At 42.3% G+C, this 72,089-nt stretch overlaps 2 protein-coding genes and 1 long non-coding RNA gene across 5 annotated transcripts; 2 read left to right on the top strand and 1 right to left on the bottom strand.

The window, feature by feature from the left end:
* The first annotated feature begins 3,138 nt into the window (after positions 1 to 3,138).
* On the top strand, positions 3,139 to 11,810 carry LOC122240583. 2 transcript variants are annotated; one of them, XR_006220372.1, is made up of 3 exons: positions 3,139 to 3,212; positions 6,737 to 6,951; positions 11,041 to 11,810. It is a non-coding gene; the product is annotated as an uncharacterized LOC122240583 (long non-coding RNA). The 2 variants fall into 2 exon arrangements; XR_006220371.1 differs by lacking the exon at positions 11,041 to 11,810 and having other exon boundaries at positions 6,737 to 7,035.
* A 447-nt stretch (positions 11,811 to 12,257) lies between these two features.
* Positions 12,258 to 20,388, top strand: FGF23 (fibroblast growth factor 23). Its single transcript, XM_007089695.2, has 3 exons — positions 12,258 to 12,453; positions 18,556 to 18,659; positions 19,864 to 20,388. Exons 1-3 carry the CDS (start codon positions 12,258 to 12,260, stop codon positions 20,299 to 20,301), a joined length of 738 nt encoding a protein of 245 aa, XP_007089757.2. The 3' UTR covers positions 20,302 to 20,388.
* Positions 20,389 to 34,075: 13,687 nt separating this feature from the next.
* Positions 34,076 to 59,844, bottom strand: TIGAR (TP53 induced glycolysis regulatory phosphatase). Of its 2 annotated transcripts, XM_042991607.1 has the most exons (6): positions 59,651 to 59,844; positions 52,149 to 52,186; positions 47,617 to 47,738; positions 40,193 to 40,270; positions 36,990 to 37,100; positions 34,076 to 36,135 (listed from the first exon to the last, which is right to left on the bottom strand). In XM_042991607.1, the coding sequence occupies exons 1-6, from the start codon at positions 59,827 to 59,829 to the stop codon at positions 35,704 to 35,706; spliced, it is 960 nt and encodes a 319-aa protein (XP_042847541.1). In that variant the 5' UTR covers positions 59,830 to 59,844; the 3' UTR covers positions 34,076 to 35,703. The 2 variants fall into 2 exon arrangements, with proteins under 2 accessions (XP_042847541.1, XP_042847542.1); XM_042991608.1 differs by lacking the exon at positions 36,990 to 37,100.
* Positions 59,845 to 72,089: the final 12,245 nt, after the last annotated feature.

The raw sequence follows: 72,089 nt of genomic DNA, 5'->3' as shown, positions 1-72,089 counted from the left end.
GTATGAGGTCGATAGTATATCCCAATTTTACAGACATGTTAACTAAGCACAGAGAGTCCAAGTTACTTGTCCAAGATGGCAGCCAGTAACAGGGCAGGCAAAGATTGAAAACCTCCTGTCTATAAGACATAAAGTCAGAGCTCTCATGCCACATGGCCCATCAGAACCCCAGTAATACCGCCTTGCCTTCAGGATTCGCCACTGTAATACTAAGAAGACTGAAGAACTGGGTACAACTCATTGGCTGACAATGAGACCTTGAGTCAGTCAATTGTCTTTTTCAGGTCTCAAGTTTCTCATCTATAAAATGAAGGTAATAACCCGTCTCTCCTCCCTCACAAAGCTGAGAGAGCTGAGATGAAGTTAAAGTGAGGTCATATGGCCTTGTTTGAAAGACACCAAGGGAGTGAGCATTACCTCGATGGTTGCCATAAAGTCATAATGAATGAATTCCTCAAAAATATGAAAACAAGCCCAAAGGAAAAGGCTATGTCCTAACCAATGCCTCTCTTCAGGGAGCGTTGCAGTGCTGTGTGGAAGGAAGCCCTTGAGTGTGGACAAGGCTGGTGGGGATGGCTTCCTCCATGAGGTGAGTCGCCCCCGTTCTGAAGGAGGGGAGTCCCATGTTTTGAAAGACAGAAGGGAAAAGGAAGGGAGAGACTATGGCACAGCTAAGGCAAACCTCAGCTCCAGGAACATGGTAATGTAAAAGGGAGTTGAGTAGAACAAATCTGTCTTCCTGGAGTGGGAAATCTGAAATAACTGGAGACAAAGAGTAATCTGCGTGGAACCACACAGCCTCTCGCTGCTTCCGATGCCATTTCACACCCTTTGCGCATCTGTCCCAACCTTGGGAAGGAGACTGGGCAGGAGCCATTATTCCCACTGACAAGTAGGGGACTGGAGGATGTGGGGAATGAGTGTCCAAGCTTAGCTGGTCAGGTCACAATGCTAGCAATGGGCTGCGGCTGGGATTTGAACCCAGGTTTTTTGTTTGTTTGATTTCTGTTTGCATCCCAAGGTCATTGTCAAGCTGAGGAGGAATTGGTTCCTTCATTCAGTAAAAACTTCTTAAACACCTAAAATATACCAGGCATCAGAAATAGCTCAGAAATAACAGTAACTCCGAAAGTCCCCCGTAGGGAATTCTGATAGCAAGTGAGAGCCACGTAGGAAATACCTGATGCTGTGGCAGGAGGTTGGGGTTTGGAAAAGAAATAATAATGACAGTAAACATTTACCATATTGCCAAGCAGGGCTACGTGACCACTTGACATGAGATTATTGTATGTGTCATATGATTAAATCCTGTCAGTGACCTCATGAGGCAGGTACAATGATTATCTCCTCTTTCCATATGAGGACACAGAGGCCCCACAAAGTGCAGGAACAACAAAAACGGCAGGCCCGGTGTGGGGCATAGCTGGGCTCCTGACCCCGCCATCTAACCCAGGGCTTGCATTAGCTCCACACCTCCGCTGTCGACAGGGGACGGGCTGTGGTGGCCAGAGAACAGAGAGCAAGGGCTGGAGGTGTGAGGCTGAGCTCTCGCTCACTCTCCCCTACACACCCAGCTCCTCCCAATCAGGCAGCCAGAGCATCCTGTCTGCCCCCCACCCCCACATCTCAGCAACCATGACCTCCAGCAGGCTGAGGGGATGCCTGCCTCCGGAAGCCCCAACATCCTGCGTTCTGCTGAACCCACAACGTGTCAGGCCACTCGTCCCAGCTGCAGCACACAGACTGGCCTGACAGGCTGGGGCTGAATTACAGCCCCTCGGCTAGAAATAGCTCTCTGAGAAGTGCGTGGTGGCTACGTGTCCACAGGGAGGGAAGGAGGCAGGGCAGGGGAGCCAAGGAGTCCCAGGATCCTGAGATAACACAGGTCCGGATGTGCAAAGTCCCAAACACGGTGGGCTGGCCTGGGTCACAGGCTCAAAAGAGGTGAGTGGGAACCAGGATGTCTGCTCCCCGACGTGGGCTGCGTGACAAGCCCCAGGCATCCTGCGAGGGTGGGCTGGGTTCCACCGGGCAGCCTTTGAGCACCAATCAAATCAGTCAGACTCTGTGTGTCTATGTGTGTGTGTGTGTGTGCATGTGGGTGCATGCAACAAATGTGCACACATGCACACACGGACACACACACACGCACAGCTCCTCTGCAGCCAAAGTTTCTATTGTCCCTTCCCTGGACAGAATCCTCGCTTTAGAAGCATCACTGTCTTCTCTCTGGTTTTGATCAAAGGTACAAAGTGGGATGACAGAAGACAGCTACCTGGCAAAGCCCTGCAGGCAGAGTAACCAGGGGCTCTAGACATTGTCCCTTCTTCCCTCATCTAGAAAAGAACAACTGTCTTCTGGTTGAATCCCTTTATTCAACGAGGAACAGAAATGAGGTCCCTAAAAGTTAAGATGAGCTTGCCAGAGGCACACTTCCCCGACGCCTGCCTCCAAGGTCCGCTCTTCCCACCACATGACATGAGTCAGTAAGTATAACACCAGGGCTGGAGACAAAATAGTTGTGCAAGGAATGATTCCAAAGCCTTCACTGTTAACACTAAGAAGAATTAATGTCCCTGAGCTGGAGGAAAGTGAAACTATGGGAAACCACACTCTCCTACCGCTGGGCCAGCACCAGCACTATGGAAGGAAGGGTGGATCCATTTGCAAATGGCTCATCCAGTGACCAAATGCAATTTCCTCTATTTCCACAGCATCTCCCCCTCTGAGGGCACACACAGCCACCACACCTTTCTCCACAGCTCCCTGGGTGGCCAGTGGCATGGACAGGGCATGAAATACCTGTGCAAAGGAGATGAAAAGAATCACCAGCTACTCATAAGGCAGCCTTGGAATCTAGATGGCCTAATCCCCTTCCAATGAATTTATTCCAATGAATAAATGTAGATGTGCTGTGGTGGAAGAGAGTCTTGCTGAGAGAGTCAGAAGCCTGATCTTAACCCTGAGCTCAGGCACTAATGCAGCCATGTGACCTTGGGCAAGTCATCTCCAGGCCTCAGTTTTCCTCATTGTAGAAAAAGGCTACAGTGAGGATCTCCAAGGCTCCCAACATCCATTATGAAGTCCTATGTTTCTATGACCCACATAAAGAGGAAAGTGGGGGAAACTAGTAGGGGAGGGAGGGGAAGAAAATCATGTGGAAAAAGAATAGATTGAGAATTCACAAAACTCTTAGGCTCAGAAAACTCCAGGTGAGCTTCTGATTCAGAAAGACATGAAGAGGAAACATGTGGGGGTGCCTAGGTGGGGAGAGCTCATGGGGGAGGGCTCAGGGGGAGAGCTCAGTCACTCGGGCAAGAACTTCACTCCATGACATCTGGCCAGCCAAAGAGAGACCTGCTTTCCTACTGACTTGTAGCAATAGACAAAGTAGATGTTTCTAAAAGGGACAAGTCAGATACCCATTATGAAAGTAGTTTTGAAAAGGTTTAAAGTTCTATTTAAACATGAAGCAAAAAAAGAAAAAGAAAAAAGATTTTCTTGGAGGGTAAGGAGTGGTAAAGAGAAAGAGAGTCGAGAAGGCCCCTGGAAGTGTGAATATATGCAGGATTTGGCAAGGGGGGGAGTACAAATGGACAGATTTTATGCCGAGAATCCTTATTTCAAAAGCTGTGTCTCCCACACTTCCCAGCTCCTCTGTCTGACCTAAGTCTTTGGCTTTGCCCTGAGTGGAACAAACATAACCCTGTGCTTATCACTCAAAGTGAACCTTTTTTGAAATCATTTCACACAGTCTGGGCCTCTCCCAACCCAGAACACATGATGTCTTATCTCCCTCAGTGGAGGTGGAGGCCAGGAGAGGGTTTCCAGTAAGAAGAAGGGCGGTAGCGGAAAGGAGGAGGGGTGAGGAGTGGGGAGGGAAGGAAAAGGGTCTGGAAGCTGCAGCTACTGCCCCTCTGTTCCCTGGTCTCAAGCTGTTCTCCGACCTCCCGGTCACTGGGGCTCCCCGGGGAAGGCACTTTCACCTCCTCTGACCTGCCGCCTAAGCTTCTTGTTCGGGCACCAGTGGCGAGGTGGCACAGCATGGATTCGGGTCATCTTACAGAAGGCATCTGTATTTCTTTCTGGATGGAGCGTATAATGATTCTATTTATATATTGAGATTTACATTTGAGTACATCTGTTGCGCTGAGACTGCTGTAATAGTGACCCATGCTATAAATTATAAAATATGTATCATCATATTATGATATTAAATATTAGATTAAAGCATTTGCCTCCCCTGAGTTTATACCTAATCTGTCCACCGACAGAGAATTTAAACCCCTCCCATCCCCATCCGCAGGTAGATGGTCAAGTGTAGCAGGTGACAAAGCAGACAATTTGGGGAGGGCTAGGGACTGGAAGACAAGACCCTGTCCTTCCTCCCGGAGAAACCCCCAGACATCCCACATCCCACCTCCCCAGTTTACAGCTAGAGAAACTTAGGTGCAGAGAGAGGAAGTGATGTCCCTAAGGTCATACAGATTTAAAAAGAAATGAGTTCTAGTTCTGATAGGGAAGCTTGCTCCATGTGACAGGGATGGCTGAGAGATTTGCTTGTGTCTTATTTAAATAAATTAAAGTTAACTAACTAGCTGGGCACAGTGAAATACTTGTTGTTTTAGCGAATTTCGTGGATCTGATCCTGGAATGAATTTTTAGTGCATTTCACTGATCTGATCCTGGAATGACTCGTTCCAGGTAGTGACTAAATTTTATCACCTGTGGAGACACCATTGCTGGCCATTTTGAAATTTTTTAACGTTTATTTATTTATTTTGAGGGACAGGGAGAGCAGAGCAAGAGAATCCCAAGCAGGCCCTGTGCTGTCAACACAGAGCCTGAGGCCGGGCTCCATCTCATGAACTATGAGATCATGACCTGAACTGAAATCAGGAGTCAGAGGTTTAACAAACTGAGCCACACAGGCACCCTGGTCATTTTTTAAAATATACTTTATTTTTTAGAGCAGTTATAGGTTAACAAAAAAACTGAGCAAAAAGTACAGGGTTCCCCTATACTTTCTTCTCCTCTCCCCCGTCTTGCACACAATTTTCCCTATCATCCACATCTGTCATTAGGGTGCTACATCTGTTACAGTTGATGAACCAATACTGACACATGATTATAAACCCAAGTCTGTAGTTTACATTAGGGTTCCTGCTCTTTATGTTGCACATTCTACCGGTCTTGGCAAATGGTCATATCCTATGTCCACCATTACGGCATTATACAGAGGATTTTCACTACCCTAAAGATCCCCTGTGTTCCAGTTCTTTGTTTTGTGTGCCCTCCCAGTGCCCAGCTCCCCTGACCGTGTAGTGGCTCACACAGGGCACCACGTGACTCCTACCCACACAACAGCACAGAGACCCCATTGTATGTGGTCAGCTCTGGGCCCTTGCAGCCTACGGAGCCCCACTCACCATGAAAAGCCTTGGCTCCTGAGGGATGCTCCTGGCTGTAATGGTCCTAAGGCTTTCTTGCTTCTTCTCATCCTCAGTGTATCTTCTGTCAACTGTCACTGAGCTCTGTCTTCCAATTCTTCTCTCTTTAGAATTCTGATACTCAGTATGGTTGTCGTATACTCTTGAAAAGCTTCAAACTTCTAAGTAAACAAGTACCCATATATGCTTAATGGGAGCATATTTTTAATTAGATATATGCTTATGTTTTCATTCAATACTCTCAAGCATTTGCTATTCTTATGAAATATTTTCATACTGGGGCACCCGTGTGAGTCAGTCGGTTGAGCGTCCAACTTTCGCTCGGGACGTGATCTCACGGTTCATGAGTTCAAGCCCCACATCAGACTCTCTGCTGTTAGTGCAGAGCCCACTTCAGGTCCTCTGTCTCTCTCTCTGTGCCCATCCCCCACTCTTGCTCTCTTTCTCAAAAATAAATAAAAACATTTAAAAACTACTTTAAGTGTAATAAGTTCAAAATAGGTGGTGAAATTTAATGTCATGCATTTGAAAATCGAGGCTTATTTTCAAAACGATCAAGTAAATAGCACTCAGGTGCCTGTACTTCTCATCAACAGTCACTACCGAGCCATCAATGTCAATATTTATAAATTTACAAGGTCACTGGAAGCTTGGGGGTTTCTTTGGCAAGAGTGGCAGGAGAGGAGGCCATTGCTAGCTGAAACTTCTAGAAAAGCACGTCAACATTTTCTATGGTTTTGAACTCCTTTCCAGGCCTTGATGTTTCACTCTTGAGCTCTAGGCACCCTTGGAAAAGGGCCTGCCCTGAAGACACATCCTTCCAGGGGCCTTTGTTCTAGAAATGCTACCATGACAAAAGTAAGCTGGAAATTTTGTCTTGGGGAGGAGAAACAGAAACAAGTCATCTGGAAGGGAAGAAGGGAAGGGGAGGAGATTGGCCCCATGTGGCAAACCAGTTCTGGACTCTCCTGCGGTGACCAGCTGGTCCACCTCACAGGACTGTCGTGACTATCAGATGAGACATTAGATGTGAATGTGCAGGTTGCAGGTTGTCAAGTGCTGGAAAAATACGAACTATATTCTGCTCAGTGCGTTGTAAGCTCCTTGAAGATCAGGACTGTAATTTTTCCATTTTTAGGCTCCCCTAAAGATTTTCTACATAGCACTAGCCATAAAATTGGCTTTCAAACATTTATGTGTTGACTGAATGGATACATTAGAACAAGAGAGAATCTGCACCCTCTAGATGCAAAGACTTATGCAAGGCTCTTTCCTCACCCTCTCAGGCTCCTAAGGAAGCTTCTAAGGAAGAAAAAGATGCGGGAATGGGACTTTTATGAAGACTTTTATGTGGCTCCTCCCCACACAACTTTGAGAAGAAACAACCATTTGTCCAGGATGACTTGGATATCCATCTGTCCGAACCCACGGAGTGAACAAGAAGAAGATGGTGAAACCATTCCCGCAATGATGGAGACGAAGTCGTGAAGAGGCAGGAATGGTGAGGGAGCAGCAGCCTATGGTCCTACCATCTATAGATGGAGTCTTTAGACAGAGTATCAAAAAAAAAAAAAAAAAGGGAAAACACTGAGTCACCCTGAGATTACTCCTCAGCTCCTGCTCTTCCTTCACCTTGATTCCTCCAGCACTTTTTCTTCATAGCCTAGTAAACAGGATAATGTTTTCTGAAAATTTTTGCCGAGTCTTCCCATTGAGAGAGATATGACCTTGGCAAGATACTCCTCTTTAGTGCCTTCTCAGAGGGCTCTGAGAAAAAGAAGTCAGAAGATATGGGAATAGAATGAACTTGTGGGAGTAGAGTCCCCAATTCATATTTAAGCCTTTTCTTTTAAAGTTTAGTTATTTATTTTGAGAAGGGAGTCGGGGAGGGGCAGAGAGAGAGGGAGACAGAGAATCCCAAGCAGGCTTCACCTTGTCAGTGCACAGCCCAATGCAGGGCAGGGTTTATGATCCCATAAACCACAAAATCTTAACCAGAGCCAAAATCAAAAGTCGGACACTTAACTGACTGAGCCACCCAGGCACCCCTGTACTTAGAGCCTAGATCCTATGATTGTGAATGCAGGGACTGGGACAAAAGGCCCCCACAAAGTCCCCAGGGCAAGTTCTACTGAAGCCAGAGCAGGGGCTTCTAGAGCGAGCCAGAGAAGAGCAGGTGTGTCCCTACCTGTTTCTTTCCAGGCAGCTACCTGGGAACCAAGGACAGTGATACTCAAAACCACAAAGTGCTGGCCTCCTCCCTGATCTCCCTGCTCCCATCTGGTATCAGTGTTTCACATTTGGCTCCCAAGGTCACAGTAGCTCCCAGATTCTCTGACCTGAGCTGTGACAGCTGAGTCCCCCTTAGGTGGAAAGAACAGGAACCAACTTACTCTGGACTCACATCTCACCCTCTGAAACTTCTAAAGAGATGTCACACATATCAGGCTCAGGAAAAAGGCTGCTCAGGGTCACAGTGTGCTAATGTGGTGTTCGTTACTAAAATTTCCTAGAGAGACCCATTTACATCTTAAACTGCGCAGTTAGGCTGGAAATCCTGAAAGGAAATAAAAACTGAGCAAGCCACTGAAGGGGGGCTTGGTCTCTGTGCACTAATTCCAGTGTATGGCTGGGACTCAAAGCAATGCTTTGGATGTATCAAGTATATCCAGATTTAGTACAGATTTCTGCCATTATTGGACTCAAACTTGGCTTCCCAAATGTTGATTCCTGAATCCTACTACATATCTTTGAGTTCTGGAACCTGCTTGCCATTTGGAGAGAACTTTGGTTCCTCCTCTCAACTCCTGCCACCATCCACTGAACACCTGAAGAGTTGTGCATGACTGGGTTTGCATGTGTATACTTGCTACAGCTTTCAAGACCTTTGATTCCACAAAGCAAGGCCACAGAAAATTATCAATGAATTCATTACAACAATAGGGCAAATCATTATTCCTATAAGAAGTTTCCTTTCATTGAACAGAAACTGTGATTGCTCTGCACTGAATCTGCTTGCATTCTCCTGAATCCTGAGTGTAATTTCCCCATGTTCTCCTAAAATAGACATTGTCTTTTTCAATATGCATCCCCCCTCCCAGCCCAGCATCCCCTATATAGGTGCACGCAAAGGGACCCTCATTTGAAGCATAACTAATTGATCAACTGTTTGTGGATTGTGATCCACCTTGTCACAAACATAACCTTTAAGATCATCCCAGTAGCCTCATGTTGCCAAGAAGTTCCCAACTAGCTTGATTGCTACTGAGCAGACCTTTCAGCTCCACAGAGAGGAGTCACCAACTGATACCAAACTGGGTACCTCTGAAGCCCCTAGTAAATATGTTTGGTGCATGGGTGCATGGGTGCATGGATGGGTGGATGGTTCATGCACTTGGTCAGACCCACCAAGACAACATACCTGGGCAGTCTGTCTTTAATACATTTTTCTGAGAAGTTTTATAAGGCCAGAATATTAGAAGCTCAGAGTTTGAAAGAGTCTCTGAGTTCATCTATTCCAATCCTCTGTCTGATAAAGGAATCTTCTTGACAACCTCTTATTTCTTGAAAAGTCCTTCAGTATCATTAACATCAAGGAGGGTGGCAGGATCTCCCAGGTAGCTTTGGGGAAAAGTTCAATAGTTGGGCTTCACATTCAGTATGTCTAAGGTTAGTGTTGGGGTAGTTATGGTGATTCTAATGGGCAGGCAGTTTTGAAACACACTGGTAGGGAATTCAGCCAGAAGCTGCCATGTGTGCACACAAATGAATAAATCCTCTCCTCCACTCTCAATGTTTCCATATCTCAATGGAAAGGATTATTCTAAGATTCTTGTACCCCCCTTTGCTTTTGCCAAGTGGAGAATGCTTCTTATTCCTGCACCCCACACCCCATTTCCATCAGAAATAAACTTATCATCCTCGGCTGTCTTCTACCTTCAGATCCAGTTGCTAGGCATTCAAGGCTTCTTCTTGGAGGGAAGTATGGAAATGGATTAAGTTGCCCCATCAATTCTCTTTCCTAATAAGACAAATTGAATCAGCCAGGGAGGTGCCCCCTCTGATCACTGCAGGAACAGAGTGAATAACCACGTACTCTTCCTGAGACACCTGCAATTGTCTTCCCACCGTGCTCTGGCAGATGTTGGCAAGTGCCCCTTCCCTGTCATCCTATCAGGCCCCCTCAAGTCTCATTTCCCTCAAAGCCCTCCTTGGCCACAGCATCCACCCACTGTGCTCTCACCCTTTTCTGAAAGTCATTAGCATTTCCTTCACATCCTGGTAATTTAGCTCTTCTCCCACAGTGCTTTGTATTGAGCAAGGTTTTCCTCTACTCAGTTATACTGTAAGCTCTTCGAGGATGTTTGTTCTGTTTTTTATTCCTGGAACTCCTTCCTTTCTTCTCTCTTGCACAGAGAAGATTCCCAGTATCTGCTGATTGTTTCACAGGTACTTCCCTTCTCTACATCTTGCAACCAGGAAAGGAAATATGGGGTTATCAATTAGCAAGTGTTCCTGAATGATCTGTATTTCAATTCTGAAACTTTACTATTCCTTCAATTCGCTAAGATGTGGTACTCTAGTTATGAATCATTCTGTTGCCGTTATTAAAGAAAGCTGTCTTATATGGCCTAGATCATCTACCTAACTTGGGGAGATAGCACGCCGTATCCTGGAGACACATCCTGGGTAAAGGCCTGTATTTACTAGAGAAATTGCTATTTGCACTTTCTTACCCAGTCCTGGTTCTTGTCACCTTTGCTCTAACATATTGTGTGGGTTTGTACATCTAGCAAAGTCCTTAGGAGGTCTGGGTCTGGGGTCAGACTTCCCAGATTCAAATCCAACCCCTTCCACACACTGGCTGTACATCTTTGGGCACGTTACTCAAACCACATGCATGAGTTTCCTCATGTGTGTAAAAGGAGGTAACAGCATCTCCTCAAAGAGTTATGAAGACGGAATGAGTTGTTACAAGTAAAGCCCTTAGTAAGCTCTCAAGAAGTGTTGGTCATTGCTGGAGAAGCAGTCTAGGGAAACACATGGCCTTATCCTAGCTCTCCCATTTATCTGCTTTGTGACTTTGATTTTTAATTTTTTTAAATGTTTGTTTATTTCTGAGAAAAATAGAGAAGGAGAGAGACAGAGCACAAGCAGGGGAGGGGCAGAGAGGGAGAGAGAGAGGGAGACACAGAATCTGAAGCAGGCTCCAGGCTCTGAGCTGTCAGCACAGAGCCCACTACAAGGCTCAAACTCATGGACCATGAGATCATGACCTGAGCTGAAGTCAGAGACTTAACCAACTGAGCCACCCAGGCTCTCCCTTATCTGCTTTGTGACTTTGCACATATGAACCCATGATTGCCATTTCACCATCTATACAATCAAAATATTGATAATGCCTGGTGGAACTATCTCACAGGGTTGCAGTGAGATTCAAATGAGCTAATACATATCAAAATATCTTATAAACAATCAAAACTTACACAAACATAGGATAACAAATGGCATCTCTTTTGCCTGCACCTGTATGATTGTACATCCTATTATGCTTTGTGTGATACCTTCTTGTTTCTGCCTCCTCCATTAGCTTGTGAGCTCCCTGAGGCAGAGACCACACCTTGCTCTCTCATCTATCAACCATGAAGTCCAGCCTGACACCAACATGCATTCAGTGAATGGAAAATTGGAAGAGGAGCAGTCTCCTTGTGGGTTTATTTTTCTGATATGTGTTCCAGAAGTTTGCTCCCCATTGGACCGCAGGTGCTGCCACTATCGCCTCACATCAAATGTAGCTTCCCAGAGGGCACACCTGTGGGCAGGGTCTGCAGGGAAGTGTCCAGTGTCCAGTGTCCAGGAGCCAGGCACCCAGGAGACACTAACTGCAAGGAAACCCTGTCCACTCTGCTCCTGATACCTTTCTGGGTTCCAATCCCCTGTGCTCAGTCCCCAGTCTTCCCAGCTTCATGAGGTCTCTGATTTAGTCTGTGTATTGTTGGAGGGAACATAATACCAGTTTAGTTGCCCTTAGGCAGTCCAAACCAGGAAAACTGAGAAATCAAACCTCAGAATTTCATAGAGTAGTGGTGACCTCAAGGCCTGGTTTCCTTTCTTCCTATTTTGAAATCTTCCCAAGGTGGCAAGTTTGGTTTTTGCACCTCTGTTCCCAGCTCCCATATCTTCATGAGGAGGGGTCTCAGAGGGTGCCCTCTGCCTGATGGTTTCCTGTATTATTTCTGCAACTTCAAAACACCCACCTGGTGCTGTGCAGGGAGAAAGCCCCGGATACATAGCTGCTGATTGGAATTAAAAGGACGGAGAAAACCAAAATGAGTAGACTCAATGGGAGATTAATTGCATAGGAGTCTGTTGACTGCATGACTGAAGCTGGATTTTTTTCGGAACCGCTGACTGCCTTCACATTTCCTGGTGGAAGTGGGGCAGGTCAACAGACAACCCAGAGTCGTAGATAACTTTTGCCCACACATCATTCACTTTTTGGAGCGTTGGCTTGAAATTGAGGGGTGTGTGTGTGTGTGTGTGTGTCTGGAACGACGTGCCTTCCGTGAGCCTCCGAGGTCTCTGCCTTCTCTTCCAATGGGCTGGTTACAACACAGAGGATGTGGACAGTGGAGTTTTTCCTGTTTGATGTCACACATCTACCCTTTAAAAATCCGAGGGAAAAAAGGAGGGAATCCAGCCTAGGATCCTCACGCCAGATACCCACAAAGAAGAGGAGAAAAAGACCAGGGAGTCAGGGAGGCAGTGTCAGGTTTCAAACTCTAGTCAGCCATTCAGAGCTCCGTGATGTCAGGGACCCGCCTTGGGCTCCTGGTCTCTGTCCTGTGCTGGGTAGTCAGAGCCTATCCTAACACCTCCCCGCTGCTGGGCTCCAGCTGGGGTGGCCTGACCCACCTGTACACGGCCACAGCCAGGAACAGCTACCACCTGCAGATACACAAGGACGGCCATGTGGATGGCACACCCCATCAGACCATCTACAGTGAGTAGGGGTTTCATCTGTGCTGGAAAGAAGGGGGAGCTCCTCTGTCCACCCACCTCCAAGGGGCCTGGGGAGGTCTTGGGCTAGACCAGAGGACTAATCCAGCCTCCTAGCTTCTTGCCTAGAATCTACGTGTGTGTGTGTGTGTGTGTGTGTGTGTGTGTGTGTGTGTGTGTGTGTGTTTAAACCTGGGGAGAAGATTCTGCCACCTCCCCAATTAGTGTTTACTTGTTTCTCCCAATAATTTACTTTTTTTTGAGAAAGAGAGAGGGTGCAAGTGAGCAAGGGGCAAGGGGGGTGGGGGGAGAGAAAATCCCATAAGGCGCAAAGAGAGAGAGAGAGAGAGAAGAGGGGCTCATGCTCACCCAAAGTGGGACTCGAACTCACAAAACCGTGAGATCATGACCTGAGCCAAAGTCAGATGCATAACCAACTGAGGCACCCAGGCACCCATAAATAATGTCTTAACTATAATCCCTCTTCCCACAAGGGCAGCTACTCTTGCTTTGTCCTACCCAAAGAGTCCAAAAGTGTACGGAAAGAAAGGCAACAAAGTGGAGAGGGAAAAAGCCAGACAGGCCATTGACATCGAGTTTGGCTCATAAACTTTGGACAGGGCTAACAACAGAGGTTGTCAAGAAGATTCTTGTATCAGACCAAGGATTGGAATAGAGGAACCCAGGGGTTCTTTCCAATTCTAAGCTTCTAATAGTCAGGCCTTATAAAACTTCTCAGAAAAATGTATTAAAGACAGACTGCCCAGGTATGTTGTCTTGGTGGGTCTGACCAAGTGCATGAACCATCCATCCATCCATGCACCCATGCACCCATGCACCAAACATATTTACTAGGGGCTTCAGAGGTACCCAGTTTGGTATCAGTTGGTGACTCCTCTCTGTGGAGCTGAAAGGTCTGCTCAGTAGCAATCAAGCTAGTTGGGAACTTCTTGGCAACATGAGGCTACTGGGATGATCTTAAAGGTTAGGTTTGTGACAAGGTGGATCACAATCCACAAACAGTTGATCAATTAGTTATGCTTCAAATGAGGGTCCCTTTGCGTGCACCTATATAGGGGATGCTGGGCTGGGAGGGGGGATGCATATTGAAAAAGACAATGTCTATTTTAGGAGAACATGGGGAAATTACACTCAGGATTCAGGAGAATGCAAGCAGATTCAGTGCAGAGCAATCACAGTTTCTGTTCAATGAAAGGAAACTTAAAAAAATTTTTTTTAAACGTTTATTTATTATTGAGAGACAGAGACAGACAGAGCATGAGCATGGGAGAGGCAGAGAAAGGAGGAGACACAGAATCCGAAGCAGGCTCCAGGCTCTGAGCTGTCAGCACAGAGCCCGACACGGGGCTCGAACTCACAAACCGCGAGATCATGACCTGAGCCGAAGTCGGACGCTCAACCAACCGACTGAGCCACCCAGGCGCCCCAGTGAAAGGAAACTTCTTATAGGAATAATTATTTGCCCTATTGTTGTAATGAATTCATCAATAATTTTGCTCTGGCCTTGCTTTGTGGAATAAAAGGTCTTGAAAGCTGTAGCAAGATACATGCACATGCAAAGCCAGCTGGGCACACCTCTTCAGGTGCTCAGTGGAGATGAAAGGAGGGATCAAAGTTCTCTCCACATAGCAGGCAGGTTCCAGAACTCAAGGATATGTAGTAGGATTCAGGAGTCAACATTTGGGAAGCCAAGTTTGAGTCCAATAATGGCAGAAATCTGAATAAATCTGGATACACTTGATGTGTATTCATTTTTTTTGATGTGTACTCATTTTTTTTGCTCGTTTTTTTTTTCAATGGATATTTAACAGAATCTTTCACTGAAGGGAACCCCAAAAACATGTCCTTTGGAGCATGACATGGAGTAGACAGTGTTCACCGGCTGTGGTGAGCCATGTGAGGTACAGTGTGTGTTGCTCAGCCTATGTCATGAAGCAGACAGCCTGAGTTGTAGAACTCAGCCCCAGAGAAGGCACTGATACTAGTTGGGAATGAATTAAAATGACTGGGAAGAAGCAAAATGAATGGAACTGATTTCAGATTTTTTTAAAAAATAGAAATTGGTTTTTGTTTTGCTAGATGTAGATGGTGTCTAAGCATGTGTCTCTAGAAATTGACACAAAGCTGCGTGGGGGCGGGGGGTCAGGGGGGTGGGCGGGAGACTTACTTTTCCCAGTTTATATAACTCTCTGTACTATTCAAATCAGTTACTGTGTGTATTATAAAAATAAATGTAGACACTAAGATCAAAAGTAACTTAAAAAGTTAAGGGGAAACACTGAGACATGCAGATAGGTAGCACAGGTAATTCACAGACTGGTGAAGGATTTGCTTTCACCCTGCTGGAAGGTGTGTGGTGTTTCCCCCTCCTAATTATTACATATTTCTGGTGAAATCTGATTCATTTGATTATTGTGCTTTAGTAAATTCCTGATTAATAGTTGAGTGTCCAACCCATCTTTGAGTTGCTGGTCATCGTGAAATTACCTGCCCTATAAGATTCTATAACTTCCCTTGGGACTCACAGCACTGATGTCAGGGAGACTCTCTGACCTCTATGTCTCCTGTCCCACTAAGAAGAGGGCCACTTTCTCACTCCTCACCAGCCTTGCTTCGTAGAAACAGCAGAAGAGATGCTTAGTACCCCTGGTTAATATCACTCCAGAATTCCTGGTATATTTCCTTCTTCCGTCTTCCCCACTGGCACTTTTCTTTACCCAAAGCTGAATTATCCTCGGGCTCTTTATTTATTTATTATTATTTTTTTTAAGTTTATTTATTTTTGAGACAGAGAGAGACAGAGCATGAACGGGGGAGGGTCAGAGAGAGAGGGAGACACAGAATCGGAAGCAGGCTCCAGGCTCCGAGCCATCAGCCCAGAGCCCAACGCGGGGCTTGAGCTCACGGACCGCAAGATCTTGACCTGAGCCGAAGTCGGACGTTCAACCGACTGAGCCACCCAGGCGCCCCATCCTCGGGCTCTTTAAACTTACAAACTCTTCTCTTTCTTTTGGGGAGCTCGAAGCACTTTACATCTATCATCTCATTTATCATTTACTGGCTATGAGAATAGAACAGAGCCAATAATTTTCTACTTATAGAGCAGAGTGGAGGCAAGTGGCAGTAGTAAAATTACTAGCATTTAGAAATGTTTTTATTGTGGATAAGAATATTATCTCATGACATCCTCAAGATGACCAAATGAGATAAATGAATTCCCTACATATGAAAAACAAAGGTTAAAGAACTACACTGGCTTAAGTTCACCTTGAGGACACCCTGACCCCAACCCCATGCTTCTTCCACATGCCAGTCCATTGAGCCCACCTGGCTGCAACAGGTAGTGGTTCCAGTAGCCAGTGATTTGTGCCTTCCTTCTGCCAAATTCTGCTCTAGAATCTGTGCAGCCTGTGAAAACCTGCTTTCTGAATGGGCAAAGGGAAGGCAATCTGTCTCTAACATTTTCTGCACTTTCTCGCTAGCTCATGTTGGTTTGATTCAAGTCTGTGCATCCTTTGTGGTGGCTGCTTGCTGTTCCCCTGCAGGCGGTTTCCTACTAGGACCAGCCCTGGAGCTCAGGAGCACAGGTGGCATGCACACTGCCCCCACTGCCCCCAGCATGAAGCCCTCGTGGCTGCCAGAGCTCCCGAGTGTCATAAATGGTAGACCAGCACATGCCACGTAATGCCTGCCATTTCCCAACGCTTTTTGAAGAAAGTCCCTTTTCCAACCATGATAGCATTTGATTCTGACTGGAACCCCACAAAGTAGGCAGGACCACTACTATTATTCTCTTTACCCAACTGAGCAACCTAAGGCTAGAGCAATGACTTGTCCAAGACTACCAAGTCAGTAAGTAGCATAGGTGGGACCAGAATCCAGGTACCCCCGTTCCTGGGTCAGCGACCCTGCCCGGACACACTCAGGGGCAGCGTGACTTGGGGTTCCCATGGGTCACAGCATGTGTCTGGCACTTGGTTTCATCTTCTCAGGCTTGTGATGATCCCTGTTGGAGGCAAGCTGCAGGGTCATGGAAAGAGGATGTTAGAGTCACCATCCTGCGTTTGAATCCTGCCCTTAGTTCCCTTTTCACATAAATTGGGATGCTGCTACAAACCATGTTAATGCTAACATCAACAACATCATAGTTGTTCTGAGGATTTAAAATATGTAGAGTACCTAAAAAGTGCAACACTAAGTCTATTTTTTTCCCAAAGTGGGTGGGGCAAAAGCTTATATTTTACACATTCCTTTTGTTTCCCTCAGGGCTTGCCATAGAGTTAGCCATATATTTGAGACACATAGGCAGTCCTTGTTATGGAGCAATTTAAATACCCCCGGCACTTCCCATACCCCACCCCGCTTCCAGAAACTTCCCTCAAGGCTAACCCTTAGCAAAGCTTGAAAACAAATTAACATTTCTCCTCAACCATCTTGCTTTCTCTTTTTTCTGGGCTTGCTCCTGCCCTCTTTCCTTCTGTCCCACATCATTCTAATTTCTGTCCACATGAGGCTCTATACTCAGCTAGTGTCTAAGTATTGTTTGCTACTCTCCTCAGAAGTCTCTGTATTGAGCCAACACAGGGTAAGAGGGGGAGACATAGGTGTAAGTCATCCCATGAGGCTCCACCACTTACTGGGCACAGGTGCTGGACATTTACAATATCTCCACATGACATTTCTGAAAAAGAAACTTGAATACCTGCCTGGGGGCTGTGAGGCCAAAGGAGAACCATATGGGAATTCTGCAGTAGGCAAATGCAAGTGACCCCAAAGACTTAAAGAAATGATTTCTAAGCAGAAGATGTCAGGTAATTAAAAAGCATTTGGGGTGGAAGTCTTGTTGAATTGTACTCTTGCCACAAAACAGAAAGCTTTAGATCATACTTAATCAGTCCTTGCTACAATGCATCGCAAATGGTTAAAATTGCAAGTCCCAATGAGGGCAGGGCGTCATCAGTTATTGAAAACATAGGTAGTACATGTGGATGTCAAGCTCTTGTTGGAGCCTGGTTGTTGAGTGGGGGCATGGAAAGACCATGAAGGACAGCACTGGAGGCGACACCACCAAATAAGAAAAGGACACAGAACAGCAATGAAGATCCAAGAAGAAATCACATTCATCTGTGGCATCTATTCGACATAGAAAGATAAACCCTCGGCTCCTAAACAGCTCACTCATAGGGAGGCACTTAGTAAACGTGGCTAAGGCAAGGTGAATGAAATGCATGCTGTAATAAAGGTGTGGGCATTAGTTCTGATTAGGGAGACTAGGAAAGTCTTCATAGAAAGTGACATCTGAGCTTGGCCTTGAAAGATGAATGACTTCAATAAGCAGAGAAGGGAGGGACAGATCGGTTCTAATACAGTTCTTGACACATAATGGGTGCCGGGTGATGTGTCACTGACTACTGTATACTTTCCTGGGTGGAGCTCAGGCTCTACATGCAAGCCAGATCCTTGAAAGACATCGCAGCATAGACTTAAAAATTACAAAAGCCCAGAAGGCATGGGAGAATGTGATGACCACCACAAACATTAAGAGGTATTAGCCAGGCAATGGGGAAAATAAAGAAACATGTGTCCAGCACAGGAGTTTGGAGTGCTCTGTACAGACAAGAGGAGAAAGTAGGAGGCAAAGAGTGGGGGCGGGTAGTTTGGAGGGGAGAATCCAAAGAAACGAAGCTGAACAAGTAAGTGCAAGAGGAGTGAAGTGAAAGGAAATCATTACCACCCTTAAAATCAATCAAGGGAGGGGCACCTGGGTGGTTCAGTTGGTTGAGCATCTGGCTGTTGGTTTTGACTCAGATCATGACCTCATGGTTCATGGGTTTGAGCTGCATTGAGCTCTATGCTGACAGTGTACAGCCTGCTTGGGATTCTCTCTCACTCGCTTCCTCTCACACACATGTGCATGTCTTCTCTCTCTCTCTCTCTCTCTCTCTCTCTCTCTCTCTCTCAAAATAAATTTTTAAAAAATTAAAGTCAATCAAGGGAGGTTTCATGGAGGTGGGTTTTCAAGAAGTGCCTGGAGATAGGAATTGGATGTGCAGCCAGGTTTCGACCTGGATGGTTTTCTCCACAGGTGCCCTGATGATCAGATCGGAGGATGCCGGCTTTGTGGTGATAACAGGTGTGATGAGTCAGAGGTACCTCTGTATGGACTTCAGAGGCAATATCTTTGGATCGGTGAGTTTCTTTTTGTGCTGGTCGCCATTTAGAGATAATTCATTTCTTCACCAGAACATAAAATCTTACAGCTTAAAGATTCCATTTTCAGTGCTTGGTGATATTGCCACCGAGTGATGTAGTCAATCTAAGTAGGAGATGCTCAGGTTTATACACGGGGGTTTGAACCCAGATAGTCTGGTTCTGGAGCCCGGGCTCTTGGCCTCTAGAGTGACTGCCTGTTGGCACCCACTTTTGTACCTTCACAGCACCTTGTGCGTAGTGAGAAGCCTACTCTAGTGAGAAGCCATTGGCGTCTTCCCGATTCTTTCACTAGACCTTCTTGACCTTAGGCCGGTCCCCTCTCTTCTCTGAATGTCAGTTTCCTCACCTGGAAAAAGTGAAGTGGGATCTCTCTGCAGTTAAAGATCTCTCATTAAGGATCTCTGTCTGCCCCAACTGTGGTTGCTGGTGGGTCAGATCGGCAAGCAAAGGATTTCCCAAACTACCGGTTGCAGGCATATTCCAAAGGGTTTTGATATCATACAATGGTAGGACTGCTCATCTCCGGCGCCTCTTACCACCAGACAGACCCGCCAGAAATACCATGATGACAATGACTTTCTGTTGTGCTCGCTGCTATGTCCCAGCACCTACAACACTATCTGACCCGGAATAGACAACTCTCTGTGGGACAAATAGAGGCACCGACTTAAAATATCTGCTGACCACATTTAGACCTACTGATAGTCCTCATCTGGTAAAACACTCCATGGAGTTAGAGGATTCAATGAAATCGTGTGTGAACGCCCTAGCAGGCATTCGGTGAAGGCCTGTACTAAGTTAGTGGCAGAGCCGGGGCTCAAACCTAGGTCATCGGTGGCCAGAGTTCACCCAATCTCGGATAGGAGTGCCCTCCCTTATGTTTGGCCCTACAAACTCCAGCCCCCTCCTTTCTCCAGGTAAGGAGGCAGACCCAAGCCAACTTTCAGCCGAAAGAGGGTTGAGAGGCAGAGGCCCAAGTGGCCTCCAAGTTGGCCCTGCCTCCAGAAACGGGCCCAAAGTGCTGCCCGCTGTGGCCAGCCCAGCCCCAGGGACCCCGTGCAGGCCCCGCAGACCAGGGCCACCGCTTCCCCCGCCCAAGGGAACGAGGGGTTCAAGACGCCTCCCAGACCGAGCCCCCGGAGGCCGGGCGGGCCTCACCGCTCTCGCTTTGCCCCTCCAGCACCTCTTCAGCCCCGAGAGCTGCAGGTTCCGACAGCGGACGCTGGAAAACGGCTACGACGTGTACCACTCCCCGCAGCACCGCTTCCTCGTCAGCCTGGGCCCGGCCAAGAGGGCCTTCCTGCCGGGCACCAACCCGCCGCCTTACTCCCAGTTCCTGTCGCGGAGGAACGAGATCCCCCTCGTCCACTTCAACACCCCGCGGCCGCGGCGCCACACCCGCAGCGCCGAGGACGCCGAGGGCGACCCGCTGAACGTGCTGAAGCCCAGGCCCCGCATGACCCCCGCGCCGGCCTCCTGCTCCCAGGAGCTCCCAAGCGCCGAGGACAGCGGCGTGGTGGCCAGCGACCCTTTAGGGGTGCTCAGGGGCAACAGGGTGAACGCGCACGCCGGGGGGATGGGCGTGGAGAGGTGCCGCCCCTTCCCCAAGTTCAACTAGGGAGACCAGGAGCGGAAGCCGTGGCCGAGCCGTCCTTGCGAAAGCCGCACGGCCTCCGGCCTCCGGTGGGACCTGGGCCCTCTGCGGTCCCGGAGCGGGAGGGTGGGGTGAGGTGTGCGGGAGCCTGTTTCTCTCTCCGACCACCAGGAGGGCCCCGGGAATGCGCCTTTGAGGCCCGAGTGGTGGCGGTTTCACTGCCTTCCCCACCCCACCCACACCACCTTTCTGAACTTAGAAGCCCAGAAAGAGAAACTAGAAGTTTCGCCCTCATTAAGGAGGGAGGGATTCATTCATTCCCACCACCCTGCCCCAACCAGGCTGGGCAGTTTCTCTCCCCTGTGCCTCTCTTCCTCGTCAGTCTAGCATTAAAAACCAAGCAATGGCTTCCTGAGCTCACTGCTGCCAAGGTGACGGGAAGAGCGAGTACCGGTTAGCTTCTCCACTGCTCCTTACATTTAGGTTACCTGCCTGGGCCCTGTTGGCATTTGAGTTTGCAACGCTGACCTAGGGCACTAACGGAGGAACTGGACAAACGGCTAACAATCCTAATCACAGGCCTTCGCCCTTCCTTAGAGCATCTCTGGAAAAGAGCTGTCAAAAAGGTTGGTAGCAGGCTGGTGAAAATGGAACTAGAATGCTCGGAGAACTGAGGCAAGAAATCAGGCTAGGAAATTCAACCTCCCTACGGGGCAGGGACCCCTTGCCACATTCTTTCCCCTTCTATGCAGCCAGAGCCTGGGGGCCCTGCCTGTTCCCAAGCGGTCTGTGATACAGCCCTATGGACCCCATCTTTGGCATTAGTGAATGTGGCCTGAGGAAGCGCTTTGGCATGGGCTCCTGAAAATCTCCCCTGCTAGGAAATAAAAATAAGTATTTTAAATGGAAATAAACTGAAACTCCCCTAAGAGGCATGCGATGAAGCCTACTTCCAGGTCGAGTAGTACCGCATTTGGGATGACTTACAAAACTGTAGTAACACGAGGGGGCCTTGGGACAACGGGACCGCTCTGGGTTGGGCTTTCTGTGGACTGGCAGGCTGTGTCCTTATGTCTAAGGGAAGAGGTATCAAGGGCTCAGGGGGAAAGAAGTCCAGTAATCAGGGGACTCATGTGTAGGCATTCCACAAAGACCAAGCTGCCAGCTCTTCACTATACTCTCTTCACAGCTCTGCAGCAGTGGCTAGAGTTAGCTAAAACTGCCGGGCTGGCAGGAGTCCACTCGGAGTCTTTGTCCACTTGCAAATCCTCGGGGCATTACCTGAAGATGGTTCTCAGTCCCGGGAAAACCAAACCTCACTTACCAAACAGCCGAGGCGCCAGACAGGTGGCCCTGACGGCTCAGCCTCCCCCTACACGGCCTTACCACCTGCTTCACAAGGGGGCCCCAAGTTCCTACCTCTGTTCCTCTCAACCTACAGAGCAGGATGCTAACAAGCAGAGGAGATTTAAACAAGTTTCTTCCCACTTTGTTTTCTTTCCACTGCCATCATGCACCCAGCCTTAGAAATTGATCCGTTATTTTACTTATGAAACATTGGACCACTGTTTTCACCTGAAGGACTAGTGCCCATTCTGAAACACTAAAACTATATATACTACTATATAGCAGTGCATGGCAAATATTTTCTCGATAGTTTTCATTTCCTTTCATTCATATTATACTATATAAAAGCTATTGGAAGCTCCCCAATACTGACTAGATGTAAAATCTCAAAAGGACTTTGGTAGAAAATTGGTTGTGATCTTATAAACCCAATACCATTTATTAGGGGTTTTTCCTTTGGTAGGAGCCAAGGCAGTCCCCATAAATTTCTATGTTCCTTAGCATGTGGCAATATTTATTTATTTATTTGGAAATTTTGCCTATCGCTCGATATTTATAGATATTTATAAAAGTGTAACCCCACCTCTTTTCTTTCTTCTGTTTAAAAGAAAAATAAAATTTATCTCAGCTTCTCTTAGCTTTTCCTTTCTGTATTACTACATGAAAGCATGTCGGAATATGATAACGAAAGGGATTATGGGAGGGCAGCATTGTGAAAATCCAGATATAGCAATATTGAATTGGAAAAGAGTATCAGAGTTTTAAAATATTCAGTCCTTGCTATTCATAAATGGACTCAGCAGTTTTGGTTAATTCAGACAGAATTACTGAAAACAAGGAAACTTTCCTATCAATATTGAATTTCTGATCACTCTAGCTCTAAAGTGTTTTCTTTAAGGAGATAATTTTTCACTTGGAAAATACCAACAGACGTAACCACATCAATATCCCAGTGAACCAGCTAGTATGTACTTGACACAGACACAGTGTTCCTGCCCTGAGAGTCCAAGCCATGGACTCTATGTCTTCTCTTTTTGACACTGGTGTCCCCAGAATTTCTTCTTTAGTCTCTATCTGACCAACTACCAAAACAGGAAGCAAAGATGACAATTACACATTTATATCACAATTATATACAAATACACATTTGCATTCTAATTTACCTCAGCTCAAAACTAGTTTTTCCACTGCCTGATGTTAGCCTCTCCCTTGTAACAATTAACACAGAACTTAGTATTTCTGAAATAAAAGGCAGAAGGGGTAAGAGATTCTGTTTCATTTCTGGCCTGAAGGGCTTTAAAATCTGATAACCCAATAAAATGGAACAGTACCAATATAACCATTTTGCAATAAATAGGCCTTCATTCCATTATAGGAGAATTGAACACTGTAGAGAAAAGTTAACATGTGGACATATCCCCTGCACAAACTTGGAAGAGTTCTTTTCTGTGTCCATGAAAGCTCTCCCTAAGGAAAAGGAAATTTAAAGCTTTTAACACAACATAATTAGCGGAGTAAGGATGGGAGAAGGCAAGTGAAGAAATCTGTACATATCACTTTCGTGATACATTATATAATCTGGCTGCTAGAAGCTTCAGAGATCTAAACATAGGCAGGATGCCCAGTATTTAAAGCCCAATCTTTATCTTGTCCACAGAATTATAAATCCTTGCAGGATAAAGATAGCATCATAACCCTCATACGTATTTGTACAGATACTTAATGTTTATACAGAACTTGTATACATCTTAACTAATTAAGATGTAACCACATCTTAACTAATTTAACATGTAACCACATAGCTGCCACTTCCAGCCATCACAGGGTAACTGGTAATGGATGTGCTGTCATGCCAAAACAACTATAAAACAAAATATATGGGGCAATTGTTTCCACATATGGAGTGGCACAAGACTCTGATCTTTGGGAGAAAAGAAACAAGTCCCATGATCATCCCCCTTCTCTGTCCTCGGAACACATGACAGGGAGATGGAACCCAGGCAGGGTGGCACCCGCACTGATCTGAAAAAGCAGCTGGACGCTGGGGGGCAGGGTAGCTGACAAGAGAGAGGTCTGCATGAGCGCTCACTGCAGGTCTCTGGCCAAGGACGGGGCTGCACCTGCGGCAGGGCCAAATTCAGCAAGACCCTACAAAGACCACCTGCCACAGAACTGGGAGATAAGCAGTGAATGATACCAAAGGCCATAAAATGCTGAGAAGTATCAGAAATCCAGCTAGGCCAGGGCACAGGGGCTCACTGAGCGCATCACCATTTAACTGAGATGTAGAAAGGCCACATCTTAGAAGGAGTGAGCCCCAGAGAAAAGGACGCACCCTAAAACTAAATTTAAAATGGAATGAAATAGGCCTGCTGTAACAGAGAATTACACCATGCCTGACAAGGCCACAATGGTCTGCTGCTAATTTAAGTGTCTTCCTGTACAAATGAGATGCCATTTAAAGGAAGATGACATAAACCAGACTCCATGCATGGTCTCATCCACACTCTATGAGAAATAAGGGAAAATGGCCCACAGTCAAGAGAAAATGCAATCACTAGAAAGCACCCCAGATCTTGGAATTAGCAGGCAAGAGCTTTAAAGAGCTATTATAAATATGTTTAAGGGTTTTCAAGGAAAGTATATCAAGGAATACATAGATCAGGAATCTCAGGAAATTTTTCAAAAATCTAGAATTGAGGGTGTCTGGGTGGGTCAGTCACTCAAGGCATCCGACGCTTGATTTGGGCTCAGGTCGTGATCTCATGGTTCATGAGTTTAAGCCCTACATTGGGCTCTGTGCTGACAGCATAAAGTCTGCTTAGAATTCTTTCTCTCTCTCGAAATAAATAAACATTAAAAAGATTTTAATATCTAGAATTGAAAAATAATAACAGAAGAGAAAAATGTATTAAATGGGCGTAATAGATTGGAGATCTAAGAATAAATATCCATTTAATATAAACAATTAATATAAATTATCTAATCTGAACAAGAGAAAAAAAGTTTTAACAAATGTCCAGAGTCTCAGCAATCTGTGGGATAGTATCAAACTGCCCAAAACATGTGTAAGTGGAGTCCCAGAAGGACAGTAGCAGAAAAAGTTTAAGAAATATTTGAAGATATAGTAGCCGAAATTTCCCCAAACTGGTGAAAAGTGAATGTACTAATACAAGCTCAGAAAACCTCAAGCAAAATAAACACGAAACCACACTTCCGTGTATCAGTCAGACTGCTGAAAAACAAAGATAAAATCTTGAAAGCTGTTGCAGATTTTACATACAGGTAAACAGCTAGAAGTATGTATATGTACATGTATATATGGTATACTTCTTTCCCTTGGTTTCTTTACCACTTAAAGCAAAAATTACAATGTGGTACTATGGGGTTTATGATATAGGAAGGTGGGTACATATGGCAAAATTATCCGAAAATGGGAAGGGTAAACAAAATGGTTGCAGGATGATAGCACTCTATGTGAAATCATCACACAGTATGACCTGTATGGGGTAAGTTATGAATATTGCATACTGTAATTCCCAAAGGAACCACAATAATAATAACGCAAACAAGTATTGGCAAAAAGCCAACGGATATATTAAAAGGGATTACTAAAAAAATATTCAATAATTTCAAAAGGCAGAAAAGGAAGTAGAACAAAAATCATATGGAACCAAAAGAAAAATGACAGTATAAATAAATCCACTCATATCAATAATTACAGCATATAAATAAATAAAAATACCCAACTATGTGTTGTCTATAAAGATGGATGGAAAGGTACTGTATTAGTTTGCTAGGGCCAACATAACAAAATACCATAGACTGGGTGGCTTTAAACAACAGAAATTTATGTTCTCAGAGTTCTGGAGGCCAGAAGTCTGAAATCAAGTCTGGCAGGGCCTCTCACTTTGGCTTAGAAATGGCGGTCTTCTTGCTTGTTGTCCTCACACGGTCCTCTCTCCGTGCACAGCCAACACTTAGTGTCTCTCATTGTCCTCTTCATTTAAGGACACAAGTCAGATTGGCTTAGGGCCCACTCTAAGCCAGTTGGCCTCATTTTAACTTAATCACCTCTTTTACAGGCCCTATGTCTAAATACAGTCACATTCTGAATTATGTGGGACTAGGACTTCAACTTATGAACTTGGGGAGGAGGGAAAGGGGCACAATTCTCTCAGTGAGTAAGCAAGGAGGCAAAGAAATCAGCAAGGATAGAAATATCTGAGCAACACTATTGATGAATCTCATATAATTTACATTCAAAGGCATTAAACCCAACAACTACAGAATACATACTCTTTCCAAGTACATATGAAATGTCCATCAAGATATACGCATGAAATGTCCATCAAGATATATACGCTGAGTCAATAAACAAGTCTCAACTCAAAAATTCAAAATCTTACAGAAAAAGTAAAATGATTGAATACATAAAAAAAATGAAGAAAAGTCCAGTCTCTCAGGCAAAATTCCAAAAAATTTATGTAAATACTCTGTCCTCAAGGAGGGGGGCATAAACCCCCACTGTGCACACTGACTTTCTCCCAAAGGGTACAGTATGGAAAAGGGGGAAAAAAGCACAACTTCACCATGGAGAAACCTCACAAGCACTATCTCAGCCAGGTGATAAAGGTCAACATCAAAATCAACATCAATAATCAAATGAAGTAAGTAATGTTCATAGTATGTACTCTTGATATGTGATAAAAATAATACTTTGCCTCTGTGTTCTTCTCTCAAAAAACTATAACCCAACTCTAATCATGAGAAAAAAATCAAATTCCTATAGAGTTCTGACAAAACATCCAACTAGTGCTCCTCAAAACTTCCAAGGTGATCAAAAAACAAAGTCTGGGCACCTGGGTGGCTCAGTGGGTAAAGCATCCGACTCTTGGTTTTGGCTCAGGTCACAATCTCTTGGCTTCATGGGTTCAAGCTCCACATTTGGCTTTGTGCTGGCAGCTTGGGATTCTCTCTCCCTCTCTCTCTGCCCTTCCCCCACTCAGGCTGTCTCTCTCTCAAAATGAATAAACTTAAAAAAAATCACTATTTAAAACAAACAAAAAAAGTTTAATAAACTGTCACAGCTAAGAGGGGCCCCTAAGGAGACATGACAACTAAATGTAACATAGTATGAAATGGGATTGGGAATTCTGGAACAGAAAAAGATACCAGGTAAAAACTAAGGAAATCGATAATGCATCAATAGTGATTCATTAATCGCAACAAGTGTACTATATTAATGTATGATATCAATAATAGAGGAAACTGGGGCGCCTGGGTGGCTCGGTCGTTTAAGCGTCTGACTTCAGCTCAGGTCCCGATCTCACGGTCCGTGAGTTTGAGCCCCGCATCGGGCTCTGTGCTGACAGCTCAGAGCCTGCAGCCTGTTTCAGATTCTGTCTCCCTCTCCTCTGCCCCTCCCCTGTTCATGCTCTGTCTCTGTCTCAAAAATAAATAAACGTTAAAAAAAAAATTAAAAAAAAATAATAGAGGAAACTGAGCATAACATACATGGAAACTCTTGATATTACTTTTAAATTCTTCTGTAAATCTAGGGGCACCTGGGTGGCTCAGTCGTTTAAGCATCTAACTTTGGCTCAGGTCATGATCCCACAGTTCGTGTGTTCGAGCCTGTGTCGGGCTTTATGTTGACAGCTCAGAGCCTGGAGCCTACTTCGGATTCTGTGTCTCTCTCTCTCTCTCTCTGTCCCTCCCCTGCTTGTGCTCTGTCTCTCTTTCCCAAAAATAAACATTAAAAAAATAAAAAATAAACTTTTCTGTAAATCTAAAAAGTTATTTTAAAAACAAAGTCTATTCACGGGCACCTGGGTGGCTCAGTAGGTTGAGCATCCGACTTCAGCTCAGGTCATGATCTTGCGGTCAGTGAGTTCCAGCCCTGCATCGGGCTCTGTGCTGACAGCTCGGAGCCTGGAGCCTGCTTCAGATTCTGTGTCGCCCATCCTCTCTGCCCCTCCCCTGCTCCCCTTCTGTCAAAAATGAATAAACACTAAAAAAAAAATTTTTTTTAAAGTCTATTCAAAACATAAGAGACCCTTAAATATGGAGAACAAACAGAGGGTTAGTGGAGGGGTTGTGGGAGGGGGGATGGGCTAAATGGGTAAGGGGCATTAAGAAATCTACTCCTGAAATCATTGTTGCACTATATGCTAACTTGGATGTAAATTTTAAAAAAATAATAAATTAAATGAATACTTAAAAAAAAAAAAAACCCAAAGTCTATTTAAAAATGTGTATGGAAATACAAAGGACATGAAACAGCAAAAGAAAAGGAAAATAAAGAATCCAAAAATAGACCCACATTTACACGGTCAATTGATTTTTTAACAAACGAGAGCCAAAGCGATTCAGGGAGAAAGGAAAGTCTTCTCCAATGCTGATGGAATAACTGAATATTCGTGTCAAAAACCATCAACCTTAACCCCTTATACAAAAACTAATTCCAGATAGATCAAAGACCTAAACATAAAACAATCTCCACAAGCCAGGGTTAGGCAGAGATTTCTTAGAAAATAGGAAGCCATAACCATAAAACAAACACAATGGTAAATCAGTCTTATGAAAATTCATAACTTCTCATTAAAAATACTACTTAGAAAAAAAATATGTGACAAATATAAAAAAGAGTATTATGGATACACAAAAGTATATGCTCACGCACGCACACATATAGCTGACAAAGAACTTGTATCTCTACAATATATAAAGAGCTCAATATCAAAAACACAATTTTAAAAAAACAGACATTTTGCAAAGGAAGCTAGCTATACATATAGGTAATGAGTATGTGACAAAATGCTCCATATCATTAGTGAACAAGAAAATGAAAAATTACCACCTCTGCAAGGTATTACTACATATCCATCATCATGGCTAAAATTGAAGACTGAGGATATCAATGTTGGTGATAATGGAAAGCACCCAGAACTCTCATTACTTCACTGGTGAGCATTAAATGATACAACCACCCTGGAGAAAGGTCAAATTTTTTGTATATTAAGCATACACCCACAACTACCCTCCTAAATGGTTACCCAAAAGGAATGAAGTCATATGTTCACAAAAGACATGGTTAAAAAAAAAAAAAAAAGTATTCTTAGCAGCTTTCTTATAATGGCCCACAAAGTAGAAGTAATCCAAGTGCTCAACAACAGAATAGACTGTGTATATACGCTGGAATTTAATGTAACAATAACAAGGAAGACAAGATTAGCAATGAGCACACCTGGCATCCAGATTTTGGTTTCTAAATGCCATTTCCGCTAAAAGGAACGAGGCTCTTTGGAGAAGTGGATTCCCAGGACTGGGGCTGGGAAAGAATAATCTGAGTAGAGAGCACCTTGTTATGCCGGAAAGTAAAGACGTGCTTAAAGAATGATGGGAACAGATTAACAGAACACAAGAAGCATCCTGAAAGGATTCCCACAGGACACATCTGGGACAATCTTGAGCACAAAATAACAACAGGACTGGATTCTGAGTCACTGAATATCCCTGAGTTTATAGTGATATAAATAAATAGGTAGGGAAGATGGGAAAGTTCTTTCTTTACTTAAAATACCAACTAATAAATACAGAATCAAAAATGGAGTTAGAAAATAATCAGGTGGAGGGGCACCTGGGTGACTCAGTTAAGCATCCGACTCTTGATTTCAGCTCAGATCATGATCTCAGTTTGTAAACTGAGCCCCATATCCGGCTCTGTGCTGACAGCACAGAGCCTCCTTGGGATTCTCTCTCCCTCTCTCTCTCTGCCCCTCCCCTGCTGGTATATGTGTGTACACATTTTCTCTCTCTCTCTGTCTCTCAAAATAAATAAATAAAGATTTAAAAAAATAATCAGTGGAGACTAACAGAGAGGGTAGAAACTCACGAGGAATCACATAAATAGCAACTTTATGGTGGACAGACTTGGTGATACATCACATATGTCCTGATGAGACTCATCAAGGACACATCCTCTCTAGGGTAATTCCAACAAAAAGCACAACCTGAATCTAATAATGAGAAGTATCAGGAAAAAACAATTTTTTGTGTACACACACACACACAAACATTTTTTTTTTTTTTTAATAACAAAGTCAAGAAAGACAAAGAAAGACAAAGAAATGGCTCCAGACCAGAGAGGAATGAAGAGACCTGACAGCTAAATGCAGTACATGGTCCTGGACTGGATGCTGAACTGGGGAAAAATTAGCCATAAGGAACATCAATGGAATAATTAGAAAACTTTAGATATGGTCTGTGGACTAGATAATAGACTGTATCCATATCAAATCTCTGTGGCTTTATATGAGAACATCCTTGATCCAGGAAAAACACAAGAGCCTGAGGTCCCACCTTACTCTCAGGTGTCAGGGGGGAAACACACACACACACACACACACACACACACACACACACACACAGTGAATGACAAAGCAAATGTGGCAAAATGTAAGCAAGTGGGGAATCTTGGTAAAGGGTATACAGGAATTCCTTGTATTATTCTTGCTACTTTTCTGTAGGTTTGACATATCAAAACCAAAAGGCTACCAAAGCAGATACACATGGACATACATTACTACAATTATTCTCCATTTAGTATAAGGAAACAGCAGCTCAGGCTATTAAGAGACTTGTTCAGCCACAAAACTACTATGAGCCAGGACTAGAACTTGCACACAGGTCTTCTGACCACATACCTTTCCTGTGTCACTGACTGCTCCCATCAGATATTGTAATCAATCAACAAATGCTCTCCATAATCCTGAGCATAGGCCACAGGGTCACACCACCTCCCCATCCCCTTAGTCCTCCTCTGCCACCACTCTCCCAACTCCCCCTGCAGGTCAAACACGCAAGGCAAGATCCCTCCTCAGGGTCTCTGCACTCTCAACTCCCTGTCTAGGGTGCTCTTCTCCTGGAGACCAGCAGAGCTCACTCACGCCCTTCACAACTCTTGAAAACACCTTAGAAAGCCCCCTCGTACTTACCCTTAATAAAGCAGCATCCTCCCTCCCATCTTGATCCCCTTACCTTGCTCCATTTCTCTCTCCCATTGACCACACTCTGACATGTTACATATTTATCTGTCTTCCCTGAAAGACTATACACTCCTCAAGGATGGAGTCTACTTTTTGTCCATTTCTAGATATTTGCAGCTCTTGTAACAGTTCTAATAGTTCTTATAACACCTGGCATGTGTGTGCCATGCTTGAAAAATATGTATTGAGGGACCAGATAAATGAACAAATGCATGGGATTTCAAATAAATGTGCAACTGAATTTTTCTGGAAATTGATTCTTAAATGTATATGGAAGAATATAGGTGCACAAATAGCTAGGACAACTACAAAAATGAAACAAGAAAAATGGCACAAAAATAGCCACATATAGCAACACAACAGGAAAGAGTCCAGAAATCAACCCATACATATATGGTCAATTAACCTATGACAAAGGAGTCAAGAACACGAATGGGGAAAAGATGGTCTCTTCGGCAGTGACAGGAAAACAGCACAGCTACGTGCAAAAGAATGAAACTGGACCAGTTTCTTACACCATACACAAAAATAAACCCCAAATGGATTGAAGAACTCAAAGTGAGACCTGAAGCCATAGAATTCCTACAAGAAAATATAGGCAGTAGTTTCTCTGACATAAGCCATAGAAACATTTTTCTATGTGTTTCCTCAAGCGAGAGAAACAAAAGCAAAATATAGTATCTTGCTGGACTACAGCAAAATAAAAGGTTTTTGCACAGCAAAGAAACCACCAAAATGACAAGGCATCCTCTCCCGAGTGGGAGAGGATATCTGCAAAAGATAATCTGATCGGAGTTTAATATCCAAAATATATAAAGAATATATACGACCCAACACTAAAATAATGAATAATCCAATTAAAAATTGGGCAGAAAACCTGAAGAGACATTTTTCCAAGAAAACATACAAATGGCCAACGGATACATGAAAAGATGTCCAACATCACTCATCATCAGGTAAATACAAATCAAAACTACAATGATGGGAAATGCAAGCTGGTGCAGCCACTCTGGAAAACAGTATGGAGGTTCCTCAAAAAACTAAAAATAGAACTACCCTACGATCCAGCAATTGCACTACTAGGCATTTATCCAAGGGATACAGGTGGGCTGTTTCGAAGGGACACCCCCATGTTTATAGCAGCACTATCAACAATAGCCAAAGTATGGAAAGAGCCCAAATGTCCATTGATGGATGAATGGATAAAGAAGATGTGATATGTATACACACACACACACACACTGGAGTATTATTCGGCAATCGAAAAGAATGAAATCTTGCCATTTGCAACTACACAGATGGAACTGGAGGGTATTATGCTAAGTGAAATTAGTCACTGCAAGACAAATATCATATGATTTCACTCATATGAGGACTTTAAGAGACAAAACATGACAATAAGGGAAGGGAAACAAAAATAATATAAAAACAGGGAGGGGGACAAAACAGAAGAGACCCATAAATATGGAGAACAAATTGAGGGTTACAGGAGGGGTTGTGGGAGGGGGGATGGGCTAAATGGGTAAGGGGCACTAAGGAATCTACTCCTGAAATCATTGTTGCACTATATGCTAATTTGGATGTAAATTAAAAAAAAAATTAAAATTAAAATTAAAAAAAAAAAACACATGGCTGGGATTAAAAAAAAACAAAAAAACCCAGTAGGTCCTTCTAAATATTTAAGAAATGTTGAATACATGAATTATATAGTAAGCTCTTTTATAAAGAGAACTACTTTTTTTGTTCATACTAAATTCTCAAGATGTAAAAAAAAAAAAGAATTACAATGAGATACCACCTCACACCTATCAGAATGGCTAAAATAAAAAGCACAAGAAACAACAAGTGTTGGCAAGGATGTGGAGGAAAAGGAACCATTATGCACTGCTGCTGGTGGGACTGCAAACTGGCACAGCCACTGTGGAAGACATTATGGAGGTTCCTCAAAAAATTAAAAATGTAATTACCATGTGATCCAGTAATTCCACTACTGGGTATTTACTCAAAGAATATGAAAACACTAACTCAAAAAGATATCTGCACCCCCATGTTCATTGCAGCATTATTTACAATAGCCAAGACATGGAAGCAACCCAAGTGTCCATCAACAGATGACTGGATGAAGATGTGGTGTATATATGCAATGGAGTATTACTCAGCCATAAAAAAAGAGATCTGGTCATTTGCAACAACATGGATGGAACTAGAGTGTATTATGCTAAGTGAAATAAGTCAGAGAAAGACAAATACCATATGATTTCACTCATGTAAAAATTAAGAAACAAATGACCGAAGGGAAAAAGAGACAAACAAAAAAGCCAATACTTAAATACAGAGAACTGGTGGTTACCAGAGTGGGGGGAGGGGATAGGTGAAACAGGTGAAGGGGATTAAGGGTACACTTATCATGATGAGCACTGAGTAATGTATAGCATTGTTGAGTCACTATATGGTACATCTGAAACTAATAAAACACTGTATTACACTTTAATTAAAAAAAAAAAAAAAAGAAAAAGGAAAAAGAAACCAGAGGAGTTATTCACCCTACAAGAGATCCAGTTGCAAAGCTACAGTAACTATGATACTGTTATGGGAATACATAGCTCACTAAGAACCAAGTCCACAGACTCCAGCAAATATGGGCCCATGGGGGTATGAATAGAGTAGAACCACAAATCATTTGGAAAGTAGAGACACCTAATAATGATGATGGGGTAACTTTTTCACCACCCGGAAAAATAATACAAAATTGAATTCTTACCTTATGCCATACAAAAATAACCTCCAGATAATCTAAAGATTTAGCATTCAAATAATCATCTAAAGCTGTAAGAAAGCAGGAGGCCTACCTTTAAGAAGTAGGAAAGGCTTCTTAAAGACAAACCATAACAAAACAGGATACAGGGATCTGACTTAATAACGCAAAAACACTGACATGAAAAAAAGCTTGATAAACATATGTAAAAGGCAAGTAAATTGTAAGATGTTACAATGTTACCTCTGCAACTCACTAAGAAAAAGCCAAATTGTCCAACAAAGAAACCAAGCAAAGAACATATATATACCAGTGATTCATTAGCGTGGGGATCCTGTCAATACACACAAGAAAAAACACCCAGAGTCATCAGCAATCACACAAAGGCTCATTAAAACAGTGACATTATACTCTTCACTCATCCGAGTCACAGGATTTCACTAGACAGTATCAAGTGCTAACAGAAATGAGGAAAATAGGAACTTTCGAGTATTGCCAGTAAGACTGAAAATCCGGACAGCCATTGTGAAAACCCATTTGACTCTTGTCAAATTGGAGACGCACCATTTTTTATGACACAGTGCAAAGAGAGATGCAGAAGGCTGTTTCTAGAAGGACATAATGAACACACCCAAATGTCCACTCGTAGGAGGCAAAATGAGCATGTGCCACATTTATTTAATAGAATACAGTGATAATAAGTGGATCCATACATACCAACATAGATAGAACCCCATGATATAGTAAGTGAAAATACAGAATACAGACTGGTGACATTTATGTACATTTTAAAAAACTCTGAGGCAACACCATTTCCTTACGATTGTGGGTAAAAACATAAAGAATGGATGCACATACACAGTCGCGTTGCGGTGGTGGCCTCTGCAAGGTACAAGGGGGCACTGAGGGAACTGGTTAAAGAATTTCACTTACATCTCAGTGTGTTACTTCTTTAAAAAAAACGGAAGAAGAGGGTAGTTATTACTTCTGGATGGTGAGAATGTGGACATTTACTATTGCTCGTCCTTTTTAATTCCCTTCCCAAGTTTTCCCTTGTGGAGTACTCCCTCTAGTGCTCAACCACATGCTCTCTGCAGGCAAGGGGCAGGGGTGGGCATGCTGAGAACACTGTAACACTGGATCTTGACGAGAGACTTAAGTGCTGTCCAAGGTGAATTTTGACTGTATGTGATTTTAGCCTTAACTGACAAACTTGACTATTAATACTCTTGTAAGTTTAGACTCACAGCATTTATGAGCATGATAACTTAAAAAAAAAAAGTGTAAAACACTTCAATTTAGGTAAGGACTTTTGAGCGGCCAATCTTATGTACAAAATTTAGTTAAATAAACTCCCGCTTCTCCAGTGCCATCTGGTGGAAAAAAGAGGCAACTGTACCTTCCACAAAAACCCACAATTGTGGTTATCAGAGCAAGAGCAACATTCTTTCCAAGGAAGAGTCTTTTCCTTCTGAGGTTACTGTGTACTACACTAGTAACCATGTATGTTCTTCAGAGCCTTCCTCAAACTAAGTTGTTCAGCCTGTAAGTTAGATAAGAAAAGGCTGTTCTTCTATCTTCTTTTGCTCAGATTCCTTCTTTAATGTGTCTTAGTCAAATGATGTTTTAAATTCTTCCTCACCAGACCAATCTGCAATCATAATCTCTATTCATCCGTGTTTCATACCCTCCGGGGTAAAAAATTCCAACAGCTGATTTCTAGATTAAAAATTTTAGTGTCATTCTGCTTTACATAAACTGAGGGTGGTTAAGAATTTTTAATTTAAAGACTTAAAATACAGTGTGTTCTCACTATAAATATGCAGTGGGAATTATAAATAGTTCCTTCTTTCAAGCACTGAACGAGATAGTAAAAAACATACAGTATCTTACCAAGAGCCAACAAAACAGGCTAGATTTTTTCAGATATTAAAAAAATCAACATAAAACAAAAACAAAAAACCATAGTAACAAGGTCATTAATACCTCAATTTGCAATACCGAATTGGTTGATCCATAAACAATCCAGAGATGTAACTGAACAGGGTGGTAAAATTACTTTGGAAAATGACGACTGTACTCAAGACAAAATAAGTCAGTCCTAAATGGTTTCTTCCCTTAGTGTTCTCTGTGGCCACGATTCCAGTCAAACTTCATAACCTGCTGTCATAGCTTTTTAACGGTTTCCAAATCAGCACTAGCAGAGGATGGAAATAAAGCCAAAGGCACTCCCTCAGAGGTTCAAAACTGCTAGATTTTGACGTAGACTTAAATTTAGCAAGTTTCAGTCATTCCACTTAGATGATCCTGTAGATACATGCAAACACACTGAACTGTTGGCTTCCCTTCTTGTCCCTTCTCAAAGTTTATGATAAAGAGACTAATCCCTGTATTGGGACTGACTGACATAAATTCGGATTTGTTCAGAGTTGTGGGTAAGGAACACTTAAGGTCAGTCAGAAAATAATTAAACAGGCTTTTCATGTAAGCGCCATGACTCACAACTAAGACACTGGCGACTAATCCTGGAGCACTGCTGTCTGAATTAGATTCAGAGGGACAGTTTTTTCCTAAGGGAAATATCTCTGCCAGAGAAGTTTCCAGACAGTTGCTTGGAGCTCCTCGGGAAAACTGTTCATTTTCACCTGCCTCCTGCAGAATCAGCTGACAAAGAATATCAAAAAAGTCTTTTCCACGCATTTTTACCTACAAGAAAAGAAAATACAAATTAAAATAAAGTGCCACTAATGATAGTCTAAAACATACACATAAAACATAACTGACTGGATTTTCTAATATGTCAATGTAAGTACTACATAAGCAGATGAGATGCTGTTTCTATGCACTCAATCAGTAGTAAATGCCCAGGTATTTCTGGAACTATGGAAGCACATCTAGGGGCAAAGATGAGTAAAATACCATTTCCAATTCTTTCCTTCAGAGAGAGCACTTACAATCTAATTAGGGAAATTTACAAGTAAAAAGAAGCCCATAAAAGAGTGTGCCTAGGAAAGGGCACCTAGAGCCACCACAACAAGGACAAAAGCTCTTCTTGCCTTTACTAAACAGAAAGTCTTTAGGAGAAAATTATGAAAATAAAAAATGGTGATGGGGGGGTGGGGATCACCAACAATGCAGTTTAAAAGCAGGACACTTCAAAGAAATTCAAACACAGTGATGATGTCACTTAGGGAGCACTGAAGATTTTGAGACCGCAATTACTTTGCCTGCCGCTCTCACTGAACGGCACTGCACTCACCTCCTTCCTGCTAGTACCACTGCGGGAGTTACTGCTTCATATTCAAAGAGTTTTCTTCAAGTATCACCTTAACACACATCCTTTAAATCCATTATTGGCAATGACTGCCAACTTAATAAATAAGAAAGACAGCTTAAAAAGGAAAAATAAACACACCATATAGAATTGGTTTATGAACCAAACAACTTTCAAACCACTCAGCTGAGATTTAGAGACATCTCATTTATAAAACAAACTCAGTATTAGGTACTCTGACCTTGGCAGGTTCATGCACGTGGCAACCTGCCCCAGGGCTACGTACCTGGTCTAATGTCTCTCCTCCAGGTGGTGTGAACACAGGGCATTCTTCCCCAGCTGCTTTGGCCATCGCCCTTAGCTCACTTAGTGCCCTGCCTTCTGCAACCCCGTATTTCTGCAATGGTCCAACAGACAAAAGTGCCTCAAATCAATTTGCAATACAACAAGTAAATACATGTTTATGACAAACTTGGAATAATCATTCTGGCAAGAAGCCTGGCTTCCTTTCACTGACTTCATTCTATCTTTTAAACCAATAATGAGAATATACTCAATAGAGGGCCGTGAACCCTACAAAATACAGCGGACACCTTGAACTAGACACTGTGTCTAGATGCGTTATATGGAACAACACACTCAACTAGACAGTGTGGCTTTATTGGACAAATAGATCTGCACAGATTCCAGGACCAGAGACTAATGTATGCAGCAACCAAGTCAGCCACCTCACATGCCATCTCATCTGGTCCTAATAATAGCACTCTGAGATGGGCATTTTCATCACCATATTTATGAATGGGAGAGCAGAATTTCAGAGAGGTTAAGCAACTAGCCTATATTCCTATATCTAATAATCAGCAAATTTGAAATTCAAACCCCGATCTGTGTGATTTCAAAGGTCATTAACTTTTTAGATTCCTAAAGAATGAGCCATAGCAAAGGACACAGAAGTCACAAACGAAATACAAACGGCCAAGAAACTCCTCAGGAATCCATAATGTGAAAATTAAAATGGTACCTTTCGGAAGCTATTAAATTGGAAGACCAAAGAGACTACCAGTAGCTACTGTTTATGTGAGAAAAACTCTCCCTCATCATTCATGGAAGTACAAACTGGCACAGCTTTTCTGGAAGGAAATTCAGCAGTGTGTGCTATAGGCTTTTCAAAAAGTACACCCTCAACAATTTCGTCTCTAGGAAATCTATTAGGCATGTGTATAAAGAACCAACTACAAAAAGATGTTTATTTTAACATTATTTACATCAGTGGAAAATCGAGTCACAACCTAGGTGTGCACCAGTAGTAGCAGCCAAGCAATATCCATTTACTGGAATAATACAGTCACTAATCAGGTGGTCGTATCCACATGCATGTTTGGGCACTGATAGACACAGGGAGAAAATCCGGTTAAAAACCAACATATAGAAGGGGTATACTTAGAAAAATACATACACAACCAGACAGACAGACAGACAGACTGACAAACATGAAAAAAGCCAAGAGCACACATACCAAAATGTTCACCATATTTGGCATGGTAGAAATTTTAGCTGTATTTTTTCCCAAACTATTCTTACTTTTAGTTCCCCACAATGACAACAGATTGCTTACAGAATAAAATATTTAAAGATAAATCATTATTTATGGTTTATACTGATGATGCCTCAAAATTCTACCACCACCAGACAGAAGTCCAACAATTAATTGTTATTTATAGGAACATATGCACATTTGTCAGGTGCTCTTCCAATTCTTAACTTCAAATTCTTTTTCTTTAAGTGTATTTATTTATTTTGAGAGAGAGAGAGTACAAGCAGGGGAGTGGCAGAGAGAGAGGGAGAGAGAATCCCAAGCAGGCTCTGCGGGGCTCGAACTCATGAACCATGAGATCATGACCCAAGCCAAAATCAACAGTCAGACGCTTAACTGACTAAGCCACCCAGGTGCCACTCAAGTTCAATTCTTATATCTTTAATTATAACTGGAACAACCTCTTTTATAAAGGAGAACATTAAAAATCATTAGCTCTATGACCATGGACTGGACCTCTGTGTGCCTTGGTTTCTGCAACTGTAAAAATGAGGTTTTAAATCTTAGGGGTATTGTGAAGATTGTCAAACCTGCAGTTCTGAGACCCTTGCCAGAGTGTGGTGGGCACTGTGCAAATGCTCACTAATACTACTAAGGCTGGGCAGTAAGTACAAGGAAGGAGGGGGCAGATGGAGAAAACAGATCATATCCTACACTATGCTGACAGCCAGGCTGGAGCTTGGATGGGCTCCGAAGGTAAAAGAGAAACAGTGAATTGTTTTATACAGGAACGCAGCAACCAAGTTTTCCAAAGATTACTCTGGCTGCAGTGTGGAGATTAGATCAGAAAGCGAGAGCAAGGCAGAAGGCAGGAGAACCACTGCTCCAGGTGATCCAGGTGACAGGGGACACTGAATACAGTAGGATGGCAGCAGTGGGTTTGCAGAGGGATGAACGATTCAAGAACTATTACACAGTGGCCAAATTGACAAGATGATGGTAGGATGTGCAAGTGGGAAGCAAGGAAGTCAAGAATGCGTAGTTTGAGTGACTGGGTAAAGCAGGAGCTACGTGGAGAAAAGATGCTGTGCTCCACTGAGCTAGAAGTAGATGTGGGGCACACACACAGACATCAAAAGTAGGCAGTTTGATATGTGAGCTCAGGCAAGAGATCTAAGCTAAAAATATATATTTGGAAATCAACTGAAATCACAGGAAAGGATGCAGTGATTCAGGGAGAGAGCACACAGAAGAATGGCCCGGACAAGGAGACTGTCTCTCTACTGTGCGATTGCAGGCCTCGTCCAGTGTTCCACTGAACTTGTAATGCTTGTATTAACACTGCAGCACTAGTTCTCAGGCACAGAGTGAGCCTTTCCAAGCAGCACCTCTGCGGGAACTCTGGTATGTATTTTGGACAAAAACAGAGAACACAGGCAAATTATGAAAAACAATTCTCAAAGATGCCCTAGCCATCGACACATCTATCCAGGTACAAAAGAAATCACAGGGCTGACGGGGACATTAGCCAGCTCATGGGCCCATAGCGAAGAGCAAAATTACTGCTCTGGGAGGACAAGCTCAGATCTGAAATTGAGATGTGGCTTTAGCTAAGTCACTATCTCAGCAAGTTTCATTTCTGGTATATAAAATGGACATAAGCCAGTCTATTCAAGCTTAAAATTGGGAAGTAGGATGGGGAGGCCAAGAAGAGAACTTTGCACTTTACCTCACACTCTTCTGTACTAGTTCTTATGAGGAGACCTTGCTTTTATAATTTGGGAATTTAATAATTAAATACGATACTATCAGTGAGAGTCTGTAACAGCCACTGACACATAGCAGGTTCTTAACATGTTAGCTGATTCCACATCCCTATCAGGAATGCGTCTGACAAACTGAGCTGGTTTACTGATGACTTACTGTGAAGAACAATATGTAAGTACGTTACTTACTCTTTCTCGAAGCCTTGAATCATACTTTACTGTCATATCTTTGCAAACTTTGCTCTTCTCCAATATCCCATGCACAGTCTGAAAATGGAAAGACAATGGTTTCTTTTCTCACAAAAAGAGTCATTCTAGCCAAAATGTCAAAATACATCATAGTATATAAAAAAAGAACTAGAAATAATTTTCCTTTGTGAAAGTTGCCTCTCTTCACACAGATCTGGGTATTTCCTTGTGACCGATCTTCTAGTTTGCAGGTCAGCAAATCAGAGCCCAAATCTAGACCACGGCTTGTTGTCATAAATGAGGATTTATTAGAACACAGCTATTTATGTATTGTTTGTGGCTGCTTTCACAGTACAACAGCAGAGTTGAACAGTTGTGACAGAGACCATACAGCCCATAAAACTTAAAAAAACTTACTATTTGGCCCTTTACAGAAAAGGTTCTGGTTCATTAATTCTCCATTCAGGTGTTGCTACATTGCTGTGAAACCCATCTATTGAGTCTTAATTTCAGTTATATTTTCAGTTCTAGAATTCACACTTAGCTCTTGTGCATAATTTCCAGTTCTCTGTTGTAATTCCATATGTCATTTTTTAATCTGTGCATTCAATAGTTATTTTAAAGTCCGTGTGTGGTAACCAGCTATCAAATAAATCCTGAGGCTTGTTTCTGTCATCTTTTGTTTGGGCTCATTTTTGTTCATGTTTCCTTCTCTCCTGGTGTGCCTGGTTATTTTTGATTAACAAGAAACACTGTATTTGCAAAACTAGAAATAATTTAAGTCCACAATCTGACTTGTTTTTTAACCCTCTCCCCACAAATTAAACATTATCATCATTATGGTTCTATATTGTCACTATTTGTTTACATTTACCCTTACTTTTACCAATATCTTTGCTCACCCATCTTTTCTGAAACTCAGACTTCCCTTCTGGAATTATTTTCCTTCTTCAATTATCCTTTGAAAGTTCCATTACAGCCTGTTTGTCTGAAATGTGTTCATTTCACCTACACCCTAGAAAATGTTTTCCTGGGTATAAAACTCTAGGTTAGTCTTTATTATCTCTTCAGTGCATTAAAAAAAATTATTACTGATACTGACAAATTTGTTGATAGTCTAATACTGGACATTAGTGGATGACGTTTGTCCTTAATCTTTGGACTTTGCAATTTTGTTATTTAAGTGTAGATATGGGTTTCTTTTTATTTATCTCCACTGGGATTTGTCACACTTTTTAGATCTGATAATGTGTTATCTTTCAAAAGTTCTGTAAAATTATCAACTGTGACTTCTTTGACCCCTTTCTCATTCTAACATCTCCTTCTGAAAGACACCAGACCTCATATCATGTTCTTCATTTCTTTTAAACTCTCAAATGTTTAATCTATTTATCACATTGTGCTACATTTCAGTTATTATTTTACATTTACCTATGAGCTAATGATCATTTCAACTATGTTTAATCTGTAATTTAGTAAATCCACTGATGTTTTCATTTTTGGTTTATCAACTTGTTCTGTGTTTTTAAATCAATTTCATTGAGGTATAATTTACAACAAAAAAAACATACCTATTGCTAAGTGTACAGTTCATTGAGTTTCGAAAAATGTATACGACTATCTACATACCACCAAAATCAAGACATGGAAGAATTCTATCACTCTAAAAGATTCCTTTGTGTCCTTTCTAGTCAATCCCTCTCACTCCTGGCCCCTGACAAACATGGACCTGCTCTACATAACTGAAGATTAAATTTATCCTTTCTGGAGTCTCATATAAATGGAACCATACAATATGTACTCTTTGTGCCTGGCTTCTTTTGTTCAGCATGTTTTTGAGACTCCTCCATGTTTTTGAGACTCCTCCACTCCTCCTCACGTTGTTGCTGAGTTGTATTCCACAGCATGAATGTATCACAGCTCATTTATCCATTCACCTACTGATGAACACGGGTGATTCTGCTCTTTGAACAGAAGCTGTTCAAATGAACAAAGCTGTTAATTATGTGTACAAGTCTTTGTGTAAACATATGTTATTTCTCTTGGATAAATTCTTAGGACCGAGATTGCTGGATCATATGATTAGTGTATACTAAAGTTTCACTGTTTTCCAAAGTAGTTGTTCCACTTTACATTCTCACGAGCTATGTAGGAGTCCTAGTTGTTCCACATTCTTGTGCATTTTCAAATGTTCATGTAATAGAATCTCACTATGGTTTTAATTTGCATTTCTGTCAAGATCAATTATGCTACACATCTTTCAATCTGCTTATTGACCTTCCATATTCTCTTCTTTGTGAAGTGCCTGGTCAAATTCAAATCTTTTGCTCATTTTCAAGTGTTATTCTAATTACTAAGCTGGAAAAAATTTATAAATATGGCTATATACGTATTTATCTACATAGATAGATTTGTCAGATACATATATATTATATATAAAATAAGATCTGTATCTTGTTTATGCCTTGCACTAAGAACCTTTATAAAGATTTTTCTCTTGTGTTTTCTTATAGAAGATATACAGATTTAGCTTTTAGATTTGTGCTGAGATCAAGTGTAAGTTAATTTTTGTGTGTTATATGCAGTAAAGGTCAAAGTTCATGTTTTTCTATATGGATAGTCCATTGTTTCAGCAGCTTTTATTGAAAAGAATCCCTGTCAAGTGCTGTATTACCTTGGCACCTCTGTCAAAACCCAATTGACAAAAAAAGATTCTGACTTCCAGGGAAGATGATGGAGTAGGAGGACCCTAAATTCACTTCCTCCCAGGAGTACTACTAGATAACATTCACATCAGTATAAATAACCCAGAAAATGACCCGAAGACTGGCAGAACAAATGCCACAAGTAAAGGTAGATAAGAGGCCACAATGAAGAGGGTAGGAAGGGCAAAGACACAATGGGGAATTAAACAGACCCATGGGCCAGCCATGCGCAGGAGGGAGGGAGTGGAAGGACTGGAAAACGAAGAGAAACACACAACAGTAAGCCCATGTGGGGAAGACAAATCCCCATTACATTTGGCTTTGAAAACTAGAGGGGTTGAATTTTCTGAGTTCTTAGAATCAGCCGGACTTAAAACTTGGAATTTTAAAAACCAGGGGGTGTGGCTCTGGGAGAGCCTGGAGGACAGAGGACATAGAGAGACAGCACAACCAACAGCCCAAGATACAGCATAGAAGCAGCAGTTTGAAAACTGCCTGGGGTATACAGGAGAGAAAGTTATTTACTAATCTCAGAACATGTCCAAAGGCGCAGCAGTCACAGGGACACTCCCCCAGGAAGAAAGAAGCTGGCATGCAACATTTCCCTCCCCTGCCCCACAGAGTACACACATGGCCAGCTGTGAGAACCAGTGTGGCAGACATTCACTATCTAACTTGCTAACACTGCCACCCACCCCCCAGCACCCCCTCAAATTCAGCAGATTTCACCCCCTCAAATACACTCCTGGCCCGAGCCCATCCAGGGCACTGCCACAAGCCTGGCAGTGTGCAAGTAGCTCCTACAGTGGCCAGCACCACTCCAAAGTGACTCTGGCCCTAGGGAGAGGGAAAATACCACCAGCACCACCCCCCCACGCCCCCCCACCCCCCCACCAGACTGTGGCCCTAGCAGTGGGCTGGAGGCAGACAACTAGTCTGACTGCAGGTCCTGTCCACCAATAAAAGCTTCTCAGGGGACAACACAGGGAAAGTGCCCTGCAGTTTGGTGCTACCACACCTCTGGAAAATGCCTGGTCTGACTCAACTCAGGCCCAAGGCAGCCCCAAACTGGCCCACTAGCAATAAAGGGACCAAACCCTGCCCACAACAGACAAAGAGAACCTCTGCAGATGACTGGACTGGCTCAACCATAACAGCCAGGTACACATAGCACACATAGTAGACACCCCTGCAGTGTCAGGTTCTAGCAAACAGGGGACGCTGCACTGCAGGGTTACTACAAGACCTCTTCTTCACAAGGCCACTACCTTCGAGAGCAGGAGACACAGCTGACTTTCCTAATACACAGAAACAGACACGAGTTACACACAAATGAAGAGTCAGAGAAATATGTCCCAAATGAAAGAACAGGACATAATCACAGCAAGAGATAAAAACAAAATGGAGATAAGTAATATGCCTGGTAGAGAATTTAAAATAATGCTCATAAAGATACTCACTGAACTTGAGAAAAGAGTGGAGGACATCAATGAGACCCTTAACACAGAGATAAAAAAGAACCAATCCAAGATGAAGAACACAAGAAATGAAATTTAAAATACACTAGATGGAATAAATAGGCTCGAGGAAGCAGAAGAACGAATCAGTGACCTGAAGACAGAGTAATGGAAAATAATCAACCTGAGTAGGTGAAAGATAAAAAAAATTATGCAAAATGAGAATAGATTTAGGGAACTCAGGGACACCATCAAGCATAATGGTCTCATTAATGGTCATCAAGTATAATGGAGGTCTGACTCCTTTCAGACCTAAAGACACATGCACACTGAAAGTGAGGCAATAGAGAAACATTTATCATGCAAATGCATGTCAAAAGAAAGCTGGGGTTTCAATACTTATATTGGACAAAACAGACTTTGAAACAAAAACTGTAACAAGAGACAAAGAAGGACACTACATAATAAAGGGGATAATCCAACAAGAAGATACAACTATTATAAATATTTATGCACCCAACATGGGAGTAGCCAAATACATAAAGCAGTTTATAACAAACATGAAGTAATCGATAGTAATACAATAATAGTAGGGTACTTCAATACCCCGCTTACATCAATGGACAGATCATCTAAAAAAAAAAATTAACAAGGAAACGGTGGCTTTGAATGACACACTGGACCAGGTGGGTGTACCAATACAGAAACAACATTTCATCCTAAAAGAGCAGAATACACATCCTTTTCAAGTGCACATGGAACATTCTCCAGAACAGATCACACATTACATCACTAAACAAGTCTCAAAAATTCAAAAAGATCGAAGTCCTACCAGGCATCTTTTCTGACCACAACAGTATGAAACTAAAAATCAATCACGAGAAAAAATCTGAGAAGAACACAAATATATGGAAGTTGAATTACATGCTATTAAATAATGAATGAGTCAACAACAACAAAAAAAAAATCAAAGAGGAAACTAAAAAATACATGGAGACAAATTAAAATGAAAACACAATGGTCCAACATCTTTGGGATGTAGCAAAAGCTGTTCTAAGAGGGAAGTTTATAGCAATACAAACCTACCTCAAGCAAGAAAAATCTCAAACCACTAAACTTACACCTAAAGGAGCTAGAAAAAGAACCACCAGGAGCTTAAAAACAGCAGAAGGAAGAAAGTTATAATAAAGAGGGGAAATAAATAAAATAGAAACTGAAAAAAAAAAGAGAGAATCAAACAGATCAATAAAACCAAGAGCTGATTCTTTAAAAAAATCAACAAAACTGATAAACCTTTAGCCAAACTCATTTTTAAAAAATAATAATAAAATAAAGAGAGGACTTAATAAGACCAACTGACAAAAAACAATTGAGAGGAAAAAAAACCAAAACCCACAACAACAAAAACAACCTGGCCATGTAGGTGTGGGTCAATTTTAGACCCCTCAATTGAGACTCTTTTTTTCTTTTTTTTAGTCTTCTTTCTTCCTTAATTTTGGAATGTTCTGTTTCTATAACTTCATGTTCACTGCTCTTCTACAGTGTCTAACCTGCTGATAATCCCCTCCTGTGTAATTTTCATTTCAGAATACTGTTATCTTTGATCTCTAGAAGATGAATTTGATTCTTTTTTATTTCTTCTATTTCTTTCCTCATTATGTTCCTCGAGCACAGATGAGCTTCACTGTTTTTTTTTATGTTTATTAATTTATTTTGAGAGAGACACAGAGAGCGTGAACCAGAGACGGCCAGAGAGAGAATTCTAAGCAGGCTCCACACTCAGCACGGAACCCAATCAGGGTTCAATCCCATGACTATGAGATCATGACCTGAGCCAAAGTCAAGAGTCAGATGTTTAACTGACTGAGCCTCCCAGGCACCCCATTAATTAATTAATTCATTGTTTAAGAAAGCTCAATGCCCAACATGGGGCTTGAACTCACAACCTGGAAATCAAGAGTTGCATGCTCTACTGACTGAGCCAGCCAGGCATCCCAGCTTCACTATTAAGGTGTGATCTTTCTGAAGTGTCCACTGTATGCTTGATGTACTTAACAAAGTCTATCCACTTTGGGTGGAAGGAACACAAATGATTCCCAACCTGTGTGAACACTTGAAATTGTCTGGCTTCTGGTTCCCCAGGGATTGTTCTCTCCTGCCCTCATGAGGTTTCACCTACGCATGTGCAGACTGTAATCTACCAAGGATTTAAGGGGCTTCCTATACATACTTCTAGAGTTCTTTCTCTGTGTTGCTCCCTCTTCCAGCACTCTGCCCCACGATCTTTATTTAACCTCCCCAAATTCCAAGCTTTGTCTCCTCAACTCCCTGAGACCACTGGCTCTATCTGGCCTTTCCTGCCAGCATTGGGAAATTACTTCAGGTGGAACACCAGGACAATCCAAGGGTTGATGTTACTTGTCTCACTTCATTTGGGGACCACAGGCCCACACTATCTGAAGTCCAATGTCTATAAACAGTTGTTTCACAAATTTTGCCCTGTTTCTCTAGTTGCTTTTGCAGGAAGACTATATCCTAACTCTGTTATTCCCTCATGGTTGACACAAAGTCCCCTTCCATTGAGTTTTTAGACATTTATTTGGTTCCTTTTTAATTCCCTGGGGTCATTTTTATAGTACTCTGATCCCTAAAGATATTTCAAACGTGTCATTTATTTCTCTACAGTAACATAGTTCTTTTTTAACCATGTCTGGATTCTACTATTTGATGTCTTTGTGAGTTAAATTCTCCTACCTGGTGTTCCTGCTGGCTCTCTCATAAACCTTGTCTTTTTAAAGATATTTCGTTAGGTATTTTTCCCACGCTACTCTAATTTAAAAATTACCAAGGGGCACCTGGGTGCTCAGTCGGTTAAGCATCCAACTTCAGCTGAGGTCATGATCTCACAGTTCGTGAGCTCGAGCCCTGTATCAGGCTCTATGCTGACAGCTCAGGGCCTGGAGCCTGCTTTAGATTCTGTGTCTCCCCCTCTCTCTTCCCCTCCCCCACTCAGGCTCTGTCTCTCTCTCTCTCTCTCTCAAAAGTAAATAAAAACATTAAAAAAAATAAAAATAAAATTACTAAATCAAAATAAAGTACAAAAGTAAAATGAAAAGAAACAAGTTCTGTTGGTGGGGGAAGGAGAGGATTGGGGGTGTTATCTGCATGTGATTTAATTTCCTACGATTCTGGTAGCAGTTTTCAAGGTTATGACTGTTGATACTCTTGACTCATCAGTCTAAACCTTGACTGTAGAACTTACCTGCCTTGTCCTTGTGAGGTCACTGGAGAAAACATGAGTAAATTTCACATTATTAAGAAATATGCCAGCAGCAGCTGCTTGTTTAAATCCAGTTTCTGAAAGAGGCTCATCTACTCCTTGTCCTGTAATAGTAAGAGAAGGAACAATAACATTCAAATATATATACATAAGGGATGCAAATAAAATCACATGTAAGAGAATATAATTTATCTACACTTTATTTAAAATATTTCTTTGGAGGGGCAAGTGCATGGCTCAGTCAGTCAGGCCTCAGACACTTGATTTTGGTTCCGGTCATGATCTCATGGTTCGTGACACTGAGCCCTGCGCTGAGATTCTCTCTCTCCCTTTCTCTCTGCCCCTCCCCTGCTTGCACTTGCTCTCTCCCTCTCAAAATAAATAAATAAACATTAAAAAAATATATTTCCTTGGTTATTTTTCTACATAATTTTTTTTAATTTTTTTTTTTTAACGTTTATTTATTTTTGAGACAGAGAGAGACAAAGCATGAACAGGGGAGGGGCAGAGAGAGAGGGAGACACAGAATCTGAAACAGGCTCCAGGCTCTGAGCTGTCAGCACAGAGCCCGACGCGGGGCTTGAACTCACAGACCATGAGATCGTGACCTGAGCCGAAGTCGGACGCTCAACCGACCAAGCCACCCAGGCGCCCCTCTACATAACTTTTCAGAGAACTGGAAACAAGTAAATTTAAGCTATAATCCTATAAAGACTCAGGTATTCAAATGTTTCCCAAAAGAATGTCTGCCTAATGGGAATAAGATGATGAGAATTCAGTTGTCTCCAGCTCTCCCCTCTCTTGTGTGTGTCTACCCACCCCTTCGTTACCTGTATCTTATTAATGCTGGCTCTAATCTTATGTTCTCCATGCAGGTGCTTCATTTGAATGGTAGGATCATAACCTAAAAAGTTTCCTTTCTTAATCTCCATTGCCCAAATGTCCAATATTGTATTATTCCCTCTCTTCCTTCTTCCCTTCCCCCTTCCTTCCTTCTCCTTTAAAAAAAAGGTTGGAACCTCCATTTCCAGGAGAAAGGCTGATTAAACACTCTGAAGGGTCCTCCCATAACAAAAGAACCAAATAGGTGCGCTGTGTGTGTGTGTGCACACGCGCGTGTGCGCGCGCCCCGCTCTCAGGGTATAAGGAAACTCTCCAAGAGGAGATGCAAAGCAACCAAAATACTCTGAGTTGAAAGTTAATATAAACATTAGAAAACAGAGATGACTTGGTAATCAGCACAAGCAAGGGAGTGTTTGGGGGAGGGAGACTGCTACATGGAACAGCGAGGTAGGAGAACTGAAACTCCACATTCCTGGATGCCAGAGATCCTATAAGGAAGCTAGTATAGTTTCAGGTCCGTAGTAAAATCAAATGCAAATTCTCTTCAGAGCAAATCTGACTTAACAAAGGCTAAGAAGTTTTCTACTAATTTATACTTAATAATAATTCAGCCAATGGAGGCGCCTGGGTTAAGCATCTGACTTTGGCTCAAGTCATGATCTCCAGGTCCATGAGTTCAAGTCTCTCATTGGGCTCTGTGCTGACAGTTCTGAGCGTGAATCCTGCTTCGGATTCTGTGTCCCCCCTCTCTCTCTGCCCCTCCCCCACTCGTGATCTGTCTCTCTCAAAAATAAATAAATAAATGTTAAAAAAAATTTTAATAATTCAGCCAATGACTTAACATACAAGAAAACAATCCTCCATGAACAAAAGTCACCAGAAACAACAAATAACAGATTCAGAATAATTAATACTTTAGACACTGAAATCAGCATATAAAGACTATAAACTGTGACTAAAACATAAAGACAGAGTAACAAAAATAAGCAAGTAACAAGAAGCCATCCAAAACAACCAGACCGCTTTCTAAAAGAATCAGACAGATCTTCCAATAACGAAAAATAGAATTGCTGAGGAGGGAAACAATCCTTCAGTGGATGAAAGGAGATTCAGTAACAGAAAGGCTTAATGAACTCAAAGACAGGGCTCAGGTTTTTATCCCAGATGCAGCACAGATAAAGGAGATGAAACACATCTCAGATATATTAGAGACACGAAGGAGAGAATGATATTCCTTAACATATTTCTGACTGGAACTCCAGAAAGAAGAAAATGAAGGAGAAAAAATATGAAGAGATAATGGCTGAGAATTTTCCAGAAATGAGAGAAGATATAAATCTACAGATGAAGAAAACACCAAGCAGGATAAATTAAAAGGGGAAAAAAAAAAAAATCCCCTCTAGGTATAAGAAACTGCAGAATACCAAAATCAAATAAAAGATTTTAAAAGCAGTTACAGAGAGAGACAGATTGCCTACCATGGAACATGATTTGGCTGAGAGAAGACTTCTTAACAGGAGCAATGGAAGCCAAAAAAAAAAAAAAAAACCAGCACACTAATATCTCCCAAGTGCTAGGAGTTCTGTCAGTCTAAATTGTCTAGGCTAAAAAAGGTTGAATAGAATTAAAATAAAATTGTCTGGAATGGAAACAATTAAAACTCTCTTTACCACCAACCAATCTGCACCATGGGACCTTTTAAAGAAGATACTTCAGGAATGCAGGTCTGAGATGCAAAAGAAACTATGAGGAGAGAAACTGGTAAATATATATGTAAATCTAAACAAACATTATCTAAATAACAAATTAAATAATACCTATGTCATGTGGTTAAAAAAGGATAGGACTAAGATACTAAGCGATAATCATACAAGTTCTTTGTATTTGGGAGGGAAAAGAGGTATAGATATTATACTTCATTACGTATGAATGGTAAAAATTTAAAGGTAACCATTGAAAGAATAGGTGGGGGTTGAGAGAGGGGAAGGAGGAAGAGGAAGAGGAAAATCAACTATGTAGTTAGTATCTATGAAGTAACACTTAAGGCAGCACAGAAAGGTTAAAAGGAAAGCAATGGAAAAATATATACCAGGCAAATTCCAACCCCCAAACAGCTGGAGAAGCTATATTACACTCAGAAATGCAGGACTTTATGACAAAACGATTGTGAGGATTACTATAAATAATCAATGATCTAATTCACTGGAAGACAGAATGATTTTTAAACCTGTATGTACCTAATAAAATAGTCTGTAACTATACAGGAGCAGAACACATAAAGCACAAATTGATAGAATTTCTGGTATTAAAGGATAAATTGGCCATCACAGTGGGATATTCCACATCTCAACCATAAATTCATATTTAGGTCATGCAGGCAAATCTGTAAATTGACAAAATTAGCAAAGCACACAAGATTTAAACAATAAAACAGAGGTTGCTTATTTGACACCTAACTCCAAACCCAACAATTAGAAAATACAGATTTTTGTCAAGCATAGAATGGTAGATTTATAAACACTGACCATGTTAACTGATTTCAAAGAGATATCAATAAACCATCTTGTCAGAAAGAATACAAAATATAATTGGAAGTCAACCAAAAAAGATGAACCAAAAAAAAAAGCTTAGCCATTTGGAAATTTAAAAGATAGTTCTAAATAATTCATGGGTCACCGAAGACAATTTAAGACACCTGGTGCCGATACTTACAAAATTACTACATTATCAAAACTGTAGGTATGCAACAAAAATGGTACTTGGAAATACATGTCTTGAATGCTGTAACTTAAAGAACTAAGCATTTAACTGACAAAGTTAGGAAAAGAACACAAATGTGGAAACAGGTGTGACCACAAACACTTTTATTCCGGCTCCACTGTCAGCGTGGAATGAAATGAGACAAGTACTAAAGAACCAGGTGTTAAATCCAAAGGCTAATTTGGGTGGGGCACGTGTCACCAGAAAACAAAGGTTCATTTAATTATCAGACTAATTTTCAGAAGCGGGAGTCAGGCACACTGGGTATGAAAATCAGTTTCTGCAAACTCCAGATGTCCCTAACCAAAAAAATAAAATGAAATGCTTTTGTAATCACCGCACAGAAATAGTACGTCTGACTGAGAGTTCACCCAAGATATACACGCTAGACTTGCTGGATCACAGGGAGATTAAGATCTGAACCCAAATTAGCAGAACAAGGGAGGAAGAATCTGTTCAGAATAAAGCAACAATCCTGTATGAGAACAGGAATTCGCTTTTTAAACCTCTTCTTTGTTACTACTAAAAATAATATAACCACCTTAGCAGAAAAATACCATTAACTAACTAGCCAGCAAACTTCATGTTTCCAAATATGAAATCATTTTAAATCACAGCAGTTACATTTTAAGACCACTAGACCCAACATAACTCTTTAATCAGCTGACTGGGCCACTTTGAAGCTACCCATAAGCAACTTGGAATCCTGTTCTTTACATCCAGTTCCCTTAAGAAACTTATTCCTCCTAGTTACCATCTGCTCTGATCGTATTTCTGTAACCATGATGCTTTAATTCTTTAATACTGCTCACAATACAGAGCTGTCCCCAGGCACCCCTCCCCCACCAACTCTGATTTGCTTACATATCACATTAACACTAGAGGAGACAGCTAAAATAAAGTATACTAACCTTGAATTATTTTCTCCTTGTTAAATCTTGTTTCTCCACTAAAATAGAGAGAGGGGGAAAAAACCTTTATTACCAAATAGGTTATTTTTGAAATCAGAAAAAAAAAAAAAATCATCAATGAAAGGTAATGATATTCACAAAGGGAGCATATGAACCTTGTAGCATACTTCACAATCTAACCTATAAACATAAAATTTGTTCTAAATTGATATTTACAAGCATCTACTCTAATGTACTTAGTTGATTTGGGCTCAGAATTTCATACTGACCCAAATTAAAATGTATAAATCATGAATCAATCATAATTGTAAGTAGAATATTCTATCAATATGTATATATAATTTTCATTAAATAATCTTGTTAAAATAAATGTTAACTAAAACTCCTTTCACAAGCAGCAGGAGGAAACCATGAGAGTTGGTTTATTGCTGGATTGAAGGAGCAAGTGCGAGGGAACCCGAATGTGGTGGGAAAGAAGTGGACAACCTTTCAGATGCCCTGGCTTCTTCTGGTTCCTACATCTCCACCTGTTCCTTTTTGTAATGCTGACAACTATCTCGGAGAGGACACTAAAAACTGAGGTTGGGGTACTATGCTTTTAAGAATTAAAAAACCAAACCAATTTCAAAGCAACTGTTAAGAGTGAAGGACTGGAAACTTTGTCATAAAATAACCATCAACTGAGACTGGAGGGAACACAAAGTGGAAGGGGACGGGGATGTGCTATCTGGACGAGACCGGACAACAGTAAAAGCAATCAAATACCTGAAAAGCTATCAAGAACTGAGTTCAAAATTCTTTGAGCTCTTTTTATGTGCTAAGTACAGTGCTAGGCACTGGAAAACAGAGATGGGAAGGACTGGTGGCTGCCCCGGGGGGAAAAAGGAGTTGACTTGTTCTGTGTAGACACTGAACACAGAACTGGAAGGGTGGGTAAAAATAGTAAATAGGTTTCTTTGGATCAAGTTGTTTCCTCATTTGGTACCAAATGTCTACAGCTCACATTGATATATTTCTATGTCAAGGGGAGATGAAAACCCTTCGAAGTAAATTTCATTGCCATATAGCAGCCTGAAGAACAAAAACTGCTTTGGCTATATACTTAGGAACTTGGTTAAGCTTGAGTGCCTCTGTTCTTTGTCTGTAAAATGGGGATGATAACAGCCCCCATTTCACAGGGCTCTTGGGGTAACTGAATGAATATAGATAAAGTGTTTAAACACTGTTCAGCTTTTAGTAAGCACTCAATAGTTCTGTTTATAGGTCATTTTTGGACAGAGCTATACAGAAATCAAAGATTCAACTTAATGCATTTAAAATCTTGTAAAAATCGTGAAATAAACAATGTAAACAAATAATATACCATAAAGTCAACACCCTGGTGACCCCACCCAAGTTAACAGATCACCACTGCCAGCCTCCTAGAGTGGGTCTCTTTCCAACCACAATGTCCTCCCACCCCCAGTGGATCCACTACCTGGCATTTATTTAGATGCTCATTTGCTTTGCCTTTCTTCATAGCTTTCCCATGCAAGTACAGCATAGGATTAGCTTGCCTGTTGTTGAACTTTATAATGAGTTGCTTCTTGCTGTATGCAGTCCTGTGTTGCTACCATTCCTCAACATTGTTTGGGAGATACACCACTGTTGTGACCGGTGGCATACTCTTACACTCTCATTACTGTGTAATACTCAAGAATTTCCCAGTGTTATTTATATTGTTGATATATTTACATTGTTTCCAGTTTGGAGCTAAGCTGCTGTGAATAAACATGTTTGTATAGAGCACATCAGATTCTCTAGGGCAGTGGGTGGCAAAGTGGGGCCTCTGAACCAGCATCACTGACACTGCTTGGGGCCTTTTGGAAATGCAAATTCTCAGGCCCCACTTCAGACTCCCGAATCAGAAGCTCAGAGGTTGTGGCCCAGTTCATCTGTTTTAATAAACCCACCAAGTGATTCTGATGCACATTCATGTTTGAGAACTACTCAAAGACCGGCACACGATCTTGGTAGAGTTGTACTGGAATACAATCATACCCATTTGTTTACATGTTGTTTATGACTACTTTCACACTATAATAATGGAACTGAGCGGTCCAGACAGAGTGCATGGCTTGTAAAGCCTAAGCTACTTCCTACCCCTTAATTAAGTTTGCAAAGCCATACCTAGTGATCTAGGCCTAGCCCTAGAATTGCTAAGCCACAGAGTATGCAAACATTTAGATTTATCAGACAATAGCGAAGTGGTCACAGCAATTTACAACCCCCAGCAGTGTTCCACATCCTCTCCAACATTCAGTAATGTCAGAGTTTCCCATTTGTGCCAATTTGGCACAGAACAGTTCATCTCAGTTTTATCTGACTATATTTCCCTGATTACTGTGAAGGCTCAGGCTCATCATCCCTGCTTTGTTTTAAACAAAGCACTAGTTTAAAAAAAAAAAAAAAAAAAAAGCCTTCACATGGATTGATTTACACAGTCTAGAAAGGAACTCCATCAAATCTTAAGAGTCAGAATCACAAACCCGGGCCTCTGCCTGGAACCTTGTCCCTCATTTACAAAAATAGTTGTCTGCCAACCTCTGCCTAGAACAGCGTTTCTCAAACTTGAGAGTGTATCTGAATCCCCTGGAGAGCTTAATGAAAACAGAGACCACTGGACCTGACCAATATGTTCTCACTCTTCCAGACCCAATACAAACAGCCTGCTCCCTGAGGAAGCATTCCCTCCCAGGCACCATTCCCCACCAACCTATCCCATTTAAACACACCCAGGCTACACTCCCATTTCCCACCTCCCCCCACTCCCCCCCCCAGTACTGTCAGTTACCACCCATATGCTAATTAACCTTTTTAGATGTGTGTCTAACCAGGTTCCAGCTCCTTAAAGGCACAGCCAGAGGTTGCCTTGCCCTAACATACTCATTGCCTAGAGAAAACCCAGGGAAATAACAGAACCTCAGTGTACGTACTCTGCCAATGGAAGGTCATCTGGAAATATTAATCAAAATAATAAATCTGTTTGCCCTTTAATACAGCAACCATAATACTGGGAATACTTGCATTCAACCTTATTTAAAACAGTATCTGCCACAATATTTTTTCTAGTAGCAAAAGCTGGTAAATAACCTAAATATCCACTAACAGAGAACTGGTTACATTAACAAATAAATGGTGGCATATATACATAGTGGAATACTAGGTAATTGTGTCCCCTAAAAAAGAGAATGATTTATGGAAAGGTTTGGAAAAATTACCAAAATATATTAAAGAGCAAAAGCAAAGTGCAGAATAATCTAAAAAGAATGCTATCTTTTTAGAAAGGTGGAAAATAAGAATAAACATTTGGACCTGCGTGCACATGTGCACACAAACACCAGAAAGATATATAAGAATTGTTCTGATTTCTAAACATGTGGATGTAACTTTAAAAAAATGTATGACAAATATATGAAGATTTTCATAACTATTTACCACTGATCTGCCATTGTCATCATTGTGGTTGATATTAATAAAATATGTCTTTTACTCCAAAATTCATTCGAAATCATACACAGTGGATGTGAAAGAGGGTATTAATCTCTACCATTCAGACAGATAAAGTATCCACGGTGATGATAGAGAAACTGCCGTTTAAAAAAAATTCTTTTTGTTTATTTTTGAGAGAGAGAGAGAGAGAGAGAGAGAGAGAGACAGAGACAGACAGGGACAGCACACAAGCAGGGGAGGTGCAGAGAAACGGGGAGAGAGAGAGAGAGGGAGACACAGAATCCGAAGCAGGCAGAGCAGGAATCTAGAAAGAGAATTTTTTCCCAAAAACTTTCATAAATATTTAGTTTTACAGCTATCAGCTTTATCAAGAGGTTTGTATAAATCCTTTAGGCAACTGTTTAAAGTTTGTTTTGGGAGTGGGAAAGAAAATTAGGTGGCTAAAATAGTTTTACTATTAATCTACTTCCCTTAACCAAAGTGTGGCTTGTGATAGTGGCAGAGAAGGTGGAAGGAGCTGAAAGGTCAGAGGAATATATTTTGAAAGAGTCAGGAATAACACTACTCATTTTCAAAATCTCCAGTGTGATCCATTTCCAAAACAGAACACCCGACTCTGCAAGAATCTAAATGCTTATGCCAAGAAGTTAAGTCTTATGACCAGCCATTTATAGGTCCCACAAATATGCATCATTCATTTTGTAGGTTATTACACTATTCTTCACTTTAAAAGATTTTATTTTGTTAGTTCTCGTTTATATTCTATGGCATTTCTTTAGAAGTCATTTAGAAAGCTTAATTTCCCGATCATATTCTTTTAAAGAATTCAAATTCAATAGATGAGTACTGTTTGCCACAAGACCAAGGCAAATCATGGGAAATTAGTACAGATTTGGGGCATGTTTTCAAAATAGATATGCTTCAGTGTACATGGAAATGCAAAGCCTCACCTGATATTTAATCAAGAATACAGCTTTATCTTAATTCCTCTCTACCAATTAATTCACTCGAAAATATAGAAGATTTCGAGGGCTAGTAACATGGAAACCGTCACTAGATGGTCGGAGTGGGGGTGGGGGACATAACACACCCAACTCATGATATATTTTTATTTATATGTCAGTCCTAGTGGTAAATGCTCTCCCAATTGATCAATCCTATTCTCGGAAAACAAGTATCACAGTAACATAACATGTATCTTTATAAAAATTCACAGGTGCCCTAACACTTACTTTGCTTGCTTTATTTATGACCAGAACAATTATTGGCATTCAACAAAAAAGTAACTGCCAATAGAGGTAGCATAAGAAAAGCAAATCAGTTTTGCTATCATTAACTTTACTAATTTATCATCTTTAGGTCATTAAAAGCAAATTAAATGAGGTTTGTAAAATTTTTTGTTTTAAGAGCTAGTTAAAAGTGGAAGTGAAATGGGATGGTTTTCCAGGCAACTAATTGCAAACAGACACAAATAATATTTCAAGGAACTGGGGCCTTCAATGGGTTATGTAGGTGATGGAATTCCCAATCTACATATATTGGGGTTTTCAACAATGCTGGACTAGAATATCAGAAGTTATAGTTTAATAATACTAAAAGACTTGAAATTTGCAATCTTGGATATTCTATTCCAAAATGATACTTGTGAGCACAAGTATGTCGAAGATAAACGCACAGGTAGTTACAGCATAAGATTCATAAAGGATTTAGTTGAACTTACAGAACTTGCATTTTAAAAGCTTTCTGGAATTATCTGAAGAGGCACTGTTCACTAAAATTATTCATCTCTTTAAAAATACCGATCATGCTATCAGTTTCAAAGCACTGGACTATCTTAGTTATACAGAATCAGATAATAGAAAAGTCAAGTGCTATTCCCAATATTATGCTAAATGACCCAACCCTGTGGATTCATTATATTTAACTATGGTGATTATTAATCAAGTTTGCAATCGTTTCGTTTCCTGAAAGCGTCATTAATTCTTAGCTTGGAGAATTTGGAAGAGGAAAGAGGGATGATTCAGGCAGGAAAGGCAGCTCACCATAACCCTATCAATTATTTCAACACTTTAACTCCACTTTCCCATGAATAAAACAGAACAAAGCAAACTATTCTTAACACTCTTCACAATTATATTAGCAGAAATAAAAAGTAGCCACTAAAATGGCTGGTGATATTCAAGCAATCTACAAACACTAGGTTTTAACTCAATAAAAAAGGAGGCAGAGAGGACAGTGATTAAGAGGATGGGATGGGCTGTAGAGTCAAGCTCCTTTGCTTCAATTCCACCACCCCACCAGCCATGTGACTTCAAGCTAGTTACAGGACTTCTGCACCTGTTTCCTCACCTGCAAACTGAGAAGCAGTCCTCACCTCACTGCACTGTCAGAACTTAATTACAACAGTGCCTGGCACATAATAATGTATAAAGACTTACTTTTAAATTGATTCCTCAAAGGATTTCTATAAGGAATCAGTTTTTTAAACCAAGCCCTTTTTTAAGAAGCACGGAGGAGACAAAATCCAAATTCATGTAACTACTGTCCATAAGAATCTAATTAGAAATCACCTTACTATCAAGGGATGGTTCAATCCAGATTTCCTGCGATTTGTGAACTTCAATTATATGTCAGACACAGTACTGGCTGAGTTCAGGCATCCATAAGGTGCTCAAACACTGGGAAAAGAAGGGCTCTACTTCCTGCTCTGCTACCAATGAGCTATACATGACCTTAAGTAGGTCATCAAATGGTCATAAAGCAGTCTATAAAATGGAAGGGTGGGGAAGAGACGGAGAGGAACTCAATTTCTAGTTTAGTCATCAAAATCCTGTGAGTCTTACAGGGATAATTCTGATGATTCCTAAGATTATCCTCCCATAAAGGAAGAACAGGACAAAAAAAAAAAAAAAAAAAAAGATACCAATTAAAGTCAGCTCGACAAGGTTAAGTCCTATTACTGTTCCTTGTGAACTCTGGAAGTCAAAAACCGTATCTTATTTACCTGTATAATCCAGTCCACGGGCACCTAGCACATATTCAAAATGCGGGTCTGATAAAATTATACATACATCCTGAGGACTGACTACATTTTTATTACAGATGCTCTTACAGAATTAGAAGTTATTTAGTTCTTGAGACACATTTCTTCCCCTCCGTTGCACTATGCACTCTGCCTCACACTAGTGAGGCAGGTATTTTCACTACCCCCATTTTATGTATTAGCAAACTGACGTCGTAAAGATTACGTTAACGGAAGCCGCGGTTACAAGGTTCCTCCTAACCAGAGCCCGGATTCTAACCCAGGTCTATCCTGCTTGAAAAATCTGTGGTCTTAACCACCCTGCACTGCACTTCCATTAACAGTCGGCAAATAAGCGTTACGAAGGAAAAAGATAAGAGACATGAAGACGTAGCAGCTTTCAGCTCCACCGTGGAATGTTATGATAAAAATATTTGTTCGGAGTGATGCGGGTTGCAGAAACGAGGGTGGAGGCCCTCCGCCGCCGCCAGCAGTGTGATCTCGGGAGGGAAGAACTAAATCTCAGGTCCACGCCTGCGGCTGCCCTGGCAAGCGAGGGGCGGGGGTGCAGCACAGATGGAGAGAGACAGCGGCGGAAGGCAGCCAGCACACAAATACGGGCCTGGGACGAGCTATCCCGCAAACTCTTTAGGATCCGTTGGGGGGGGGGGGGGGGGGGGGGGGAGCAACCAGCGGCGCACGAAGTCCGGAGCCAAGGCTGGCTTTTTTCAGCTTTAACTCCGCCAAGTGGCTGCGAACCTCGGCCGTTTACTCCTCCGGACCTCAGCGTGCTCATCTGTAACGCCGAACTCCAGATATTTACGACCCGCCTTCCCGGCTCAGGGGCGCCGGGGGAAGAGGGGTCCAACCCTCCGAAGGGCGAGCAAGCAGGGAAGAGGAGGGGTGACAGGTCAACGGTCTCTTCACCCACTCCTCAACAACTCCCTGACGAGAAGGCGACAAGGGCACCTGCGACGGCAATACTCACTGCCGCACAACGGTCAGCGCGAAGCGGGTCATCTTCCGGGCGCCCGGAGGGAGGGGAAGTGATGGCCCCAGCGCAGCTCGCGTGCCCAGCACCCTCCGGCGCGAGGCTTCTCCGCACTGCGGGGCACCTCGCCCACACCACTTCCGCCAAACCGGCCGGCCGGCCGGCTCCGCCACCATAGGCCGAGGCGGCCGTCTACGTCATTCCAGGAGCGCCAATCAGGGCGGCGAGAGGCCGACAGGGCGGTGGAGAATGGTAAGCAACGAGGCCCCGCCCAGGGCCGTGGCGCTTGCGCCCCTGCGCGCAGGCCTGTGATTGGCGCGCGGCAGGTGCTTGCGGGGCCAGCCCTGGAGTCCGCAGTGGAGGCGGTTCTTGCCCGGGCAAGTTTGGATCCTGGAGACTCCGGATAGAAGGGTGAGCTGGGGCACGGATGTGGAGTTGATTTCATTTGAAGCAAGAATGCAGCTAGTGGTCTTACTTCCGGAGTGTACAGCGCCAGACACATTGGGTCGTATGAGGTTTTACTGTTAACCCGTAATACTGGGGATGTAGGGTCAGCAAGTTCTGCGGATTTAGATCCACCTAGTTCCTCTCCCCGCCTCGACAGGCACAGTCCTGCAGCAAACTGAAATCAGATTTTTTTTTTTTTGAGCGCTCTTCCAGACTGGGCCTCATTCTTGGCCTGCTGAGCCCGGTTTTACCAAAGACTTCTGCGAAGCCAGTTTATCAAGAATCCCCTTACCTTTAGTATCTAATCAAACTCCTCTTCCTCCACCCTTGGTATTTAATGGAGCTCCTCTTCCCCCTCAACCTTGATATCTAACCAACTTCCTGTTAATAAGTTTCCATTCCCTCCCTCGCCCTGACCCCTGGCAATAAACCCTATTGGTGCCTGTTGTACTTGGAGTTGAATTCAGTCTCTCTGACACATTGCAATAGTCTTGACCCCAGTTGCAATGGTCTTAAGGTTCCCCTGTCATTTTTGAAGAGCATCTGGTGAATAATGTTTCTTTTACAGCTTTCAGGGTCTTGAGAGAGCTACTTAACCTCTCTCTCAGTTATATGATAAGTAAAATGGGATAACAGGTAAAGCTTACTCGTGTTAGCTTTACAATGACAAAGTTTAATGATGTTAACTTTTACATTGTTTTCCATGCATTTTTACTTAACTTCTCATATATGATAATGCATTTCTCCCCAATTATATATGAAAAGTTGGGTTTAAAGAACTTAAGTGATGCATGGGATTTATAGGCACACATTTCAAATGTTTTACATGTGTGATCACATTTGTCTCTCAGAACAACTCTGAGGTAAACAGGGTATCTTCACTTAAGATACAAGGAATCTGGCCTAGAGAGAAACTAAGCAATTATTCTAGGCTTACAGTTGGTCAGTGGTGACACAGGACTGATTCGGAGATTTTCAAACCTGCCTACACATTGGAATCATCTAGCACCTTTTGAGTGCCGCACCCCAGAAAATTAAATCTGAACTTCTGCAGGAAGGATCCAGGCATCGGTATTTTTTTTTTTAATCCCCAAATGTTTCCACTGTACAGCCAGCTTTGAGAACTAGAACTTTAAAACAGTGCTTCTCGAACTTGAATGGGCATACAAATAACCTGGGGATCATCTTAAAATAAGATTCTGATTTAGTAGATTGGGAATGGAGGCCAAATTCAGCATCCCTAGCAAGATCCCAGGGAACAGTCAGTTTTGGAATGAGAGAGGAGGGATAATTCAGAGTTCTAAAAGGGGGCCCAAATTACCATAGGGATACATTGCCTACACATAGTAGGTAGTTCATATAAATGTTCTGAATGCCTGAATGAATGAAGCAGTCCAACAGATTCTCCTGGAAGTTTGAACTAGAAAAAGGAAATTAATTAGGTAGAGAAACCATAAGATTTAACTATAAGGGAGCATGCAGATTGAAGCTATGAAGAAACAAACCACAAATAATACAAGCTTGAGAACAGATTTACAGAGTAGGGAGTAAGAACAGGCAAAGGTAATGGAAGAAATCAGAAAGAGAGAAAAAAAAAAAAGACAGAAGTAGACATAAGTGTGTAACACGGAGACTACCTGGCCCCTAGTCCCGCAGGCTGCCATAATACCAGATACTTTGAAGGTTCTATTTTTACAATAAAATCTCTTTCTCTTTAAGGTAGTCTGAGTACATTTCTTTTTTTTTTTTTTTTTTTTAATATTTATTTTTGAGAGACAGAGAGACAGAGCACGAGCAGGGAAGGGGCAGAGAAAGAGAGAGAGACAGAATCTGAAGCAGGCTCCAGGCTCTGAGCTGTCAGCACAGAGCCGGACACGGAGCTCAAACCCACAAACTGTGAGATCATGACATAAAGTAAGTACTGACCATGTTTCATTCTCTCCCTGGCTCCTATCAAAATGTTTAAAAGACAATAGAGACTAAATTAAAATTTATTAAATGAATGAATGAGGTATATTTGTTATGATCAATTTGTCAAATGAATCATACATCTAAAAAATTAGCTGATGAATGGGAGAGTATTAATCTAGGAGAAATTTAGAAAATTATAAAGCACCAATATTAACATAAAGAATTTTCCAAGAAATGTGCATAAAAAGAATGTTTCATAAACTTTAAGAATCAGAAAAAGAAAATAGGTGAGAGATGAGGATCTTGGAAAGAATGGACATAATCTTGCATTATTCACTCAACAGTTCTGGAATTGCTCTTCAGCTTCTAAAATGAACAAGGAATTTGTTTAAATTTTGTTTTGCTAGAAGTTTTAAATAACCACTGATATACTTTTGTTGGCAACCTATCAAATCACATATGCTCCCCCCCTTTTTTTAATGAAAAATAGTGCTTTGTTATGGTATGGCATATGACGGAATTCTGAATTAGGATCAGCCAAGGTATGCTGAGGTAACAAATTAACCCTGAAGTTTGCCATGGCTTAACACATAATAATAGTTTCTGTCATGTAACATGTCTAACATGGATCAGAAAGGGGCTTTGTTCCACGTAGTTACTCAGAGATTATGGCTGACAGACATCAGTTGCAACACATAGATTCATGATTCCTGGGGCAGGAGAGGAGAACAACTGAAGGTCTTGAACCAGTTCTTAGATGCTTCCTCCATGCATTGTCCAGAGCTATTGACATGGCCCTATTTAACTGCAAATGTGACAGGAAATGTGGGGAACACATAAAGGCCTGCAAGTGGACAATGCCATAAATACTGTGCATGTTGGCGTATCCCAGGATTCTGCCCTTAGCTCTCTTTTTCCCCTTAACTATGCAGTCTCCTAGGTGATCCTATCCAGTGTATAGATGTTATTTATTTCTCTAGTCTGCAAGTTCCCCCAATCTCCACCTACATTTGTCCAGTTACCCACCCAGCATCTTCACTTGGAGCTCCAACAGGCCTCTGGGGCTAACTTTTCCCACACAGAATCTTTAATGTTTACCTCCTAAGACCACTCACTCCTCAAGTTTTTCTCATCTCATGGCAGTACCCAGTTGCCCATGTAATCCTTGATTCTATACCTTAACCTAACACTCCCCATCAAATTCACCACAAATTCCTGTAGCCTCTGTAATGCAGGGAGTGCTGGACTTTTAGTCATGTTTTCAAATAAAGATTTAATTATAGTCTTCACTGAAGATGCGCCAAGTGTGAAAGGGCTTGATCTACTCAGAATGTAAGATCAGGGAGGAAAGAGAGCATGGGTTTCCCAGGCACTTAAATACTTTCAACAATAGCATTAAGGGTGAGATTAATTATACTGGTACCAAATGCTGGTCTGTTGGTTAATAGGAGTCATGAAATTTCTATTCTTCTTGTTTATAAGTTTTTTAACTAAAGGGTTTTTCTTTTCTTATTCTGAGATTAACACTAAAAGTAATAGACTTATATCTACAGTACTTCAAAGATCTTTGAAGATGCACATCTTTGAAACTTTAGAGACTCATTTTTGTCATCTAGTCCGTGGTCGTTTTGTATAAATGTCTCATGTGTGCTCATGAAGAATATGGGTTCACTCGTCATTGGATGCAAAGCTCTTTGCCTGTCTAATTAAGTTTATTTATTGTGTTGTTCAAATCTTCATAAGTCAATACATAAATCTAAAACTTAAAAAAAATTTCTATGGGGTTTATCACCAAGTTATGTGTTGAGTCCATCACTCTTCCCTCTTCCTTGTGACCTTACTACATCCTGTCCTGAGCTTCGTTGTCTCTTGCCTGGATGATTGTGAGAGCTTGTTAACACAGCTCTGCTGCCTGTGCTCTTGTATACCATACACCATCTCCTACTCAGCTGCCAAAGTGATGTCTTTATAATCACATCGTGCCAGCCCCTTGCTGGAAAATTCTCTAATGGAGTCTTATCGCCACTAGAATAAAGTCCCACCTCCTTATCCAACCTCCCACAAGGCCAAGGTGACTTGGGTCCCCTCTAGATCTCTAAACTCATTTCCCTATTCACTCCCCCTCCCCACCAAGCTCCAGCTATAATGCTTCTCTCTGTTCCTAGACCATGACATGCTCACTCATGTCTCAGGGTCCTTGCATTTTTTGTTACTTCTGCTTACAAAGTTCTTTCCCAAGACATTGAGTGCTTTTCTCCTTCTCAGCTTCCCAATCCTAACTCAAGTCACCTCATCAAGAGGGCTTCCCTCAAGCAAAGTAGCCTGCCAGTCACCATCTATCATCGTATTTTATCTGGAACTATATCACTTATTCACTGTTTTTACAGGTTTATCACCTGTCTCTGCTAGAATATAAATTCCTTGAGGCTAGGGACTATCATGTTCTTTTTCATGTCTTCAGTGCCTAGAACAGTGCCAGACACAATTTACGAACTCAATCAATATTTGCCATCATTGGAAATCATGTTCCTAAAGAATATCTAATAATATGGTAACATTCCCCTGATAGGTGAATAAATGGAAGGTGGGGGCGGTGGCGGGAAGGGTAAGATAGAAAACTATTCACTGAGACTGATTTTATAAGAAAAAATTCAGGCATTTAAAAAAAGACAAGAAGAAACATGTTATTTGTGTCAAAGATTTCTCTAGGCAATATTTATAATGTTAAAAATTCTTGTGCTCTTTTATTACTAAAGGATTTTTTTCCATAAATATATGTGAGAGGTCTTTCACAAAGAAAATTATTCAGAGGGCGGATGAGAGAGAATGTATATATTGTTCTTTGTATGTAGCCACTCACATGCTAAGGCAAGCCAATTTAGTATTATTACCATTTAATAGAGTAGAGCTGAATATTCAAAAAGAAATCTGAGTTGATGGGTATGTGTATTCTTGATTTATTCTGTTTACTTTTACAGACTTTGGCTCTGATTATGTCACTTTATGATTCTAAGATAAAGTTCTTTAAGACCAGAATAGAGACAAGAAAATTTTAAGACTAAAACTGGACAGACAAAACTGACATCAGATACCAGTACAAACTGAGAGACTCCAGGACCAACTGAGAATTGTGGTTTTGCAATTACCCAAGTTATTTCTAACAACACTACTTTGCTTTGTCCCACTATTGCTTTCAAGTTGGAAATTATAGTGGTTTATGCAAATTTAATAAAAGAGAAAGTCTTCAACTTTTACTGGCAGGGATTTTCTTGCACCACCCACTGTCATAATTGATTACATGCTGTATCCTGATGGAAACACAGAATTTCTAGGCCAACACAAAATCACAAATACATGGTAAACCATCTGCTTTGTCTAGTGACTGAGAAATAATAATGTGACCGATGATCCGAGTGAGAAGGGGCTGCCAGTCCAACTGTGCCCAGTCCTCCATCAGCTTGATGTCTGAAGGTGGAGGGAGATTTGTTTTGGCAGCCGCTCTGCCAGCATCTGACATCTGTCACCCATAGTTCTCCATTATTGCTCGTTCCAAAAAATCATATCTGTCAGTCAAATAGCTTTTCTACTGATGGACAGTCGAAGGATGCCTTCTCAGCCTGACGTGCTTCTGGGGAACTCCCCTTTATTTGAATACATGTATCCACTAATCCCTTTTCATGCCTTGCCTTTGAGCCTGTCACTTAGTGGGGAAAAGAAGTCTCCCCAAGCCCAAGTTCATTGCTATTTGGAAGAATGGCAGCAGCACGGAGGGGATACAATGAAGGTTATAAATGCTTACAGTTTCACTGCTATGGTATCAAGAGTACTCTCCTCTAGCAGGATCCACAGAAAAACAACATTTCCCCCTCCACCGCTGACCTTTTGAAAAATTAACATATGCATATATAACACCTTTAAAAACAATTCACACAGTATTGATGTGTTTGCATGTATCGGACTAGCCCATTCTTGTTCTTGCTGTGTAGTACACTTTACATAGACTGCCTCACTTAATCCTCTTAATCCAGCGAGGTCTCCTGTTTTATAAAAGAACAGTCTCAGAGCTCATACAGTGGCAGCCTTGGGATCCAAAGGCAGATCTTCTTGCTTAAGTGAGACTCTTTCCACTATGGCACCCTGACTCTCCCCATCACAATACACATGACAGTCTGTATGAAACATACAAATGTATGGTACAGTCAGTAGTACTCCAGGCAAATAGGAAGTACTAGGGAGGTGGCGAGTGGGAAGGTCAAGGCTCTTGCTTTTGCCACAGCCTGGACAAAATGCTAAGAAAAAGAGAAGACTTAGGACCCTAAAATCTTGGTCTCTTGGTCCTAGTATCTAGAAAGATGTAGAGTGTGAAGCAAGTAAGGCAGTAGAAAATGCCATAGCAAAGCAAATTTTCCATAGTGTCTTCATTTTGATTTTACAGAGACATATGGAAAATGTAAGTTATGATTGCTTTTTCTTTTCCTTTATTATTATTATTTTTTTTTTAGTAATCTCCACGCCCAACATGGGGCTCAAACTCATGACCCCAAGATCAAGAGTCACACACTCTTCCAGCTGAACAAGCCAGGTGCCCCTGAATGATTGCTTATACGATATCTAAGGCATCAAGACCTTCCAGGAAAGTATTGACCAAAATGCCCAGAGGCTCATTGAACTGAGCCATGAATATAAAGTTGCAGAAGCCCAAGTTCTCGGACCACTTCAATGCCTCCCCTGCTGGGCAACCCTAACCTAAGAGTGTCATGGACCCATGAGGGTCCCCAACTCCTGCATCCCTGGTAGGATGGTATTTTTTGAAACAGTACTCAGTGTTTTTCCTCCAGTATTTGTCCCCTGCATTTTTTGGTACTTTATCCTGTGTCCCCTTTTTCAGGAAAGGGAAAGTGACAATAAAGAGCCTAGGAAAAGAATCTCTCCCCCAAGGATAATGAAATAATCTTGACAGAAACAAAGGCTTACACAAAGGTGATGAGAAGGCTCCCTTCCCTGAATGAACTAGGATTCTCCATATTGGTGGGTCCCTGAGAAATAGGGACAAACTAGTGACGTGATTTTTTTAATTCATTAATTTTTATTTTTAAGAGAGCAAGGGGGGAAGGAGGGAGGCGGCGAGGGGCGGGGACAGAAGACCCGAAGCAGGCTCTGCATTCATGTCAACAAGCCCGATGCAGGGCTCAAACTCAAGAGCCGTGGGATCATGACCTGTGTCAAAGTCAGACACTTAACTGACTGAGCCACCCAGGCACTCCATGGTGATGTGATTTGTAAATGACATAAGTTTTGGGGCTTGGGGGGAAAGGATCCCATGCTCCTTTCCCAGGAGGAGCTCCCCAGGTCAGGGGGAGAGACCCCCAGAGAAGCGGTAGCTGTGCAGTGCCCTGGACAGAGCCCACAATAATCTTTTAGTTCCAAGCCCCAGCATCATGTGGGAACAGCAGAGTATTTCTTTTACATCCAAGAACAGCAAAACGTCACCAAGAAAGGCCCATTTGCAATGTCTGCAGTTTTCTTTAAACATTATAGAATATATGGCCTGTATGGGTGATTCAGGTAAGCTATAACCCAGATACCACAAGCATTCTGTCTTGGTTGGCTCCAGCTGCTGTACCAGAACACCACTGACAGGGTGGCTTAAACAGCAGATGTTGTTGATCTCTCACCATTCTGGAAGCTGGACATCCCGGGCTGGGTACTAGTACAGTCAGGTTCTGGAGAGAGCCCTCTTCTGGGCTGCAGACCACCTGTTTCTCTTTGTATCCTCACAAGGTGGAGAGAGAGCTAGCTAGCCCTCTGGCTTCTTCTTTCAAGGGCCCTAATCCCATCCGTGACCCAATCACCTCCCAAAGGCCTCACCTGCAATACCATTACACTGGTGATAAAGAGTCAACATATGAATTTGGGGGTGAGGGGGGACACAAACATTTAGTTCATAACACATCCTAATCAAGGATGTACAATCTAGGGGTGGTCCACAGGTATCCTTTTTTTGTTTAATGTTCATTTATTTATTTTTCAAAAAGAGCAGAGGAGGGGCAGACAGAGAGGGAGACAGACAGTCCCAAGCAGGCTCCAGGCTGTCAGTGCAGAGCCCCATGTGTGGCTCGAACCCACAAACCATGAGATCATGACTTGAGCCAAAATCAAGAGGCAGACACTTAACCGACTGAGCCAACCAGATGCCCCTGGTCCACAGGTATCCTAATCAGAAGAACCATAGTCCACAAGAACTTCAGTTATCTGAGTCTTGATTTATAATGGATACTTTAATTAATATCCTGAATTTCAGAAATGAGATTGTATTGGTGAAAATAGCAGCCTGTCAACTCTAACAGTGCAAGTTAGTTATGGGCCTCACTGAAATCCAAATAGGTATATTAGACACTCCTCACCTCCGAATAAACAGAATGAGGGATCTAGGGGGACTGGCCTAAACCCTCAGGGTGTCATGGAACCTCATACGTTAAATAGCCCTCTGTCCAGCCATAGGATCAGGAGGCCTTCTGGTTCCTTTTGCTGACTCTAAAGGTCAGATAATCCTACCTTTGGAACATTTACCTAGAGGAATGAAACCTTCATGCAAGGTAGTGGTAGAGACAGAACCCTGTGCTGTTACAGCACTGGAGGACAGATGGTGTGAAGCATTTAGGGCCTTCTGTGTGTCTGCTAAATGTCTGCATGGATGTGCTGCAAAATTTAGCCCAAGGTTTGCTTGTAAGTGGATAGCAAGGTTGCAAGGGAGTGGCCAATACTCACACACTTAAAATTTTTTAATGGCTACAAATATCAACCAAGACTTTGAGAATCTACTTACTTCTGTATGCAGTCATTGATCCCGAAGGGGCTCTGCAGGCTTGAACTGGAGGCCTCAGGATCACTTCCACCCCACCCCTCCATCACATCCTGAGTGCTGGGGCTAGGCAAACCCAAACAAGAATGCAAACCTAGGAAGGCAGAAAGCACACTAAGAAGGGCCTGAGAGGCAGAGTCTTCCGGTCAAAACTAGTTTTAGGGAAAAACTATTGCATTCCTGCTCCTGTGAGCTCTGGTTGACAATCGCAGTGGCTACACTTGTATAAACCACATGTACTGAGAGGAACCTGAACAGAATCACTGTGAAGAATAACCAAGAAGCAAGGCAAAATGCTGGGAAAGAAAATGCTACTTCCTGGATATAAATCCACCAAAACTTCTCCTTAGACCGTAAGGCCCTTTTCTTTCTTCTTGGACCTTGTCTTCACTGAAGGTGACATTCCACCTGGCGATTTCAACAAGCAGTATCATCCAATCCACCCCACCTCGGCTGAAAGTCTCACTCTCTCAGCTCAATCCTCAGTAAGCAAAATACAAATAAGTCAAGCAGCCCGGCGTGGCAGGAGATATGTGGTATCTAAGTGAGCCACATCCGGGTTCTGGTCCTACTCTGATTCCTTATTGTGAGCTGTGTGACCCTCAAGTCACTTAGCTACAAAATGAAGTATCAGATGCATAGCAAGTTGTGAGGATTACATAGGATGCTCATGAAAAGCTCTTTTAAAATCTCACAAAAAGCACTTAGCTGCTAGTTATCTAAAAGCCTCCCTCATCTCAGTGCCTATGTTGGCTGTGTTGAGTAGCTAAACAATTGGTACCTGTGACATTAATTTTTCAAAAGACCGAATTAGGTGCCTGTCTCATATGCCACTTTAGCCTGGGGACTGCTACCGTTCATCAAGCTCTGGCTGTGTGCCAGGCATGAGGAAGTGCTCCAATGAGTTAACTCACGAGGTACTGTTATTATCTCACCCCATTTCACAGATGAGGGAACAGACTCACTGAGGGGAAAAGTGACATGCCCAAGGCTACAAAGCTAGTGGGTAGACCAATGGGGATTCCAGAGCAGGCAGCCCACGAGACCACCCTCTTCTTTGCCACCACGCTCAAGTAGCAGCCGTTGTGTGACTTCTCTGTTTCTGCCATTAACCACCGAGACCAAGCAGTGCAGGGACGTCGTTCCTGGAAAAGCAGGTACTGAAGAAACATCTGTTGAATGAAGTGTTTGGTGCAGAATGCCTGGCATCTAACCAGCCCCGTGCAGCCTGTTGGAGGAATGAGCAGTGTCCAGGAGCCCCACATGTGAAAGGAGGGGATAAAAAGTCATCATTTTAAGGGACAGGATACTGAAACTGCCATGGTATTTGTGCTTTTCCTTTTTGTAAAAAATTAATTTATTCAAGTAAATTTATTTATGCCCCACACCCAACGTGGGGCTCAAACTCATGACCCTAAGATCAAGAGTCGCATGCTCCTCTGACTGAGCCCCTGTACTATTTCAACAGATTGAAAAATCTTACAGGTGCATCTTCTCATGGGGTCATTGAGGTACCATGAAAATGAAAAGAGCCTACAAAAACAAACAAAGAAAAAGCTGATCTTGAACCCTGTCCACCTGGCCCACCTGCAGACCCCAGTGTGGACTGAGCACAGGGGTCTCAAAGGAATTTCAAAATCTGGCCCAGCCCCTGGTTATCTGATCTAAAAACCCATAAAGAGAGAAAAGCAATTCTGAAGGCTCATGGGGAGTAGAGGTCCTTATTTGGGGCAGAAAAGTGGACTAAGGATCCCAGGCCTGTTCCACCTGGGACTTATAGGGGTCTTACATCATAGCAGAGAGGTTAAGACTGACATATTTTAGGCTGCAGAGTGGCAAACACAGTAGGGGACAGGCAGGTGACATCAATGAGTGAGTCAAGCTCAGTGGATGCTAGGGGGCAGAAAACGGGTCAGACCATCATTGGCTGCAGCCCTTATTGTCCCTTGGGCCTGTCGTTGCCGGGACGTGGATTTAGCAAGAGTAGTTAAAATCCTGACTTTTATGTGGAAGCTCTCATCTTACATTGGCAAGTAAGTCCAAGGCAATTTAAATCATGGTGAGAGTCAAACTAAATGTGTCTGCAGGCTGCCAGTTTGCCAATCACTGAAGAGAGTCAGAAGTCATGAATCACACCAGCCCCTTCCAGATGGAGTCAGAATGTAGTAGTAACAGAGAAGCAGGTGAGGGAATTGCTGGTCCCTCTGGTGGCCGGAAACAGGGGTTCCTTCTGGGCAGTCATCCTACACCTGTTCACACAAGCATTTTTTTCTAAGTTGTTCCTGTCTGTGGTATTAGTGCCACCTTGTGGATTTCCCAGGAAGCACCGCATGTTTAGACCTGTATGTTGACTCCTACAAAGGCGGGAGGGTAGTCAGGGATGGGGGTGACCAGTTGAAGCCAGAGCCAAAGCAAATCACCACACATGAAACGGAAGCCATGTTTTGGATAAGCAGAAGCTCAAGGCTCTAGTGGGAATACTGAGGTGGGGCCAGAGGGGCCAGCGGAATTCTGTCTTGCTGTTTTTTCAGGCAACTTAGTTCTGCTGGACTGAGCCTTGGGTCAGAGCTGATAGACTCTGCCCCTCCTCCGTGTTGGGGAGGCCCTCAGAGCCCAGAGCATGAAACCCTCCAGTCCATCATCTTCAAAGTGCCAGCCTTAGTTCTTTAAGCCTAGGAGAAATTGGGTAGGTAGGACTCAAAAATGAGTGTCTGTTGCCATGTTCATCCTGTTTCATGAGGACAGCGTCTGTTTACGGCATTTCAAATTCACTATATGTGTTCTTAAGCTTTTTGAATATTTTCTCTTCATATTTTAATGTGCGTTACTCATTCTCTTCCCATCCCCTTATTTTTTGGAAAAGGCCAAACTGTTGTTTCTACTGTTTTCCAAACTATGCTGCGTCTTACCAAAACTGTTTTCCTAAGCCTCATTTGTTTGAGGAAACCTGTCCCATCTCAGAAAGTGTCCCCTCCCACACTTGGGGCGCCCTGGCCTTTGCTGTTAGAGCTCCACGCAGTCTTATCGGCTATGTGTTTTGTTTCCCCATTGAAAGCTCCTTAGCCGCAGGGCACGGGTTTTTTCTCTGCTCTTCCTTAAAGACTCAGCATAGGCCTTGCACAAGTGTTGGCTACGGATAGGCTGGACCTTCACATTCATGGTCACCAGTTGTTTTGCTGTCGTTACTGCTGTAAGGGCAGGGGAGAAACAGTCTGG

This window comes from Panthera tigris, chromosome B4, assembly GCF_018350195.1.
Source record: "Panthera tigris isolate Pti1 chromosome B4, P.tigris_Pti1_mat1.1, whole genome shotgun sequence".
Lineage (NCBI taxonomy): Eukaryota > Metazoa > Chordata > Mammalia > Carnivora > Felidae > Panthera > Panthera tigris.
The sequence above is the reverse complement of the archived record's forward strand: the minus strand, read 5'-3'. Positions and strand labels throughout refer to the sequence as shown.

Excerpts from the sequence above, each read along its gene's own strand:
- TIGAR (XM_042991607.1), bottom strand. The coding sequence starts at position 59,829 with ATGGTGGCGGAGCCGGCCGGCCGGCCGGTTTGGCGGAAGTGGTGTGGG. Across the intron at positions 40,271-47,616 it reads ACCTCACAAGGACAAGGCAG|ACTGTGCATGGGATATTGGA; the intron begins GTAAGTTCTACA and ends TTCCATTTTCAG. Across the intron at positions 37,101-40,192 it reads ATTCAAGGCTTCGAGAAAGA|AAATACGGGGTTGCAGAAGG; the intron begins GTAAGTAACGTA and ends GGACCATTGCAG.
- FGF23 (XM_007089695.2), top strand. The coding sequence starts at position 12,258 with ATGTCAGGGACCCGCCTTGGGCTCCTGGTCTCTGTCCTGTGCTGGGTA. Across the intron at positions 12,454-18,555 it reads ACCCCATCAGACCATCTACA|GTGCCCTGATGATCAGATCG; the intron begins GTGAGTAGGGGT and ends TTTTCTCCACAG. Across the intron at positions 18,660-19,863 it reads GAGGCAATATCTTTGGATCG|CACCTCTTCAGCCCCGAGAG; the intron begins GTGAGTTTCTTT and ends TTGCCCCTCCAG.